Consider the following 71822-nt stretch of genomic DNA (forward strand, 5'->3'; position numbering starts at 1 on the left):
CACTTACCAAAATCGTGGATGAAAATGTAGCTCCAATCAGATTAGGGTTTTGTTTAACATAAAAGACTAAAAGGATTGATATTTGTTTTAGGGTAGGTGAGAAGAGGGGCTGCCAATAAGAATGCCCAAAAGGACGTGGGCATATCTAAGTCTGGGTTTAGCAACCAACACTTCAATTGTATTGTGTCCATTAAGTATGATGCTTCTCTTGTCACATGGTTTTATTCCTTGGTAATTATATTGTAAATAATTGTGTACATCTTGATCCAAGTTGTTCACTAAGGTTTTGTAGTTTATCATTGTTGTAATGAAATCATATGATAGGTACTAGTCCTAGAAGAATACTAAAGGAACTAGCTCAGTCAATAAAAGGCTTATGACATTTTATTTTGTTGTTCCTATTACAGTGAGTCGCAACACCCTGATTTTAGCGAAGTTACACAAGTGGAAAAAGGGTTGGAATGAAGATTTATCAAAGATGTGTTTGGTGGATGGTTTGATGCTTTAAGAGACAGAGACAAAGCAAGTTTGGTTGGCATGGAGTTACCAAGTTCTGTGGGGCGAAATTAGTATGATAATTAAAGGATAGCGGTGGATGTTAAAGGGTTTTCAAGCAAAGAGTCGTTTGTTTCTTATGTGCTTCATGTAAAAGAATCATGTTTTGGGCTTCCAAAAAAGAAGGAATGGGTTTGGTGTTTATGATAACGTCAACAATACTAGGATAAGATGAAAGTAAATGGTGTAGGATTTGCATCACCAATTTAACCTCATTATAGGCTAGTCAACATCAGAAAGAACTACGGCTAGGTTTTTAAGCGAGTGATACATCTGACAACAGGTTTCAAGGCACTTACGATGGTTGTTGATGGTTGGACATGTCAGACGTTTTTGTTTCTGGAGATCAATCAGCTAAAAAAAGTGATCAAGGCACTCAACGATGGTCTTCGACAGTGACACATGTGACAACAGGTTTCAAGGATGATCACAATCAGGAAAAAAAATTAAGAAAAGGTCGAAATAAGCATCAAGATTTATTGAGGGTTTGATTGGTGCCTCGATATTGATATGCACAGTTAGGGTTTGCATAACATTAGCTCTTAATATAATATATTTAGGTGTTTGTTTTTTTGAAATCAAAATGTCTGCAGTCTGTGGACCACATCTGTAAGCCTCTGTGGCAGAAGAGGTGGACCAAATATCTGCAGTCTGCAATAAGAGGACTATTTGTTTTTAACGTCTGCAGGCTGTTAAAATAAATTGATTTTTTAAACTTAATTTCATGTCATAAACATTAAAAATACATTTTTAACAAAAAAAAAAAAAAAATGCACGGTGGCCCATTTTTTTTTTTTTTGGTTTAGGTTAAAATAAGGTCTGAAGACCTTTGAAGGCGCCAGGAAAACCTCGCGCAGACGTTTTCTGATCTGCGCACTTCCAAAAAACAATCTGCGAGGGCATATGTCTGCACGTTGTCTGCGCGCAAAAGTGGTTGTGCAAATCTTCACACAAAAAACAAACAGCCCCTTATAATAATTACATGGAGTGTAAAGGTCAACTTTAGAAGGGAACGCAAACAAAAACTCATATATCTTCATCAAACAACCTTACACGACTAGAAATAATCTCATCCGTCCAATAATAAATGATCACACATAAAAGTTAAAGAATCATGTAAAGTGGAGTGGCGTTAACTGTTTTAGGTGGTATTACATAACATATTACAAGAAAAATACATACAAATGGTACCAATACCACAAGAAAAAAAGAAAAAAAAAAACAGTAATAAATCTCAAGACACTTTTAATCGGATGCTATGGCTTGGATGTGAGATTTAGCTGGCACTCAAAATATATGAAATTAAGTGAAAATTTTCCCATGGATTACGGTAATAAGACACTTTTTAAGACGATAGTTGGAACCTTCCACTCGGCTTTTTTCTTCTCCATCCCTATTGACAAAGTTAACAAGAACATTATTTATTTAAATATATGTTTTATCGCCTTTTTACCACTATCAAAAGATAAAAAGTAAAAAAAATGAGGGGGAAAGGTGCAACTTACAAAGGCGGCATAATACACAAAGGTTAGGCCAGCTAGAACAACAAATGCAATTTGGAATATATTATACCTGTCAATAATTAATGAGTAAAGATTTTTTTTTTAAATATGAAGTGAAATTGGGAGAGTAATTGAGACTGACTTGTATAAGTATTTGATTCCACGGAGAGATTGCAGCGTATGACCGAATATTTCTTGGGCAGCTGTAGCTTGTGCGTAGTATGCAAATGCGGTCGAACAGAATTGAATAACACTAAAACCAATAAACAATGGAATGGAATATGAGTCATTAATATCTCTATGGAATGGAATGGAATGAAAAAAGGTAATAGAACAAGCAATGGAATGGAATATGAGTCATTACATTTTACTACAATCATGCGTCATTGGTCTGTCCGAATAAAATGAATTTCATATGATCTTGTTTAGATCGGAATTTACAATGTATACATTTTAACTCTACTCTATATACATTAATTAATGAACTTTTTATTCACGAAATGTATTTTACCCATAAACTAATCATCTTGTAAAATATATTTGTGAATTGACAAGGGAAAAAGGTGAAAAATGAGCTTTTTATCAATTATGTTCTGAGATTCTGGTTAAAAAAATAAATAAAAAAATAAAGAAAATGAGTCAGCCTACCTGATGGAGCAAAGAAGAATGAGAGCCACATTGAACAGGAAAGAGTTCATGAGAGTTCCTCCCCACCTGGACAGAAAGGTCATTTTACTTGATACTCAATTCACAAGTCACAACTAAACATAAAAACATAGTTGGGTAGAAAGGTCATTTTACTTCATTGGATGGATAGTGATAAACACTAGTCTGAGACCAAGCATCATTGCACCAGCAATAACTGCAAGCAGAAGGTAGAAGCAGAAAAACGCAAAGGCTGCAGTGCCCAGAAGACCTGGTGAAGGAAGGACAATTTGGTCAAATGTAACAACATTAATTAATCAGTCATATGGAAATAGAAATTACCCCAAATGTCATCCAACTTTATGAAGACCTCATTTAGGAATGGAGAAAGTGGAGGGTCGATCAACAGATATATGATGATGTGTGCAACCCAAGCAATTGAAACAATCAACCTAACAATAGGAATACAATCAATCAGAACCCAATTTTAATAAATACTATAAGATTTAATTTTGATTGTAATGGAATTAAGAAGTAAGAGTTACCCAAAGACTCCGAGTATAAGCTTTGCAAGATAGCCAAGAACAGTCATGGCCCATGTAGTCTCAGCCTGAATGAGTTACTTAATATGTGATTATTAGGAAAACCATTAAACGAAATAGAATAAATAAAAAATAAATGTTTATCACCTTTTCGCCTTGAGGGTACATCTCTTCTAAAGCCTTCACATCATCCTCCAAATGAAATAACTCCTGAAGGATATATAAATATATTTAACAAAAGTAATTCAATGCCTTAATGCACCTAGATTTTTTTTTTTAAATAAATATACCTTTTCTAGGGCTTTCATATTTTTACGCCATTTCCTTCCTTTTGAACCACTCCTTTCTTCCTGATGAAGTGCATCAGCTGCCTTCTTTAACTCTCTTGCTTTTTTACCAAGTTCTGTAGCTTCCTGAACAATTAAACAAAAATACCTTCATTGTTAACTAAAAATAAAAGTATTGGCAATGCATTTGAGATTTATAAACAGAAAAATGTAATGTAGGGATACCTTGATATACTGTGATCTAGTAATCACTGCCTTTGGGCGCCTTATGAAAGAGAATATAAGCCCCAGTGGGAGGCAAGCAATGCCAACACCACCAAATATCTGATTATCAAAAGGTAAGGTTTAGAATAAAAGCACAAAAAAAAACCTTTAAGATTATCACATCTATTTGGGGAAGATAACAAATGTTGTTTCTGAAACACCGTTTATTCCGACCTTGAAATGGAATACAATTAGAAAGTGTTTGGTGTGATGGAATGGGGGAAGAAATGGAATGGAACAAAAAGCAGCCCATGAGAAGGAATACTCCATTCCATTCCTTTGTGGCAAACAAACAAGATTTTTCCAATTCCACCATAATACTCCATTCCATTCCCTCTTCAATTACTGATTACCAAACACTACCTTAGTAAGAGCCATCTAACTCTCTACATGCTACATGAAACTAAGAATCAGAAATCCAAAAAAACAAAAAAAAAACTTACAGAGAAAAGCACGGAGCCCACAATTGTAGCAAGAGCAACAACATATTCTGGAAAAGTTGATCGCATGGTCCATGTTGTTTCTGATGAAGGACTAGCATCATAGGCAGAACACTGTCATCCATAGAAGAGAAAGAGGCATATAAGAACTAGATGTGGCTAATTTGTTTTAAAGATGATACAACTCTGCAAAAATAAACCAAACAAATAATGAAAAATAATGGACTTTATCCATCACCTGGCGTACACCATTGCTGACACATGGTTGACCACTAGAGAACTGGAAAGTGCTTGGGAATTGCACTGTTGAAGAAGACAGGTGTCGAACAGTGAAATCAACTTTTCCAATAACACCTACCAAATGAAGATGATACAACTCAGTAACAATGTAGCATACATCCAATAAGAGTACAAACAAGAAGCTTTTAGGACCCATTTGTTACCGAGGACATGAAAAGTTGAGAAAGATGAAAATCCATTATGTGAAAAATTGAGAAAGTTGCAATATTTGATATATTAAGAGATGTAACATGAAAAGTTGTCTGGCTGAAACACCAAAAAGAAGATGTATATATAACATGAAGTCTCTATATGTTTAAATATAAGACAGAAGAATTTAATTATAATATAAACTAATAAACCTGGTATTTGTGCTAAGAACTACTTGTTTGTGACACTAAAAAGGATTCTTGCTTATATTTGAAAATGCACTCTATAACTATAAGTTCTGCAATATTTAATATACTAATACTGTGCACATCTTTTTATCTTCAGATACCGAGATACCCCATCATTTAAAGATTTTTTTATCTTGAACAAATCCTTACTTTTGTTTAAATATAATAGATACGAATAGGTTTTATAAGAATTATGGTTGTACTCAATAACTCAAGACTAAAAGGTGTACCTAGAAAAACAAGGCACCTTAACCCTGTATACCCCATCTTTTAAAGATCTTTCTCAAAAAGAGACATCTAATTAAGGTAACCCGTAACTTTCTTCCTTAGCTTTTTTACCTAACTATTATTATAAAATCTGTAAAAAAAACTCCATCATCAAAAAAGGTTTTTTTAGCTCTGTGAAATCCTTGGAATGCTGCTACTACATTATGTGCAGAAGTGATCAAACTTAAAATGAAATGTTTGATGGGTCAAAAATAGTTTTTTGCTCTCAGCTGGTTTTTTTATATACGAGATAAAAGTACCTGATCTTCAAAAATTCACATTAAATCACTCATAGATCCAATTAAAAAGACTTTTTACTTGTTAAAATCACCTACAAGCTTTCTAAAACTCGTATTTTGTAAGTTTCTTGAAAAGGCTTCATTAAAGTAACTAAAAATCATGTTTTCATAAAGCAAGAAATGCTGTGAACTCAGACATCATGCCCATTTATGCTTTAGTGTGACCATGAAACAAACCACAGTCAGATTATGTCAAAGCTTAGAAACATCTCATTCATCAATCCTATCAAAAGTATACAAAATGCAAAAGCTAGAATAGTAATTTTTGCCATATAAGCTAATTTTTTTGGCAGTGCCCATCATACCTACTTGCATGGGAAACCAGGGAGATCAACCTCCTAAATGACTAAAAGTAGCTTCTACTCCTAATTGAATTTTGATCATAAGTGAAAATGTTTCTTGTAGGAATAAATTAATAAATGGAGGAGATACTAACCGTATAAGATACCCAGCACCAAGCCACAAACAATGGCTGTAGTTACCACCCAGATCAATGCACTTTTAATCCTCTTGCCAATAGTCCTACGAGCAAAAATAGTTAGAAGCATAAATACATACACTTTCAATGTTTAATATGCTCTAACAAGTCTTTTGGTTCCAGAATAAGATGCTTTTTGACTAATTAAGTCAAACAACTTAGAACTTTTTTCTATGTATGAAATAATTCTTGAGAAGATCAAGTGTCCTTGCAGAAAATCTCCACAGTTCAAAAATAAATCTCGACTCAGACATCTACATTTAGGGTTTAATGAATGTTTCACCAGGTGAAAGCATCTTAAAGTTGGGTTTCCAACGTAGTTGATTTCAATTACAAAATTTGAAACCTCCATTTTCCTATTTGTGGCATCTCGATAAGGTAGCTGTAATTACTAAACTTTTCTAGACGAGCTATGACTTTCAAATCGGACGATGTTGCAGATTTTACATCAACATTTAGCTATTAGTAGTGTTCTTAACAAAGTTGTGATGAAATCATCATTTATTGCAGCTACGAAGTACTTACTTGTCTTGGTCGCCTTCGTAGTAAAACATTGCGAAGGGAATGACGAAGAACACAAGAATAGCATCAATGATGTAGATAGCAAGCCACAGATCCTTCATCGGCAATGTGAGATTACAAGCACCATTATAAATAGCGTGCTGACAAGCCTGCCGGTTGGCAACATCAGCGGGAAGCATAAGTATGGAGATAGCAGCGACGGAGAGTCCCAAAACGACGACAAATTTGGGGAAATACGCCTGGTTTTTGTCATCGGGATGTTGGTAATTGACAAGGAGGTACAAATTGAAGATGAACACCAAAACACAAACAACTATCGCCACAATCACAAGCGCAAGATTGAAATCCCCCATTGTTGACCTTAGATTCGACTCAAAATCATGAACTGATTTGAGGTTCTAGGGTTTTGGTGTGTGCAGTTTTTTTGAAACTTCAAATGAGATCACTCTCTTTCTCGTGTAGATCTACTTTTTTGCGGTGGGGAGAGGCCGGTAGTCAGCGGTGGCGATTAGGAGTTTACGATTTTGTCCTCGGAGGAAGCCATGGAATTGGTTATAAGAGGGGTTGAAAGGAGAATTCGGAGTTTACAGTGTGGAAGCACTAGGAACAGCCTGGAAAAGATGGACCGGAAAAAATGATTAGAGTTTCAAACCGGTCACGCTTTAATAGTTAATAACTTAATACGGTCTAAAACGGAATCAAAATGACAAACAAATTTTCTTTTTCGTTACAATCAAAAAAATTTATTCAAGATAAAGAAAAGTTATATCTAGGGGCTGTTTGGGATATCTTGGGCAAAAGAACTTTTGGGAAAAGTTTCAAAAAGTCAGGTTTTCCTGACTTTTCCAAAAAGTCAGTTTTCCTTCTTTAAAAATCTAAAATGAGCTTTCCTCAAACATCTTTTCTCTGTTATCTTTTCCCAAAAGTCATTTTGTCATCTCAAAAGATATCTCAAACACCCCCTTAATTCAGTCATTCAACAAAACGGTTGTTTGATAGTTGTTGTTGATAGTTGTTGATTGAGTCAGATTTAACCGAATCACATACATGTCTATATTGTTTAATTATATCTCTCATCGTCTATATATGCATGATGAAAATGATTATTTTATATTCTCGGATAAAATATATAAGTTCGATAGAAATATAACATAATTATATAGAATGATCATTTTACCATTTACGGTAGAAGTGCACAATAACATCCACACTTAGACCGGCTGAGATTTTGATCTTTGGATGGGTAGGAGGGAAGCACGCGTGTGTGGATCTTACTGGGTCTCTCCTTTCGTCGGTTTAAGGAGCGGAGGTTTCACAGCAGAGCATGCCGCTTTGAAAACTATTGCGTGCAAAGTGGCAAAGCACGAGAATGCATGTATAGAAAATTAACATGTGTGTTGTACCTTTTGCATTTGATACATTTGGTTTTCTCGCATCAGAGGTTATGGAGCTCCTCAACAGAGTCCAACGGGTCATACATTCTAATGTCATATCTCCTAGATCCACAAATGTTGTTTTCAAAAAAAATTGTTTTGCCATCCAAAAAGGGCTAGCGACGCAGCTTGTTGCTCGTTTGCCTTCCATCGATATGTATTGAACTATATTAGTCGTATTATTAGTAGTAGTATAGACCAAACATAATAATATATAGTTTCCGTGAAAAATAATAATAATTAATGGAAACAACATAAAACAGTGTAATGTTAATTATAACAAGAACCAATTTTGCAATGATATTTTACCGCTTGTAGTTGCAATTGAAAATTAATGGAAACTTGGTAGTCCTGCCTACATCAAGTGTGGTAATCAAAATGATATTGGGAAGTCCAAGGCCACAAACCTAACAAATCCAATATCAAGATTCTACAACAACAATCAACACATTCATTCAAAGTAAATTCATATCTAAAGATATAGAAATTGCACACACCATTGCAAATTTTCTGAAATAAACTTGTCTCATATGTATGTATGAGTGGTTCGCAATCTTTATCATAAACAACATGCTCATTCTCATCCTGAAATCCATAAGAACCCCGTCAATTGGATTACATAAAATAGCCTTTTGAGCCCTCAATTGGATTACATAAAACCATTCCATTCTCATCCTCCACCTCTCCAACACCCTTCTGTAACATCCCAAAATTCAAGGTCAAAAATTTCATTTTTATTTAAGTTATTGCATAAAAGCGATTAATACAAAAACTTTCGTAATAATATCTCATATCAAAAACTAAAGTGACATTTGTAACATCCCGAAATATCAGGAGTAGAGTTGAAGGGCTAAAAGAGTAAATTGGGAAAGAGCGACTCGGCGAGTCCATGGGTGGACTCGGCGAGTAGAGTCGCGACTTGGTCGCGTGTTAAGTAGCCGACTCGGTGAGTCAGTAAGATGGACTCGGCGAGTAGGCGCTGAGTGGAGAAAACCCTAATTCTCGGGGTTGAGCCCTATATAAAGAACATAACATCCATTCCCCCAGCCTCTTTACTCATCCTCAAGTCCAGAAACCCTAACCTTCGTATGTGAGTGGATCAAGTTGCATTTGGGAGCTTGGAGAAGCAATTATTGAGGAAATCTTGAAGGGTAGGAGGCTTGGATCAAGGGGCTTTGCTTGGATTCGAGTTCCATTGCAGATGGGGCGTTCTTTTGAGGTAATATCTAGTCCTTGGGCTGTTACTCTTTGGATTCTTCATTATGGGGTTTGTGGGGAGCTTATCTTTTGGTGTTTTGGAGTTTAGAGGTTAGATCTGAGGTTGCTACCTCAGATCTGGAATGGAGAAGGGTTGGAATGCCTGAAAGTCCCTGTGTTTGAGTGTGTAGTGAAGCTATCATGTCCCAAACCCTAGCCCTAAAGTGTATAAGGCCTAGATTTCTTTGGATTCACGTAAAGTTTGCCACTTTACGTGATGGATGGGTTGTAGGAGGCTAGATCTATGTTTTGGATCAATTGCATGGCCTGGAATGCTTATGTATGGATTCAGACCGGTGGTACTCGGCGAGTCACATGGGTGAACTCGACGAGTTGCTTGAAGATGAGCTGGAACTCGACGAGTTGGAAGAACAACTCGGCGAGTTGGATGAAGATGGCCTGGAACTCGGCGAGTTGTATGAACAACTCGGCGAGTAGGTTGAAGATAGCCTTAGACTCGGCGAGTCTGTTCTTGGACTCGACGAGTCTTGTCGAAGAGTCCCAATATTTTCTGGTAGAGTCGAGAATCAGCGAGTCAAGGGATGACTCGGTGAGTTGTGGGCGAGTGGACTCAGAGTTGTTGGACTCGACGAGTCTCGGGGTGACTCGGCGAATTAGGTCGCGGATTGAGGGAAGTTCTGAGTATGGGGACTCGGCGAGTAGAGTCAGTCAGGGGTTGACTTTGACCTTGTCTTTGACCAAAGGTTGACCAGTGGTTTCCAGGGGCATTTTGGTAATTGTTGGTTATTGTTTTGAGTTCAGTGTCGTGGTGGTTGTCCAGTGGTGGAGATCGTATCAGTGGTCAGAGCAGCTTGGGTTATCTGTTCAGTCGACAATATCGAGGTGAGTTATCTTCACTATATCAACAGGGTCTAAGGCACCAAGGCCGGCCTTATCGGATTGAGATCCGGGTAGTTGTTGTTATGTTATTGCTTTGATATGTTTGCATCCTGAGAGCTAGGATGGTATATGTTAGAGACCTGATTGAGATCAGTATCTTGAGAGATAGGGAGATGCTATGTTAGTGACCTGATAGGTCGGTATCCTGGTTAGGATGATGATATGTTATGTGATCTGTTTGATCTGCTTGTTGACTGTGAATTGCTATATGATTGTATGTATATGTGCACATGGTTGTTTGGACTGGAGTTGGGTTGAGGCGGGTCCTGCTTTGTGTTGTAGGCCAAGATACCCAGGGCGGACCGGTTGTTCCGAAGGCCCAGCGAGCGGTCCGGATAGGCTGTAGGCCCCAAGAGGGCGGACCAGACGTGCCGAGGCTCGGAGAGTGGACCAGGCCGACTGAAGGCCCGGTGTGGGCGGACCAGTCATACTATAGACTCAGAGAGTGGACCAGGTGGATTGAAGGCCCAGCGCGAGCGGACCAATCACACTGCAGACTCGATGTATGTGGTTAGATTCAGAGAGTGGACCAGGTGGATTGAAGGCCCGGTGCGGGTGGACCAATCACACTGTAGACTCGAGGTTTATGGCTAGACTCAGAGGGTGGACCAGGTGGACTGTAGGCCGGTGCGGCGGACCAGTCACACAGTAGACCCGAAGTACATGGTTGTTCTATGATCGGATATGTTATGGCATGTTATGCGTGTATGGTATATGTGGTTGGTATTTTGGGGATATCTCACTAAGCTTTCGGGCTTACAGTTATGGTTTTATGTTTTTCAGGTTCTTCAGGAGACCGTGGCAAGGCGAAGGCGTAATCGTACCGCTCCTCATGATTTTGTAGTAATGTGATTCTGGGAATACGTTAAATGTTTTGTATTGAAAACCTTTTTGTAAAGATTTAATGGAATTGAGTTGTTTTTGAAAAATTTAAAATTGGTTGTATTTTTCGGTCGTTACAACATTAATCAAACAGAGTATCATAAAACCATATCAGAGTGTAATCCCAAGGATCCCGTGTGTGGAAAACATAGTGTGATGCGCTGCGACCAAGCCGGCTCCTTTCATTTGAAACAATGTACCTGAAACACATAACACAGTAAGCACGCATGCTTAGTGAGTTTCCCAAAATACCACATAAACATATTAGCCACTCGAGGCTATAGCTCTGTAAGACCTTCCGGTCAATGTGTCTCAGCGGGACTCTCTAGTCCCACAACTCTGGTAGACCTTCCGGCCCTACCATGGCTTGCCTTCCGGCCTCAACTCTAATAGCCTTCCGGCCATAACTCTGATTGCCTTCCGGCTATATCTCTGTCGACCTTCTGGTCCTAAATCATACAACATATACATATCACATAAGTCACATAGCTCATACAAATATATATAAGACCTTCCGGTCACATATCACATAAGTCACATAGCTCATATAATTATATAAGACCTTCCGGTCACATATCACATAAGTCACATAGCTCATACAAATATATAAGACCTTCCGGTCACATATCACATAAGGTCTCATAACTCATTCATACACATAAGACCTTCCGGTCACACCTAGTTACCATTCCAGGTAAGGTATAGTGAGAAGACTCACCTGACACTACTGAAGTCCCGCAAATTCAATCCCACACTGCTGAAGTCCTGCAGAATCAACTCCAGCTGTTGGATGACAGATTCTCGATCTCTCAATTATCAAACATCACCCAATTAATAATTGGATCCCACTACATAACCATAAGTACATTCTTTGGGTAATTACTACTTTACCCCTAGCTTGGCTTATCTAAGGCCAAGGCCCAATTCTTAGGCCCAAAGTCAATTAGGAATCAAAGCCCAACACATGGCCTAATTTTCCAAATTGGGCCCACTCCTCATATAGGCCTTACCTCAAAGCCCATTAATTATTCTAGTCTAATTGCTTCACTTTGGATGGCCCAATAATAATCCAATCATCAAAGCCCAATAGAAAGGCCCAACAATAAACCCAAGAGATGTTAGGGTTTCACATAAAATGACGATTAGGGTTAAGTTTCATACTTAACCCATTAAGAACTTAATCATATAAGGAATTAACTCATTAAGTCCCATATCGCTTAGCTAAACCTTGCCCATGATTATTATTCATGTTTAAAGTTATTAATAATTCCCGAGTGTGTGTGTGTGTGTGTCCAATTTATTCTCAAATTAGGGTTTTATTGGCATTAGGGTTTTCCAAACCCTAATTAGGGTTTCTAACCCAGATACTAGCCCATTTATTAGCTTGTTGGACTTTTAGATCAATTACGGCTTTATTAGGCCTATTAAGCCCACTAGAATATTATTAAGCCCACTAGAATATTATTAAGCCCAGTAGGGTTTTCATTAAGTCCATTAGGCTTCATTGGGCCCATTAGGGTTTCTAGCACCCCAAACTAGTCAACACAACCAGGCAAAGCACACCGCCACCCGACATGGCGGCCGGTGGCGGCAGCCACCACCCTAAGGTGGTGGTTTTTAATTTCTTTTATTATTCTTGGCTCTTACAACTTTTACAATGAATTCCTAAAACAAACACACACAATACACTAATACCAACACACACATGCGGTGGTCCTTGGCGGCATCCAGCACCTCACGGCGGTGGCAGCAGCGGCTCTTGCGATTTTCTGTCAAACAAATCATACCCATAAACGAAAACACGCACACCATCACGTCCTTTGCTCGAAAAGAGAAACCAACCACCCGATAATGGCGTATGGCGGCGTCAACGATGGTTTCATGCCGGCAGGATAGAGATAACGGTTCACCAGCAATGAACCGATCAGAGGGGGGTTCCGTAACGATGACAACTACACTCAAGCTCCTCCGGCGGCAACAACAACAACATAACAATGGCGATTAGCAGCTCCTAGCCTCATTGTCGACTGATCTTGTGGCTCCACCGATGGTCCCGCTTTTTTGGCTTCACAAATGAGGAGGAGGAGGCGGTGTAGGTGGCTACGACTTGTCTCCCGCTGCTTCCGACTAAACGATGCTCCATCGTCGTCCTCCACCTCCAGCAGCAACAGAAACGACGGCAAAGGTCTGGTGGTTCGTAACAGCAACAGAACATCCAACCACCATACTCACTTCTGATGTAGAAGAGATGGACTCCGGCGACTGGCTTCAGCGGTGGCGAGGAGGAAAGCAGGCGGCGGTCGGGGATCGCTCATGGCGGCTGGAGAAGTCTCTTCCTGCTTAGGGTTTAGTGGCTGGGTGCTAGGGTTTGATTGATAAGGAAACTTATATACCCGACTCCATTTATGAATTTGCCATAATGGAAAAAACGACCCCTCCCTTCCCTTTTTGTTTCAAAACAAGCCAATAATTACCATTTTAACCCCATCCACTCAAAATACTCTCAACTTAAGTCCCTACATTTATCATGCAGCCCCTAAGCTTCCAAAATCCCTTCAATTGAGTCCTATAATTAACCAAGTAGTCCCTGCCTTCTTAAATACTTACCAATTAAGTCTGGATTTCACACTTTTAACCCCCAATCTCTTAAAGTGTGACAATTAGCTATACGGGACCATCATTTGATATATAATTATTTATTTTAGGGCTACTGTACATTCACCAATTTATTTAATTAATTAATAAATAAACAGGGTGTTACACCTTCCTTGAAAACCCAAACACTAGTTTGAGCCTTTTGAGCAAAAGAATGTGTGTTTTAGTGCTTTGGGGTGTTCTTGGTGCATCTTGGAGAAGAAGGAGCTCTTTGGAGTAGTGTTGGTTGCATTGGAGCTTGTAGATTCAGACTTTGTTCACCTTGATCTTTCTTATAAAGGTATAAAGTTTGAATCTTGACGATGCATTTAATAGATTTAGCTAGTCTTGAGTGTTATGAGCTTTTGGTCACTTTAGTGTATAAAGTTTAGATCTTGAAAGTTTGTGACTTTGTTATGGATAAAGTTGGAAACTTTATTCATCTAAACATCAGATTGATTCAGATCTAAAGGCTTGAGACTTCAACTTAATGGATGAAGTTGGAAGAGATGCACTTTTGGTCATTTTGAGACTTAAAGACTAGATCTTGGTTGGTTTGACCGTTCTAATGGATAAAGTTGGAAACTTTATCCATTATAGAGTTATTAGGATCCATAAAAATGTCATCTTGATGGGTTTTGATGAAATCATGCTTAAGTTGGTGTTCATATTATGGGTTTAGATGAATAAAAATGGGGTTTGGGTCCCATTAAGACATGCAAAGGAGTAAAGTTGGCAACTTTATGGATTAAGACCTTATTTAGAGGTTAGATTTGAGTCTGGATGTTTTGGTCTTAAGCATTAAGTGCATAATGTGAGTTTTGGCCATATGATGAGTACGTTGGGCGTACGTATGCATACGCTCAACGTAATGCAAGGATTTCACGTCGATAGGCTTTGGAGAGTTGTACTTTATGCAGCAACAAGTAGTACATGAGGCGTACCAACCTGGTACTCGGGACGTTACAATGATTGAAAATGATAATTGGTGTTTTTGGTTGAATTAAAAATGAAATTGTCACCTTATAACTTTTGGGACGTTACAATGGCTACAAGGGGAGGCAAAAGATCACAATTTTCTTAGTCCATGAGCTCCATGAAGCATTCTAAACTGGTCAAAAGATGTTGGAGTCCATTCAACTCCAAGATCACCCATAAAATGGACCAAAAGTGCCAAAAAAAACCCCGAATGAAAAGATCTAGAGAACTAGATAGCAAGATTGGAACTTTATACTTATAATAGTCCAGAAATGTAGTGACTTTGATGGATCCAAACTTGAAGCGTCATTTGCAACCAAAAGAACATTATTGATCTTTAAACTTCATCAAAATATCATAAAAAGCACCCAAAAGAGGAGAAAGAAAAGATGAGAAACTCAAATATTGAAGGTGGAGGCTAAGGTTTCTCCTAAAGGATTTTAGAGGTGATGGAGGCTGATAAAATGGCCAAAAAAGTCAAAACTTTATGCTTAAATACATTGAAAACCCTAAAAATAATAGGATATGGCCTGACTGATTGTCGTGTCATGGCCACATTTCGTAGTTTCGTGGCGATTGTCACACCGTGGGCTCTGATCCTCACTTTGTGGCGACTGTTTTCCACCCAAATCCTTTACAACTTCAAACAACTATAATTTCTTCGTTTCAACTCCATTTTTGACGATCTTTATATCCACATAAATGTATTGATGAGCCTCATGCTTCTATCTAGTTAATTTTGGATTATCACATGTCGGACTAAAAACCATAATCCATGCAAGAAGTCTAACATATAATTTTTCTTATTTTACCCTTTGGCTCCAAAACACAAGTTAAGGGCTTAGATTACATAACCAATATTATCAACATTCAATAAGGTCTAAACCCTATTCCCTTGAAGACCAAAGCATTTACCCGATCCATTTTTTGTCCACAATCCTGAAAATAAGAAACTTCTTGAAACAGGATGTTACATCTATGGATTTGTCTCGATGTCTTTTAATATACTTTATGTATGCTATACTCTTATTTTGGATTATATGGTGTGTGTGTGTGTCTCTCTCTCTCTCTCTATATATATATATATATATTCTCTCTCTCTATATATATATATATATATATATATATTATTTGATGATATCTTTATCATGTTTTCTTTTAACAAATTCCACAATATTATTCTTTAAAATGAATACTCTAATTTTTAAATAAGCATAAATATGTTTTTTAAAATGACTGTGAATTTGGAGATGTCACACATTTTGACATTGTAAAATTTATTTACGTGGTTGATTTTACTTTTTCAAAAAATCATAACTCCTCCGATCAAAGTTAAAAATTTACGAAGTTTATATCTTTTAAACCGTGTCGTCGTGTACTTTTCAAATATGTTACCCTTTATACTAGTAAACACAACTTTTTTGCTCACTTAGTTATGAAATTTACATATATTTTGGACTATATTCTCTCGTACATCAGGGTTCTAAGCCTTGTGTTTAAATAATTATCATATTTTGAGTCTTTTACAATTGGTGACTGGCGACAAGTTTTGCAAATGTCATAGACCCCTTCATTGTCTTCTTCCCACTTTACTATCCTTGAAGTCAAGATGTTGGATCGCTTATAGGTTTAGTCGCTACAAAGAGTAAACATGTAATCTAATGGTTCAAGTGAAATTGGGTAAATAAACTCCGATGGAATATGAGGCAAAACTCTTAAAACGTCTTTTTTAGATCCAACTTCTCAAAAACCCATCACTTTAACCAACTCCTCCACCTCCACCAACATTGTCATCACTGTCCTATACCCTATATCTCACAGCAATTTCTAGAAATCAGACTGTGGGTTTTTTATTGTACACCACATGATCAATATCGATTTCTACACTTTCTTCTTTCTTTCTATGGGATTGTGGTTTTTTGATGTAAAATATTTGTTTTATTAGAGGAAGTTTGTTCGATGTTAGATTCCTATGAAATAAGAACATGACAATGAATAAAGAGGAAATGTACAAAGAAGCCATTAAAAAACGGCAAATGAATACATGGGCGAGAAGCTGTCAATCAAAGGACCACACTTGAATTGATTAAACTTAGGCCTCTTGAAAATAACCAACACCCAATTACCCACCCCGACCCTGTAGCACCCCGAGATTCAGGTGCATTTCTTTCACCCTTATTCTTTGTCAATTGGTCATGATTAGTCCTTTAGTGGAGGGAATATAGCAAGTGAGTACGTTGGGCGTACCAGAGGGGTACGCTGCGTGTACTCATGCGCTTAATTTGGACGCGGAGTCGCCAAGGTACGCTGGGCGTACCTAGAGTTACGCCGGGCGTACCCAGCCTGGGTGCAAAAAACCCAAATCCTTCTTGTGCACTATTTAAAGGGTGCTAAGGCTCCTTTCCCAGCCTCCATATCAGTGAGTGAAACCCTAAGAGAGAGCCTCCCATCGTCCTTAGTGTGTGAGAGTGTTGTTGGAGCTAATTGTGCTTTGGTGACTTAGTGAAGAAGAAGGAAAGGAGCTCTTGGAAGCTAAAGCTTGAGGTGCCATTTTGGATCTGAGATCTACAGAGAAAGGGGATACACTTAGAGGTATAAATTTCAAAACTTTCCTCTTCTTTTGGTTGTTGTTGCATGTGCCATTTCTAGGGCTAAAAACCCCAAAGGTGGAGACTTTATGAGTGTAAAGTGCTACATGGTCCGAGATTTGTCCCTTTTCAGTGGTATTAGTGATTTAGAACCATAAAGTTTCCATCTTGGTTGTTAGTTTGAGGTCATGCTTGAGTAATAAGCCTTATAGAGTTAAAGGATGGAACATTATGGGAGTTGGTGGCTTGTTCAACCATGCAAAGGCTTAAAGTCATCAACTTTATGGATTAAGAGGCTTAGATGTGGTCAGATCTAGAAATTGGACGTGGGTCTTAACTGTTTAAGACCTCAAGAGCTAGGGGGCTGAAGCTGGGGAGTACGCCGGGCGTAATCCCAATACGCGCCGCGTACTGGGTGGCGTTCCCCGATTCTGAGATGCAGCCGGGTACGCTCTGCGTACACATCTGGTACGCGCAGCGTAACCCGAAAAGTTGACTTTTGGTTGACTTTTAGGGTATGGTCTATTGTGGGGCCTTTTGAGTTATGAGAGGGGTAAAATGGTCTTTTACCCTTCTAAGAGTGTCATAAGAGGACATAGTTTAGCCTTTGAGAGTTATATTAAATAGGGTATTTATTTCATATGATTAGGCGGAGGCTAGGCCAACGTTTACCGAGTCAGAGATTTACCGAGATACCAGAGATGAGTCTTCTCACTATACTTTACCCAGTGTGGTAACAGAGTTATGTGACAGAGTACTATAGAGTTATATGCCAGTGTATTTGCATGTTATTTATGTGTTGTGATTTATTGTGATATGTGATATGCATGATTCAGAGTTACAGAGTTGGGACTTTCGGGTCCCTAGAGTTAGGGCCAGACAATGTTTTGAAAACCGGACCGGACATCGAACCGGCAGCCTAACCGGGTCGATGGGTCAACCGGTTCAACCGGTCGGACCGGTCCAGAAAACCGGATGAACCGGATGACTTCATTATTACATCATTATTGTATTTAAAATTTTAAAATATTCCAAAAAAATACAAAAATAAACTTTAAGCCAAAAATATCAATAAACATTAGTTTTCAACATTAAATAAAAGTATCAAACATACAAAATACCAAGAAAATAATTCACCACATCTTGATTCTAGTCTTCGAAAAAAAAAGTTTACAACATAAACATCAAAATACCATGAAATGTATCAAAATGCAAACTTCAATCACAATTTAATTTTCATCTAAATGAATAAATGTCAATTTCTTCTAACGCAACTCCATCATCATCTTCAATAACAAATTCAAATTCAATTTTAGCAAAAATTAAACTCAAATTGAAGAAAAACAAAATATTGATATAATAACATAAAATACTAACCTTGAGAAACTTGGGATTCAAACATCATTGATTCATCATAGTTTGGTGGTTCTTCTTCAACCATATTTTCCAATTCATTATAATTTAGTTCACCCTTCGGTATTTCATCAACCACCCAAAACTCGATTTTATCAATACTTTCATAATCAATCGGATCATAAGACTTTTTGTAATCTTTGAGCCTAGACAAAAATATTAATGTACTTTTACACATAAATAAAGAAAATGAAAAAAAAAAGTTTGAATGTATACATTACCTATTTTGTAGACGCAAATTATAATGAACATAAACAAGGTCATTAAGTCTTTGATGCTCCAATCGATTCCTTCTTTTAGTGTGGATTCTTTCAAAGACACTCCAATTCCTTTCACACCCGGAAGAAGAAGAAGTTTGGTTTAAAATTCGAATTGCAAATTTTTGCAATTTCGGAGCATCTCCGCCATGTAATTTCCACCATTCATCTAATGGAAAATAACAAAATAATATTATAATATTTTTACTATAATTCACTATTAATAAAAATTTGAAAAAAAAAAGTTACCGGGACGAGTAGTATTGCGAGAAGCGAAAGCAAGTTTTCTACCAAAACTACCCTCATGCTCACGAAACAACTTTAGTTGGTCCATGAGAGTTAGACCATCCACGGTACCAACACTGCTATAACGCTCAATCATATCCATTATCCCCCCAACCACCTCTGGTTTCTTAGAAAAATTTTCTTGATCATATTGAAATACTGGATTCAACCAATAAGCAGCAACATGAAGACTCTTACGCAACATCCGATCCCACCGATTTTTGATGATGTTAGTATACGGGGTGTACAACTCTCTGTTGTTACGAAAAAGTTTCTTAATTCCTTTTTTTGCCCTATACATCCCTTCGTATACATAACCTAAAAAAAGAAAAAAAAAACATCAATTAAAATAATAAAATGACAATATATTTGTAAACATCATTAAAGAATATAAACAAAAATTATACCTAAAGCCGGCTTCTCATCCGAATCGCAAATCCGTAAAAGTCTCAACATTGGAGTCATGACCTTTACTATTATAGCACAATTATTCCAAAAGCTTTCATTCAATATGATAATCTTAACTTCTTTTGCTTTTTCTAATCTAATCACTTTTTAAAAATCCGGGGAGGTGACCATAGCTTGCAAATCATGTTTGTGATCACACAAACTTTTCAATGCAATAAATGCAGTACCAAAACGAGTGGCACCTGGACGAATAATTTCTGTCCAACCTGGTCTTTTTCTTAATCAATTTAATGGCCATTTGTGGTTATAAACAAAAATTGTAACCCTTGACGCAAGTGTAACCAAATCAGCGACTTCACGCATCTCTGACATGTCCTTCATAATCAAGTTCATATAGTGAGCTGCACAAGGAGACCAAACAATGGACGAATACTTCTCACATAACAATCTTCCTGCAGCCTTATAGTTTGCAGCATTATCAGTGACTAAATGAACGACATTCTGACGACCAACAATATCAACAATCTCACTAAACAAGTTGCATAATGTTTGGGCATTACTCTCAATATCCGATGCATCAACTGATTTGATGAATGAAATCCCTTTTGCACAATCCACCATAAAATTGATAAGGGGTCTTTGTCTTGTATCCCGCCAGCCATCACCCATAATTGTACAACCATTTTCTGCCCAGTAACATCTATAGGAATCAACTATAAGTTGTACGGACTGTTTCGCATCTTTCAACAACGTGACACGCATAGCATGATATGAAGGCCCCGTGTATCCATGACCCATACTAGCAACTTTGCTCATTGCTATTTGGAAAAGGGGTGAATTCACAGCATTCATAGGTATACAAGCATCATAAAACCACATAGCAAGAGCTAAATCCGTATCATGCCATCTTTCCTTACTTTGCAATGTTGCCTTAATCGATGGTTGAGAAGGATCATGCATACCTTTTCTTAAAAAAGGTGGCACGGTTTTGGTTTGGGAGGCATGAGGAGCTTTTCTCTTTCCATCTTTTTTTTGAGTTGATTGTTGGGTGAGTACTTGAACGTCATCATCATCATCATCAATAACATCATACATGTTATCTACATTCACCCCCGAAGTATCACTAAGCACACCAGCATGTTTCTCTTTTGTTTTTTTGGCATTTTCATCCAATGAACTTTTCATGACAAACTTTATATCTCCTGGACAACTCGAACATGCTGAAATAGCACCTGGCACTCCAGCAAGGTGTTGTTTCATTCTATTGATACCTCCACCGTTATATGTATTTTTACAAAAAGTACAAAAGTATGCTTTTTTTCCACCTCCACTATTAAGCTGAGTAATATACTTCCAAGCAGGATCCTTTTTTGCCCGAACATTTGGTTGAGTAGAAGCTTGTGAACCAGATGGGACGGTATTCGACTGGGCTTCTTCGGATGGATTGGAACTTGAACCAGGAGTGCTCATAATCTATACAATTTAAATAAGCATTTAAAAAATATGTCTACAGTTTATTCTGATCATATATGGTCTAAAAAATATTTGTTTCACATTGACCATGTTAGATATATATAAATGAATTACAAGGACAGTGATATTTAGCATGAAATGACAATCTGTTATACACTACATCAAAACTTTATATTTCAAAGAACAAATAGAAAAAATATGACACTCCATCATCTAAAAGTATTTGAGAGTTTCGTGTGATCATATATTCCAAATGGAATGAAGGCAAGTTGGATGATAACATAAATGTATATTCATTGACTACTAATGATGACAAAGAGGTAATTATCATACCATGTTTTGGTATTGAATGAGCTGTGATTTAAATAACCCAAAGCTTTGGGTGTTTATTTATTAGAAACGATGGTAAAAGCTTGTTTGATCAGAAAAGATACACTGAAACAATTATAGATTTATAGCTGATAGGAACTTAGGAAGTGTTAGTTAGTGATTAATTACCTTTGTATTATGTAATGGAAGTGTCGACTATGGTTGAAATTGGAGAACAAATCGTTGAAATCTTCACTGTGTCGCTGAATGTGGAGCACAAATCGTTGAAATCCTTGCCCCTTCGATCGATTGGAAGCGATTAGGAAGTCGAATGAAACTGAAATCGGGGGTGTTTTAGTCGATTGTGTTAATCGACTTAGGTTATGGAGTTTGGGTTTCGAACGGCTCCTCTTCTGTTTTGTGTACTGGATGCGAAATTGAGGTTTGAGAATTTTTAATTTTATGTTATTTGAGTTATTTCCTGATGGATTTGAAGAAAACAAAAAAAACAAAAGAAAAAAAAAACGGTTCGGAAGCCGGTTGAACCGGCCCGGTTGGACCGGCCCGGTTGGACCGCGGGTCGAAGAAAACCGGCGGTTTTTCCCGGTTTAAGCTGTTGCCGGTTTTTGGGAGTGAAAGAACCGGAACCACGACCGGTTCCCGGTTGAACCGGCCGGTCCGGTCCGGTTTTCAAAACAGTGGGGCCAGAGGGCCCACAGAGAGTTGGGGCTGGAGGGCCCCGCTGAGACACATTGACCAGAGGGTCGACAAAGTTACAGCCTCGAGTGGCTATTATGTGTTAGAGTGGTATTTTGGGGAACTCACTAAGCTTATGCTTACAGTGTTACGTGTTATGTGTTTCAGGTACCAGTGATGACCGCGGGAAGGCGTCGGCTTGATTCGTACACACACATGAGATTTTATGTATTTTGATCTTGGGAGATGTTTTGTGAAATAAAGACATGATACCATGACATTTTATGAATGAACGAGTTTGTAAGAATGTGTTTGAAAATGCGAAAAATTGTTTTAATTTTTACGGTGTTACAGACCCATTTTAAATTTGGATAGATCGGGCCGGGTAAATCGGGTATCAGGTTCGAAAATTCGGGTAACCGGGGAACCCAATATTAAAATAGGTCACGTATTGGTAGGTTTAAAAAAATCCGGGTATACCTAAATACCCGATTAATATAAACACCTAATGTTATTAACATATTGATCTATATGACTATATATAATTACATTTTAACCCTATGTTGTTATTTAGTCACATTGGATTTTATAAAATTAAAATGAATGTTTCAAAGTAAAATCATAAATCTGCTACAAATGAATGTATTGAAACAGTAAATATCTGTTAGTCATCGTATGAACTTTTAGATGCCTCTCATTTCTTGCAAAATGATTGTTGCTGGAAATTATATGCCTCTCATTTTACAGTAATATAACGCATGCGAAATCATTTTTTATATAACCTTTAAACTTTATGTTCAACTTCACGATGCCCAAACTAATCATAAAAAAATTTGCATGCTCAAACCCAAATGTAATAAAAATCCAATTAGTGATACTTAAGTAATTTTTGGGTATATCCGAAAACACCCGACTCGATCCAAAATGTGAATACCTGAAACCAAAAAACCCGAATTACAATATAGGTCGGGTATCAAGTATTATTATATTATAGAAAACTTAATTTACCCTACCCAAACTACCCAAAACCTAAAACTTTTACCCGATCAACACCCTAATTAAACTACCCCTACTCATGGACTCACTAACAACAAAAGTTGACAGTGTTAGAATAATGACCTATGGACTATCGTGCAACAAATGTGACATTTAAGGACTTTGCAAATAGAAAACCCAACTGAAGGACTAAACGTACAAATAACACCATAATACAAGGACCATTCTAGTAATTTCTTATTTATTTTTTATTTTTTTTATCAACGAGCTTATTTATTTAATTTTCCATAAAATTAACGATTTATCTATATTTATCAAAAATGTTCTGTAACTAATATATTGAAGATTGTTGTCTAAAAACTAATTTATTTAAGAGACCAAAATTACAACAAATTAAAACTAAAAAAACCTCTCGTGTCGGAGTTCTGAAAACGTGAACCCTTCCGCTGTTCCGCAGTTCACAAATCCCACCGAAGGCCAAAACACACCGCTTCAATCCAAGTCCAGTTGGGGAATTGTTAGTATTAGGGTTCATGAACTAGAGGTTTTGCTGTTTGCTGATAGATCATGGTCGGAATGATGCAAACGATTTCGAGGGAGAAGTTTGCTAACCTCATTGACTCCGCCAAGTTCTCCACTGATGTTCCTTCGAAGCTCGAGACCTTACGTAAATTGAAAGAGAAGTTTTCTGGCGCAGAAGACCCTCACTTGGTCATGGAGTTCCTTCCTCAACTTCTTGATCTCCACACAGACCGCTGCAGTCCCGTTCGCAGATACGTTGCAGAGTGTGTATCATAAACTCTGATTGATATTTCATTTAGTTATCGTTTTTTCCATTATATCTCTCAAATTGGCAACACATTGGTAAATTTGAATAACCTTCTATCCAAAATGCTCAATCCCTACTTATTTGTCTGGAGAATTATTTTGGCCAGGAAAGATTATGGGGTTTGCATTGGAATTCTCTCTAGTACTCAACAGCAGTATGAGAGTCAGGTCCAAAAACTAGAAATTGAGTATAATTTTTTTTTTCTTGGGTCCAGAATCTAATAATTTAAACTTGCCTTGTTCACTAAAGATATTGCTAGAGAAGTTTAGATCTTCCACCTAGATGTTTTACATCCCTATTTTTGAAAGAAGGACATGGCATGAATGAAAAAATGCTCAACATCAGAAACATGGAGTTGCCTATGTGCTGTGTGAACTTTTTGATTTGTGGTTTTCCTCTATATAAATTAGAAAAGCACCGGACTTCATGACTGATTGCTTCTTTTTTGCAGGATTGCTGGTGATGTTGGGTTGAATTATACTGATTTATTACCTGAAGTTGTACCTTTATTGATAACTCTCTTAAGAGATGTCACACCAGCAGTTGCTAGACAAGCAATCACATGTGGAATCAGCTTATTTCAACGAGCTCTTACCAAAATGGCAATTCAGGTAACTTTCATATGTTGATTGCTAAAATAAATCGGATGATGATATCACTTTTCAAACATATATAAAGTCAAGGAGAAGGAGATGTTATTGTGATATTTGATTTTTTTCTTCACAATGATCATTCATATCCAACATGGTTCCAAAATATATAGCATTACTGATAGATGTAGCTCACAGGGTTTGTATTCAAGCGAGTTGGATGATTCTCTTGAGTCATCATGGGCATGGGTGTTGAAACTTAAAGATGAAATATATTCAATGGCATACAAGGTAAGCACTATTCTCAAACATTTGGCACAACCTTTTTACATAATGTATGCATTCTGATTCTCTGTAACTGAATATTTTTTTAAGCCGGAAAGTGATGGAAGAAAGTTGGTTGCACTTAAGTTCATTGAAGCAGTAACTCTTCTATATACAGCTGATCCAAGTGCCTCTTCTGAACCACCTGAAGATCAAACTTCTGGAGGTATTTCTCCTCCACTATCAATAAGTTATTTGTTCTTATTGATGATGCTTTTTGTCTGATTACTTGTGTTGTAGAGATGCCAGATGAATTTAACATAGCATGGCTTCGTGGAGGGCATCCCATACTTAATGTTAGTGATTTATCAATCGAAGCAAGTAGGAACTTAGGTTTGTTGCTTGATCAGCTAAGATATCCAGCTGTGAAGTCACTCAGCAATATGGTGGTTATTGTGCTAATCAAGAGGTATCTGATCTCTGTCATTCAAATATATGCTATAGTAGTTTCTGTATGAAACCTCACTTGTAGAAAAGTGAATCGTTGTTCTTCCAAATGTTTATTCAAATGTTACTTTACCATTGCTTACGCCTCTTAAATGCATCTGCAGTCTTTCAGCAATTGCAAAGAAAAGACCTTCATTTTATGGTCGAATTCTTCCAGTTTTACTTGGTTTGGATCCATCAAGCACTGCTGTTAAAGCAGGACATGTGTCAGGGGTTCATCATGCTTTAAAAAATGCTTTCCTCTCCTGTTTGAAATGCACTCATCCAGGTGCTGTTCCGGTAATTCTCCCACTTTCTTCATTTCTTCCATGCAGTTGCCACCTGTCTATTACATGCAAACTCTCTTTTTCTTTACCCCATTAAGTTGTGTATGTCTAAAGTGGTTGAATTGGTAAATGATGTGATAAAGTGTTGTACATATAAAGTCTGTTTCTTTTCTAGAAAGAATAAACCGTCTAAATGAGACTCAATGACCATTATACCCATACATTCCAACACATAGTGTTTTCACTCAATTCATCAATTAGAATTTAGGAGGAAAAAGGAAGGAGAAATAGGTAAAGAGTTGGTATCTTAATACATCAAGCCAGGTTTTTTGGCTTAACCCTTTAAGTCATTCTGTCAAATTAAGTAAAGGGTTGTGTCTTAATACAACCATATATTAAGTGCTTAATCCATAAAGCTCTTCTCATTGTTATTGTTATTATTGGTATCATTAGTATTAATTATAAGTTTTTGCATAGTGGCGGGATCGTTTAGTTGGATCACTTAGAGAAATGAAAGCTGGAGGGTTGGCTGAAGAAGCCCTTCAACAACTTTCTGTGGCTAATTCAGTAATTGCACAGGTACCTGACCCCATCCACATAAACTTCTCATTTAAATGGGTCGATTTGGGTTGTATTTAATCTCAAGGGGTCGAAATCGTAAAATTCAAAAACTTGGCTAAAAATGGATGTTCAATTTCTTACAGGATATAAAACCCTCAACAGAAATATCTGCAGTCAGGAAAAGGCCTGAAGTACAAGATGTTAATGATATGAATAAAGATGATGATGCACGTGGAAAACGTGCCAGGTCAACACCTACTTTGACCAAGGAACCTACACAAGACTCAAAGGGCGATAACGGAAATACAAAAAAGAATGTAGACAATGGACCTGTGCAGCAGCTTGTGACTATGTTTAGATCATTGGTTGAACAGGGTGAACAATCTGCTGCAATGTTGGAAATTCTTATCAGTAGTTTATCTGCTGATTTACTAGCTCAAGTAGTCATGGCCAATATGCCAAATCTTCCTTCAATTCGCCCTACACAAGAAGGAAAGGAAGATATTCTCAACAGTGGGTCCCATCTGTCTACATATTTGGCAGAAATAATTTCACGCTCCAATAACTCTCAAATTACTCAATCTGCAACCGATACACACACTGATGAGCCACAGAAGCCTGAAGTGGAAGTTGCAAAAGATGCTGACATGGCACATTCTGTTACTGAGCAAGAAGACGTGGTCCCCACATGCCCACCCTTTTCTGTTGATATACCATCTATAAAAACTGTTACTTCAGTAATTCCATTAGAAGATACTGATATAGGGGAGCTTGAAGATGGTATACCTGGTCTAGATTCTTCCACCCGGGATGATGACATGCCTGAAATTCAAGTTGACACCTCATTGGTGTCTGCTGACATGGAAGAAGACACTCAAGAACAAATCACGAATATTGCCAGGTCATCAATGGATATAGACATAGTTCCTTCAATGTCTACAGATAAGTCTGAGGAACTTAGTCCAAAAGCAGCTATGGCAGATGCAAACAACATCAATTCATCAACAGCAACTTCTGTTCAGTTAACATCTAAAGTGGTTTTGCCTAAAATGTCTGCACCTGTTATTAGCCTTACAGATGAGCAAAAGGATCTTGTACAGAAATCGGCTTTTATTCGCATCATTGAAGCTTATAAGCTTATAGCAGTTGCTGGAGGCTCACAGCTTCGCTTTTCTTTAATTTCCTTTTTAGGAGTTGAGGTAATAAATAATTTGCAAAATATCTAATAATTCAGTGACTCTGCAACAATTTTGAGCACTTCAATGTTGTTGCAGTTTCCTTTGGAGTTGGATGCTTGGAGACTTCTACAAACACACATCCTTTCAGATTATACAAGTCATGAGGTAATGTTTCCATATCCATTACTATTTTATTCAGCATGAATGATATTTTATAAATTCAAAATATTTAAAACAACAAGAGTGACTTATTCTTGATTTCTTTCAGGGTCATGAGTTAACATTACGTGTCCTCTATAGACTATTTGGAGAGGCAGAAGCAGAAAATGACTTCTTTTCTTCAACAACTGCAACTTCTGTATATGAAATGTTTCTTCTGAAAGTGGTTTGTAAAGATTCTTAGTTTCTTTATAACTATTATCATTCATTTTACTATTCTAGCATGTAAAGTATGATTTCTAAAGTGTTAAAATTGTTTCAGGCAGAAACACTGAGAGATTCTTTTCCATCCAGTGACAAATCTTTAAGTAGATTGCTGAGTGAAGTTCCTTACTTACCAAAGTCAGTTCTTAAATTGTTGGAATGTTTATGTGTTCCTGGAAACAGTGAACAAAATGAGGAGATACACAGTGGAGATCGAGTGCATCAAGGTCTCAGTATTGTTTGGAGTTTAATTCTTCTTAGACCTCCCACTAGAGATGTCTGTTTAAAAATTGCTTTACAGGTATATAATATATTTATATATGATCTACATAATAATATTCTCTTTATCTTTGATATTTTGACCTAGGGTCTTTCAACAGAGTGCAGTGCACCACTTGGAGGAAGTGCGAATGAAAGCCATTCGTCTGGTATATATCATAAATTACTAATTGTTTTCTCTGCATTTAAAAAAAATAAAAATAAATGTTGATTTATTGTGAAATCTAGGTGGCAAACAAGCTTTATCCTATATCGTCCATTTCTTTGCAAATTGAAGATTTTGCCAAAGAAATGCTGTTATCAGCAATGAATGATGATGCTGAATTAACAAAGGTGTGGATTTTACATGATATGAGATGTCAATGACACAAAAAAAATTTAATATTTAACTTCTTGTTCATTATATAATAGGACACTGAGATGGAAAAACCTTTGACCGAAAGTCAACCATCATCAGTCAATGCCATGATCACAAAGGATAGTGTCTCTGAGGTGGGCCAGCCATGTACATCTGAAAGCATTCAGACCACTTCAATAACCGATGCACAGCGATGCATGTCTCTCTATTTTGCCCTTTGTACAAAGGTATAAATATAATATTTATATCATCACTTTATTTTTTGCTATTTTTTTTTAAAGATATTAATTATTTGCATGTTTTTGAGTTACAGAAACATTCTCTTTTTCGTCAGCTGTTGATTGTTTACAAGAATATGTCAAAAGCAGCAAAGCAGGTTTGACTTTTGAGAAGTTTGTTGTGCATGAGTTATTTTATTTTATTTAAAAGCAACATAAAAAAATGAAACTACATTTCTATTTTCTAATTTATTGTCTATTTTTGTGAAGGCAATTTTTGTCCAAATCCCAAAACTAGTTCGCACAATTGGTGCATCACCTCAGCTTCTTGAAATCATTTCAGATCCACCTGCTGGAAGCGAGATCCTTCTAATGCAGGTCATTTATATATATATTTATTATTATTTTCAAGAAAGTAGAGAATGCTTTTTTTTTTCTTCATGTTCATTTGTTTTCAACAACAGGTTGTGCAAACACTAACAGATGGGGCAATTCCTTCACCTGACTTGATAGCTACCATCAAGAAGTTATATGACACAAAACTTAAGGTATAAAATATAATATTACTTGTTTTATGCATTAAATTCTACCTTCATGTTAATCTGTTTTACTTGACAGGATGCAGAGATTCTTATTCCGATATTACCCTTCCTACCGAAACATGAGGTTTTCTTCCCTTCTTGCTATAACAAGCTCTCAAAAATACAAAGCAAACACTTAACAGTTAACATATCACTTAATTTTAAAAAGTAGATTTCCAACTTTTTTTTCATTCATGTTTTTGATCTTCTGGGAGAAAAAGATAATTGTCGATTGAGTAAATGAATCATTATTATTATTATTATTTTTTTTGGTTCTTGTGACGTATGTTCTTATTGTTAACATTTATTGATTTTTATTTTGGCAGCTTCTTCAGATATTTCCCTGTTTTGTAAATCTTCCACCAGATAAATTCCAGGCTGCACTTACACGTACCTTGCAGGTAATTTTTATTTCTTTCTTCTTTTTAAGACATTGTAGTTTAAATATTTTGAAATTATAGCATTGTACATAATACTTTTGAATTCTTTCTTGTTACAACATTGTACTTTGAAACATCTACTCAAATATAATATAAACAAGTAAATGAAATTTACCCCTAATATTATACAGGAATCATCTCAAGGTGGCCAGGCTCCAGTTCTTACTCCAACTGAAGTACTAATTGGTATCCATGGCATTGATCCTGAGAAAGATGGAATTCCCTTAAAGAAGGCATGCATTTGTATTCTTTAATCTTTTATTTTTCCTTTTCCACTCCTCATTATTCAACTAAACAAACAATTTGTTTAATTTATGTTTTGCATAAGCAGGTTACAGATGCATGCAACACTTGCTTTCAGCAACGACAGATATTTACGCAGCAAGTTCTAGCAAAAGTTTTAAACCAATTGGTATGTATTTGGGTTGACTGGTCAACTCTGTTTTTTGAAAAATAATTAACTGAAACATTATATTTATATTCAGGTTGAGCAGACTCCTCTTCCAATGCTGTTCATGCGAACAGTAATCCAGACCATTGGTGCATTTCCCTCTCTGGTAAGTTGCACTGGGGTGTTTGGATACATGTATTTCATTTTAAGTGAATATGTGATATTGAATATAATACAGGTGGATTTTATTATGGAGATTCTATCTCGCCTTGTCACAAAGCAAGTGAGTATTACTTTACTATTATTATTATTATTACATATTTTTATCTACAAAATTAATGATTTATTGTTTTCTTCAGATATGGAAGAATCCAAAGCTGTGGGTAGGATTCTTGAAATGTGCTCAGCTAACAAAACCTCAATCTTTCGGGGTTCTACTTCAGGTAATAATAATATAATATAATATAACGAAATGATATGGGAATTTTTGGTTTTTTATTCTATAATTGATACTTGAAATGTGAATTTTGTTATTAGCTTCCTCCTGCACAGCTGGAAATAGCACTGAATAAGCAGCCTGTGCTCAAGGCTCCCTTAGTTGCATATGCGAGTCAACCAGACTTAAGATCTTCACTTCCAAGGTTCTCTCTATAACCATAACTAACTAACCATGTCCATTGCACTCACTCATAACACCTTGCTTTTTTTTTTTTTTTCCAGATCTGTTCTGGTGGTTCTTGGGATTGCACAAGATTCTCAAAGTGTAAGTCACGCGCAAAGCACTCAGTCTCATTCTCAGGCACAATCACAATCACAATCCCAGACGCAGTCTCAGGCACAGTCACAGCCACAGATGCAGTCTCAGTCACAGTCACAATCACAATCACAGACGCAGTCTCAAGCACAGACGGTAGATACAGATACAGGCAATTCAGATAAAGTAGTGGCTGATGAACCCAAGGAATCTACTAACAGCTGAAACTGGTGTCATACTTTTGTAACAATTTAAGTTCACATTCCCATAAGTTAATTAATTTCTTTTTTCCTACTTTCTGATTAAAATAAGATCGACTACCTTTGCTTACCTCAATTTTTCACTCGTCTTTATTTGACAAAGAACAGTTGCGACAAATCCTTTTCCGATTTTGAAAAGATTATTTTAAATAATTGATCATTATAGACCTGGAATGTTTTATAAAGTCACTTCATGTTGATTTGTCGTTTTAAGCACATATCATATTTTTAAAATAAAAAATATTACGTGATATTAACATCAATAAAAAACATCATAATATATGATATCTAAAAAAGCATGTCTAAACATATAATATATCGTTTCATCATCTTCAACATGGGTGTTATTTTGACTATCACCATCAATGGTGGTTCTATACAGACAAAAACACCTGGAAACATGTTTTCATACCTACAAACACAAGTACTACACCAGATTGATTATTCATATATATACAACCACATGTTGAAGATAAAGACTAATTTTTTACTTTGAACAAATTAATATGAAGGTGAAAAAAGGTTAAAGAATTTTTTAGACATAAACACATTACAAATGATTACTTTTACTGACTCATGGAAAACACACTATTAAATTAGACAGCTATATTGAAACAAAAGTAATTACATATAATAAATATCACTGAAATATGATTATGAGGCTAAACACAAAAAAAAGGATAGCCTTTTCCTCAAGATCTCTAACCAAAAGAAAAAGAAATTAAAATATAGTATATGTTAGGATCTTTATGAAAATCATGTTAACAATATTTTCATAATAAACCCCTAAACTAAAGTTATGTTTATATATCTAAGTAATAACTTTTAAAAACTAAACCAAGAGAGGAGATATCCATCATTTTAAACTTCACCAATTTCAATGGCTTCGTTAGTTTCACTGGGTCCAGCACCACCACCACCACCACGGCTGCACAACTGCAGTAGCTCCATCGCCGCCGACTCGATCTCCTCCTCGCCTTTCATACTCAAAACAGAACTCATTTGCTTAGCTTTTTCCCTCACCACCTCCCCTAACTTACTAACGACCACGTGCCGAACAACCGCCGCCATCTTCTCCCGACTGAGCCGCCCATTTTCATCCCTCACCACCTCCATTCCAATCCCAACCTCCTCCACCAAACGAGCGTTGATCGGCTGATCAAGATGCATTGGCATGGCTATTACTGGAACACCAAACTTCATAGCTTCTATCGCTGAACTCCATCCACAGTGACTCACAAATCCACCAATGTTTTTGTGCCCTAATATTTTTCCTTGTGGCGCCCACCCTTCAATCACTAAACTCTTATCCTTCACCCTTTCAAGAAACCCTAATGGCAAAGCTTCTGAAAGGCTAAGTTTTCTTTCAACTTTTGGAAACCTTAAAACCCAGATGAAATTCACATCGCTTATTTCTAACCCATATGCAATTTCTTCCAAATCATCATCAGAAAGAAAATATTCGCTCCCGAAAGAAACAAAAACAGTAGATCCAGCAGCTTTTGTTTCAAGCCACTGCATCACACTGTTTTGTTTCTCGTCTTCTTCTTCTTCTACAGGTTCTGCAACAAGTGGACCTACTGGCACAATCCTTTTATCAGTAAGAACAGAAAGGTAATCACTGTACTTACCTTCAATCTCCTTGAAAGATTTTGCAAGAACCATATCGGAAGATCGATTTACACACTCCATTACAAAGTCTTCATCTTTACGCATATCCTCTAAGCTTTTAACAACCTTTCCATACTCGTAGCTACGATAGTAGATGTTCGAGAAGGGAAGCGCAATACCAGGGTGGTTGCTCAAATGAAAATGAACCATGGTGGCAGCAACACTCGTGGTGATGAACACCACGGAAGGGATTGAAAGGGCGGAGGCAGCCACCGGAGCCCATGGTTGAATGATATCGTAAATCAACAAATCAGGTTTTAGGGTTTTCAAGATACCTGAAAACTCATCAGTTGCCATGTCAAAAGCTTTCTTGAGAAGAGGCATAAGATGAGATGGGAGGCCATTGGTGGTGTGAAGATCTGGTGGTAGCTCCGGTAGAGACGGAAGGTTAAGCTCTATGAACTGAATTGCAGCTGGTGAAGTCTTGATTGATTTGAGATTTGCAGGAGTCGAACATAGGTGGATGTTAAAGAGGTTGGTGTTGCTTAGTTTTTTGGCTAGTTCTAGGAAAGGAGAAATATGACCATGGCCTAACCATGGGAACATCAAAACGGTTTGCTTTCGTTCATATCTGTTCATCGTCATTTTGTCTGATTGAGATGATATCGAAGGTGGTTTGTTTTAGAGATTGTCTGTGCGTTAATTATATAGACAAAGTTATGATGGAAACTGCTTACAATACGTATGGGGAAAATCTGCATGCAATCTTTCCATTCTACGTGCATGATTCAGTTTAGGGGTATATTTTTAAAGCATAAAAGATACTATATATATTGATCGGCGGTTTATTTTATAATAATTAAATTACTCTAACGGTATCTTAAACAAAAATGCGATAAATTTGAAAGTTATTCAGCTTTGGCGTATTTATTAAAATCGATTATTGGTTTGTTTTAGTAAAATCGATTATTTTTAAATAAGTAATAGAATCTATATAGATCTTTTTAATTAAGTCCATAATTTGATGTTTATCACCCAAAAAGGTTATAAATCCACCTACTTAATATATGAATACCTATTTGACACGTTATATCCAAAAATCTCTACCCTTCGAAGTGATATCTACGCAAATTCCTGATGAATTGGGATTTATTTAGGAAACAGGTTATATCCAAAAATCTCTACCGATCCATAATCGTTGCCAAAAATATTAATGCTCCATCTTTTCTTCAGTATTTTTCTCACTTTAAACCCTAATCATCTCGATTCTGCTTCTACAAATCAATAAAGTTTTTTTAATTTACTCTTTATCATTTTTTTCGAATCTTCTTGAGTGTTTTTGGATTCCGAGATGATTGATTTGAATTTGATAAGTATACTCCGTCACCACCACTGCACCTCCATTGTTATGGAAGCATATGATGATGAAATCGACCAAAAAGGTGAGTGGATTGCAAGACATGGGTTTGTATTCCATAATATATGTACGTTGATTGTTATCTCCTTTCTCTAAGTTTCAAATCGTTTTTCTATCAATAAATATTGGGTGTGTGCAATTTTTAATTTGTTGATGGCTTCTTGTCGTATTCCAAAAATTTATGTTTCTCTAATTTTTTTTTCTTAAATTTCCACTTTTATCTACCATTTGGTCAAATACATGCAAAGAAACATGTATGCTAAGCATATGAACAAACTCCAATGTTTTTCTGGCTCGAGAAATTCCGTTTCATCTGTTCCATTAAAGGTATAATCCCCGCCAATTCCTTCCTATTTAGCAATATTAATCCGCTAGCAATATTAATCCGCTATGTGTTTGTTGGATGATTCTCTTCACTTGTGACCTCATCAACTTCAGGATTTTGTATCACTTCAGAAAATACTATTGTTTTTGTTTTTTTGGTTCAATTTTATTGGCGTTTAAAAAGAAATCCCAACATTTTTTTTATTTAAATACAATCTAGGTTGATCAATAGCAAGGTGATCCTTTCTCTATAAATATTAAGACTATTTTAAGTTAGTAAAGAAAAATAATAATAAAAATTGGTTTTTTATTAACCACTAGGTGCGAGACCCATGTATTACATGAGTTTATTTAAAAAAAAAAATAAACATGAAACTTTAACAATTTGAAAATTTTGAATTTGTAAGAAAAATAATTTTTTTTTGAATTATTAAAATTAATGAAGCTTTAATGTATTGAATACATTACATATATACATCATTTTTAATAAATACCTTACATATATATTATCTTATATATTAAATGTGAAATTTTAATTTAATAAAATGAAAAATACAATAAAATGACAAGTGAAAAATATAAAATTTAAAAATTCTACAAAATGTCATGTATCCAAATGAATGAGAAGATGACATGTGGCAAAAAAACAATTCATTTATTATAATAGATTTTAGGTCTATCTTTGAGTAGTAAACATATTTTACTTTCACGAGAAACAAGAAATTGATCTTATTTTTTAAAGTGATTGTTTTTGCAGCAAAAGTTGAAGTTGTTAACCAGACAATTAACAAATCATGTATTAATTAGTTAAAGTTCAAGTTAATCACTTAACTTAGGTTGCTGTAAACAATTAAGTGCTTCACATTTTAACGACTTAACTTATGTTGCTTTGCTTAAATATCACATGTCATTTAAATTTATCTATTAAGAAGCATGAAAAGAAAATAACTTACAAAAATATTTTGGTGCTATAATAACAGTAATATTACTTATCAACCTATTTGATTTGTATTATATGATAGCAATATTAGAATATCATAAATATAAGTTGGTACAATAAAAATAATTCTATTTATAACATATTTATCCTATCTTCTTCTCATTTGAACAATATTAAAAGATAGCACTAAAAATCAAATTAGTGCTTTTTACCAATATACTTTCAATTTGTATTTTTCATCTGGTAAAATTGTATTTTAAATTATTTTCGTTATGATTTGGACTATCAATAGTGTTTTTCTTTTTCAATCATAGTTCTACGAGTTTAAACCTAGTCTTGATTAATAACAAAAAGACTTGTGGTTTCCACGGGTTTAAACGAGAAATGTGACCATGGCCTAACCATGAGAACATCAAAACGGTTTGCTTTCATCCATATCTGTTCATCATATTTTTGTTATTGAAATGAAATGCTTTTGATATCGAAGGCGCTTTGTTTTAGAGATTGCTTGTGCGTTAATTATATAGACAAAGTTATGATGGAAACGTATGGGGAAAATCTGCTTACAAATTTGCATGCGATCTTTCTATTTTACGTGCATGATTTAGCTTTGGCGTATCTTTTTAAAACATAAAAGATCGGCGTTTTATTTTATAATTAAATTAGTCAACGATATCTTAAATGAAAACTTGTTATTTACTTTCAATTTTGTACATCTCTTGCGTATCCTTGTGATTATATGTAGAATCTGCTTTTATACACACTCGAATATGTAAGTAGTTCTACGTACTTTTAAGAGTTGATTGATTAAATTGTTTGATCGACCATGATATTGTGAATGTCATATGTGAGATGTATTTGGTTCACACATTCTTGCAAAAGGATATTCTAATGGTAAACGTATAAGATTTTTTTTTCTTGTATGGTTCGAACATTACATTTTTTATAACTATCGTTGTTGATTGAATTTATTTTTGTTATTATTAATCAATGATTCTGTTCCATGTCATTTGTCCACATGATATCTTGTAGAACAGAGGGTTATATGATCACTTATCTTAGGACACGTTACTGACTAAGTCATAGTTCAACATCGGCTTTGAGAGCTACAATTTTCTAGTCAATTTTTTGAAGTTATACTTGCAATTTAGACTTATCCAAGTGGGAGACTATTGGATTAGGTGTTTAAGCCCATAATTATAATTGGTATGCACTTGAATTGATAGAAACACAGTTCTTGTGGGTTGCCTTCATGCTAGCAACTTGACATGATGACTTTTAGAGAGAGAGATTGAATTTATTATTTGGAATAATAAATTAATATATAAATGATTTATCAATATGTTATGAAAATAATATATTAATTAGAAATCATGTTATTTAATTAATATTTAATCAGAAATTAATTTGGAATTAATTTTGGGATTAAATGAGTTAATTAAAAGTACACAGGCTGATTTGTAATTAACTAATAGTTGTGGTTTTGGGCTCTTGGACCACCCTAAAGAGGGTTGGACGAAAACTCTGGGGAGGCCCTAATGATTTTCATCCAAATCCTTGAGAAGGGGAGTCCATGGGCTACTTAGGCCTTAAGCTGGAAATTAAGGTTTCCTCCAGCAAACACTAGTTTTGGGACTAAGCAACCTAAACTATAAAAGGCGCCTCACCCTCTAAGTTTCGGCCATCACTTTGAAACCCTGGAAGAGCTGAAACTTTGAAGAACCTCCCTCCTCTCTCCTTTCATCCTCTTGTTTTGTGTGTTTGTGAGCCATTATAGGTGTTACACTTGTTCTCAAAGTCAAGATCTTCAAGTAAACCATTGTTATTACAATATAACAATAAAGGTATGTGTTCTAACCCTTATTTTGTTAATTTCGAAAATTATAGAAGCATGCTAGGGTTTCTTGTTTTTGTGTTCAATGCTTGTATGTCTAATAGGAAATACATAGATCCAACAATTAGGGTTGCATCCACACATAAGATTGTTTGCTATGCTCAAAACCCATCAGAAACCTTGTGTAGGTTTATAAGTCTTTTCCCTTGATAGGCCTTAAAAGGCTTTAGTGGATCAAATGAATGGGCCAAGCCTACACACGCACGCCTAGCCTAGCCTAGCACTAGCCGACGCCGCGAGTGCGCGATTTAGGCGCTCTTGGCACTTCGCACGACACATTTCTGGTCAAACGGTTGACTTCATAGATTTTGCAACATAGTATTCTGTCACTTCGTAGATATGACAACAAAATATTCTACCACTTCGTGGATATGGAAACATAATATTCTGGAAGGGTTAGAAAAATGGCTAGCTTGGAGAGCAAGTTGTTGCTGTAAGGTTTCCAAGGGCTGGCCCATATGGGCCCCTTTTCTGCCTTATAGGGTTTCAATGCCTATAAATACATCTCCCTAGGATCCATATTTGATACTCACAAAAATTGAAAGCTCTCTTATTCTCTCTGCAAATTCTTTCCGGTTTCTTAGTATTCACTTTGCGTTTATCGTTTTCCATTGCTGTTGGAAACTCGGTAAATCTAAATTAAATCCTGGGGTTTTACTCTGTTCTTACAGCCGATAGAAGTGAAGTAAAAACCTTTAAGGACAGGAGTTCGATCTATGCAGTTATTCCACAATCAAGACCCATGATCAACCGTCAACAGGTTGGTTTTATATCACCGTCATGTTTTTAATTTCGTCTAATAACAGGAGACTCTCCTTCTACCTTTATTATAATCAGATCTAATCGGGAATGATTAATCTGGTTTCTAGACGAAACTTGGTAATCATATTAATAATAATCAGATCTTTTATTTGCAACTAATCGACATATAATTCTTAATATTATTTTTCGGTTTCCTTGCATGTGTATTGGTTCTGATATACAACAATCTTAAAGGTTTTTACTTTGTTTATAAATCAACAGACTAATGGACACCCAAATCTCAACTGCTAGTCTCCACTACATTAACCAAGAGTTTGCCAAGCTTGACCGATTCGATGGTCAGAACTACACCAACCCGTTGGACTGACAAGGTCAAGTTCATGCTTCATGTGTTGCATCTCGCCTATGGTTTGGACCCAAAACTGGCCCCAATTCCTGCTAATCCAATTCCCGAGGCGGGGAAAACTATGGATCCAACGATCATCTATGATCTGAAAAAGCAAAGAGCTCTGCGTAGAGAGTCTGAGGAACTGTGTGTGGGTCATATCAAAAAATCACTGTCTGATCGACTCTATGATCTTTACGCGCTGGTCAAAGATCCGAGAGAGCTGTGGAGTGCTTTGGAACTCAAGTACAAGGCACATAAGGAAGGTACCAACAAGTACCTAGTGTCAAAGTACCTAGAGTTTCAAATGGCTAATGACAAACCTATCATGGAGCTAGTGTATGAACTCTGGGTTATTGTCAACAAGTTAAACACACTCTCCATCTTGATACCAAAACTCTTTCAGGTTGGTGCGATCATCACAAAACTGTCACCCTCATGGAAAAGACTCCTCTAAGAGAATGATGCAAAAATATGAGGACTACTCCTTAGATGATCTGATGAAACTCCTTCGCATTGAGGAGGAAACTCACATAAGGGACAAGCGTGGTAAAGTCGGGTCGAGTGTGCACCATGTATCAACTGGGGGTTTTTGTTATAAGAACAAGTTTGGGGGACAAAACAAAAGGAACTTGGGACCAAAGAAACAAAGTTGCAAGAAACCAAGTCATCAGAATCCTAACTCAAGGCTAAAGAGGGCTGCACCTTGCCACATCTGCAGAGAGATTAGGCATTATGCGAGAGAATGCAAGGATCGCAAATCAGGACCGGTTGCACATACAGTCAAGCAAGTGACTGATATGGTGGCAAGTGTGAACCTTGGAGAGATTTTCATGATCTCTTCGCTTACCCGAGCAATATGTGCTCGAGGATGGTTCATAGACACTAGAGCCACTGTGCATGTTTGTGGGCAACGAGAGAGCTTCCACACTCATCGTCCAATGCCAACAGGAATGGTAGTTGTTTGTGCTGATGGTCACAAATTTGAAGTTCAAGGTAGAGGTGATGTTCATTTGAAGTTCACACGTGGTGAATGGGTTACCCTTTAAGATGTTCTTCATGTTCCTACTATCTTGAAGGGGTTGGTTTCTGTAGACAAGTTTTACAAAGAAGGGTTCAATATGGAGCTTGAGAAAGGCATGATTGCGATCACTAAGGGAAGAAGATATGTTGGAAGGGTGAACAACTGTTCAGGAATGTATCATCTTTCCCTTAGTGATGAGGGTAGTGCAAGTAGTTCAAGTGTTGAGAGTGGTGGTTCTAATGTTGAAAATGTGTCTTGTGTGGGTATGAATGATGTAACTGATGGAATGATTGCTAATGTGAATGAAGTGAACTTTTCTGGTTACTTTGTTTGTTTAATTTCTTTATGGCATAAACGTTTAGCAGACACTAATGTTAAGAACATCGAAAAAAATGAAAACTAAAAAAATGTTAAAATATGACTCAAAAGATTTTGAAAAATGTGAAACATGTATGAAATCGAAGTTTACAAAGAAACCATTTCCATCAGTTAAGAGAAATACATCACTACTTGAGTTGATTCATTATGATATATGTGAATTAAATGAAATACTTACTCGAGTAGGAAAAGGTATTTCATCACATTCTGTGATCACTCAAGTCGATATTTACATGTCTATTTGCTGCGATCAAAATTTGAAGCTTTTGATGCATTTAAATTGTATAAGGCTGAAGTCGAAAATCAACTTGAGAGACACATCAAAATTCTTCGCTCAGACAGAGGCGGAGAATAATTCAACCAAGAGTTTGACACATTTTGTGAAGAGAATGGAATAAAAAATGAACGAACTTCACCATATACTCCCCAATAGTCAGTAGAATGGTTTGGCTGAAAGAAAGAACTGAACCCTTTTTGAGATGGTCAACTGTATGTTGAACCAATTAGGTCAACCAAACAATATGTGGGGGAAGAACTATTGACTGCTTGCTATGTTCATAATAGGATCACTAGTCGTGTGATTCCTACAAGCCCTTATGAGTTGTGGAAAGGTAGAAAGCCTAACCTAGACTATTTGAAAGTGTGGGGGTGTGTTGCTTATTATCGGACTCCCAATCCTAAGCGAACCAAATTGGGAGCACGAGCTAATAAGAGTATATTTATTGGATATGCTCACAATAGCAATGCTTACTAGTTAATAGATATTGAATCAGGTGTTGTTGTGGAATCCAGAGATGTGGAATTCTTTGATGACAAGTTTTCTAGGGATGATGAAGACTCCAGCCATACAACATCTACAAGTACTTCTCGAGAAATACTTCCACCTCCTCCTATTGTGGAAGAACCAATGAGAAGTACTAGGGCTAGAATAGAGAAAATTTTTGGAGACGATTTCTATTCTTATTTGGTCGAAGGAACATAAAATAACGTTATAAGAGAGGTCATATTTTCCATTAATTTGGATGATGATCCTAAAACCTTAATTGAATCCATGACATTTAGAGATGCTCCTTTTGTGGACGGAAGCCATAAATGACGAAATGGATTCAATTATGGGTAATGGAACTTAGGAGTTAGCTAATCTACCCAAGGGAAAGAGAACTATAGGATCCAAATGGATATTTAAGAGAAAATATCATCCAAATGGATCCATATCTACCTATAAAACAATATTAGTTGTTAAAGGCTACATGCAACGAGAATGGATCGATTATTTTTATACATATGCCCTAGTTTCTAGGATTAGTTCTATTAGAACTCTCATAGAAATACCAGCTTTGAAATGATTTTACATTCATCAAATGCATGTGAAGACGGCCTTTCTAAATGGTTATCTCAAGGAGGAGATTTACTTAGAGTAACCTGAAGGTTTCGTGATACTTGGATAGGAAAATAAAATGTGTAGACTTATTAAATCCTTGTACGGGTTGAAGCAAGCTCCCTAACAGTGGCATGAGAGATTTGACACCACTGTGACTGCTTTTGGATTTTAGCATAATAGTGTTGATAGGTGTATTTATTCCAAATACACATCCGATTACATAGTAGTAATATGTATTTATGTTGATGATTTTAGCACAATAGTGCTGACTATTTTCCGAGATGCTTTTGCCTGCTTGGGAGTCAAACGAGGTATTGGATCTCCGGATTTCAGGTGGAGTAGTGATGATTATTCTTCATTGGTTAAAGATAGTGGGTCAAGGATTCACTATCCATAGTTGCTTGCAGCAGCGGACTTCAAGGACAAAGTCTGATTCAAATGGGGGAGAATTGTAACATCCAAATTCTTGGAGGTAATTAGTTTTAATGTATTTTGGATTTTGGTAGTGGCCACGTTGTGGTGAAGATATCCCATGACATGGAGATGATGGAAGTTTCGTGGATCATTTAATGACCTCTATGACTTGGCATCTATTAGCCACGACGTGGCAACCCTCTATCATGAAAACCCTAATTTTTCAGGTATTTTAAGGAAAGTGGGGAGGCTAAGGTTGCCCATCTTCAGCCTTCATCATTCTCCAGCCCCGTAAACCTAACCTTAACCCACCTTGAAGATTTTGAGCTCATTTTCAATCCTTTTTGGTGATGCTAAAGGAAGTAGAAGAAGATTAAGTCCAAGAAGCAAGCAAACACCATTCTTCAATCTCTAGAATCATTTTGCTAGAGCGTTTGTAAGGATATTTAATCTAGCTTTTCATCTTTTCTCTATGGATCTAGAGTTATCTTGCATGACTAAATTCTTTGATGGATTTTGAGTGAAACAAAGTGGTAGAGTTTGCAACTTTATGAATCTTAGGATTCCCAAGGACACTATACTTTGTAGAGTTGAGAAATGGTTGTGGTTTGGGATCCTTGCATGAGTTTAGGTCCTTTTTTTAAATCTTTTTTGACCTAGATTTGATAGAGGACATGCATAGGGGCATGCATGACCATAAAGTTTACATTTTTAAGGACCAATAGGAACCCTAGATGATTTCTGGAAATTTTGGGCTAAAGGCTTTACAGATTAAGGACCTTGGAAAGAATTATGTCTTCATACGTTCTCCCACGACGTGGTAGTAGGGTGCCACAACGTGGCGTTGAGATTTTTCGCGACTGTTTTGAGACTGTCTCTTCCATGACCTGGTGCTTTGGGGAAACAACATGGCTATGTATTTTGGTACGAATGTGGATTTTTTTGAGACTGGGTTCTGATCGGGTTAAATCCATCAGCCAGAACGTGGCCGAAGGATGGCCACGACGTGGAGGTCAATTGAGGTTGAACTTGACTTTGACTTTTGAACATTGACCGTTAACTTTGACCAAGTTTGAATTCAGGTTGATTGGGATATTTTGAATAGTAGATTGAGGCTTGGTCCCTAGGTGTTGTGCAGGTGACCCGTAGAGCCATTAGTTGGAGTAATATTCAGTTCATCTATCTTCCTGACATTGAGGTGAGTTTCCTCACTATACTTGTGGGTCGACGACACCAATTTCGGCCCAATAGATTATGTATCCTGGTTTAAGATGTTGTTATGATGTGTGATATGTTAAGATTGACATGTTTATATGTTTGTTGTTATATGTTTGTCTGTTGCATATGTCGACATACTGCGGTTGAGTTGAGACAATACTGCTTTGTGCGGAAGCCAACAAACTTGAGAGTAAGCCAAAGATAAGTTGCGGGCCAGAAAAGGCAAGACAAACTTATGCTGTAGGCTCGGGAGCAATCCAGACATGAGCTGTGCGCCAGAAAGGTAAGCCAGACTCATGATGTGGGCTTAGGGGTAATTCAGTTCGATATTTGTGGACCTAATATGCATGCTATTATTTGTATGGTTATGTGTGGTACCTTGGGGAAACTCGCTAAGCTTTGACTAACAATTTGATTGTTATGGTTTCAAGTACTTCAGATGACAGGGGCAAGGCGAAGGCTTGATCGTGCACATCCTTCAGATTTTATGAGATTTGATCTTGGGATACTCTGATTTATGATTTGACATTTTGGGAACTATGTTTTGTAAATAATTATTGCTTTTGGTTTGATTTTGAAATTGAAACATTTTACCTTAATTTTTGTGATGTTACAAAAAGTGGAGAAAACCCTTTGGATTTGTTCGTTGAGCGTTTTTTTCTATTAGATTGACAGATTTTTTCTATATACATCATTCTCAAATCTGTTCGTGGTCACTGTTTCTTAGTGTTTGTAGATCTGAACTCATACGAACACACACCCTAGATTTCAACTCCGATGAACATATATCTCCATTGATGACAACAAATCCCATTCACGACTACCGTCGTGACCTACATATAGACGACAACATATCCTTCTTCCATCCCAATCCTAGACACCAATCTGCATAGAAACTTTTTCCGATAGTTTTGATTGTCCTACAGATGGTAGTGGTGGCGTTCTAATTTTCCGACAGATGGAGGTGACGACGACTCTCCGATTTTTCCGGCAGATCGTGGTGGTGGTGGTGTTGAGAGGAGATAGAGAGAAGGAGAAACAAACATTAAGGGTGGGTAGTATAATAAATGTGAGATTGGATTTTTATTTTTGGTTTTTATACACATAATTGAAAAAAATAGAAAAAACAAAAATAAGTGTATAATTGTCATTATAAATATTTTAAAATTTGGACCAAAACTATAACAAAACTTCTATTTTAGACCGGTGGTAATGGTAACTAGAGGTGACAATCGTGTCATGTCGAAACATTAAACGGGTTGAAAATGCTTAACCTTAACCCGACCCGTTTAATTAACGTGTTGTGTCAACCCGTTTATTTTCGTGTCGAGTTCATGTTGGGTTTCGTGTTAGGAGAATACCTTGAAATATGTCGTGTCGTGTGAGATTAAAATATTGAGCATGTTGAAAGAGTAGAAGTTGGGTAGACGGAAAAAAAAAACTAATAGTTTAGAGGCAGAATAGATGAAGTCATAACAAATTTAAATGACAAAATTGAAAGAGCAGGAGCAAAGGAGGTGAAAAACAAGATCATGGGGATTAGATAGTGGTCAAAGGACTGTATATTTTGGGAGAGAACAGAAACCAAAAATGAATTCTTGATTTAGACGGCTAAGTCATTTCAACATTATAAGACGACTCAATCCAAAAGTTTTTTTTACGTATTGTTTTGGTTTTGTATTTTTTTAGTTTATTTAAAAAATAAAAAAAAAACTTACATATAAATAAATAAGTTATTTTTGAGTCATATTCGAGATGAAATTTTTAATCCTAACCTTACCCGTTTAATTTCCATGTCGTGTCGTGTTAAGCCGGTTATTTAAACATGTTAAAATATTTTATGAAACCCGATTTATTTCGTGTCCAATTTGTATAGGTTTCGTGTGATGTCGTGATAACCATGTACATTTTTGCTATGTTGTCTAAGCTACAAAACCAATTTTTATTTTATTTATTTATTTTTATTGACGGTGGTTGGACTAGACTGCCTTTGCTGAAGATGCAACCCACCTGCTAATTCTTGCCATCGCCGGAGAGCTGACCCTTTCTTGAAGATACGAGAAACATCATCAAACTTATAAATAACTCTCCGACTACTATATACTTACTTAGAGATAGAAAGAGAGATAGAGGGGGAGAGATCTGAGTTACCATGGGCGTCGATTACTACAAGGTTCTTCAAGTGGACCGCAACGCTAAAGACGATGATTTGAAGAAAGCATATCGGAAACTCGCTATGAAGTGGCACCCTGATAAGAACCCTAATAACAAAAAAGATGCCGAAGCCAAATTCAAAACCATCTCCGAGGCCTACGATGTATGTGTACACGCAACTAAATTTCTTCCAATTTTGCATTGAAATCTAGAGCATATATATCTGTTTTTAGCACGGGCTTTGATTACTTGATTAGTTCAATTGAATTGGATATCTATATATCTAAACATAAGTTTCCCCAATTGTAAGAACCCTAACGACACAAAAGATCCCCAAGTCTAATTCAAAACTATCCCCGAATCCTACTTTGTATCTGTATGAAACCCTGTTGATCAAATCCATATCCAAAGTTCACTTTTTTTTTTTTCAAATTTACACTTCAATTTGGTGGGTGTTTGGATGTGCAATTCGATATGAGCATTGCAGCTGTAAGGATCATAATCACCACCATTGAAACACATCCTTTGCGTATCATTGTATGTGTTATTATTCTCACAAGGGTTTTGATCCAAATGTTAATCTTTGTGCTTGATTACTTCAATTTGAATTGTGTATATATCTAAACATAGATTTTGCAAATTCAACAGTTGATATGATGATGATCTAATTAGGGATTTGATCCATACACATATACCAGGTTTTAAGTGATCCACAAAAGAGAGCAGTTTATGATCAGTATGGTGAAGAGGGTTTGAAGGGGCAGATGCCACCTCCTGGAGCTGGTGGCTTTGGGTTTTCCGGCATGCCCCATGATGGTGGCTCAACCACATTCAGGTTTAATCCCCGAAATGCAGACGATATCTTCTCAGAGTTTTTCGGGTTCTCAAGCCCATTTGGAGGATCACATTCACACTCACATTCAGGGAGCCAGTTTCAAAGAAGTATGTTTGGAGATGACATTTTTTCTCAATTCAGAGGCGCTTCTGGTGTTGGTGAAGGATCTTCAGCAAGTATGCCACCTAGGAAAGGAGCCATGATTGAACGCGTGTTGCCATGTAGCTTGGAGGATTTGTTTAAAGGAACTACAAAGAAGATGAAGATTTCAAGAGATGTTTCTGATGGATCCGGGTATGTTCATTCATAATTCATTTTCTTAACTTCTTTAGGGTTTATACGAGAATCATAAATATTGATTTTAAAAAAAAAAATAAATGTTCTGATTGATTCGACCTTCCTAAATTAAAGGGTTTAATTATGGATACGAATCGATTCTCTTTGAATGCAGGAGATCGAGTACAGTAGAAGAAATCCTGGCAATAGAAATAAAACCGGGTTGGAAAAAGGGTACAAAAATCACATTCCCTGAAAAAGGAAACGAACAAAGAGGTGTAATTCCTTCAGATCTTGTGTTCATCATTGATGAAAAACCACACCCTGTTTTCAAACGCGATGGCAATGATCTTGTGTGCACCCAAAAAATATCATTAGCAGAAGCGCTAACAGGTTACACTGCACAAATCTCAACCCTTGATGGACGAAATCTAACGGTTCCCATCAATTCTGTAATTACTCCTACTTATGAAGAAGTTGTTAAAGGTGAAGGTATGCCTATTCCCAAACAACCAACCAAAAAAGGGAATTTGAGGATCAATTTTGATATAAAGTTCCCTAATCGGTTGACATCTGATCAAAAATCGGGTATCAAGAGGTTGCTGACGTCTTCTTGAAGTTTGAGCTTTTCTTTTTCTATATTCAGATACAGATACACCTGTCTGTTTCATTTCATGTTGGCTGTCAGACTGGTTGGTGGAGGTTTTTTTTTATGTTTTAGTTTGTTTGTGTTAGATATTTATTTTCTCAAAGGGATATTGTGATTTGTGATGATCTAGATTTTGTTTTGGTTTGTGATTTTTGTGTAATTTGGTTAACTTTTTGTATGAATTGATAATTTGAGGGGATGTCTTCACAAACACACACACACAACATGAGAAAGATATTTATGTCTTTTTGTGCGTATGCATGCGTGTTTTGTCTTTTTTTAGGTCTGGATTTTAGTCCGGTGTAATTTTTTTTCAAGCATTTGTGTTAAGGATTGGTATTGCATACTTGATTGTTGGTTTAAGAGGCTTAGTTTGTGATGTATTTAGATAAAGAAACAATGATTAGATATGTTTATGTTGTAAGGTTATATCAACATGGGTTAAATTAAATGTGAATGAAATAACAATAGATTTGCACTTAAGAAGTGTTTATAGCAATATATATTTACTATTATTATATACTTATGCAAAACAAGAATATATTTTCTCAAGAATTTGTTGATAGTTTGCGAAACATGTCTCACAAGCTTTCCTTTATGTTATTTTATATGTTTGTCAATAATATGATGATACACACTGCAAAAATCTTCAAATGACTACTATTTTACTTGTGTAAGTAGTTCGCGAATGTTTAGATATTTCACTGCAAAAATCTTTAGATGAATGTTTTGGTAACAATGGGATGATTGAATAAATTAGTACTTGAGTGAATTGAGGAAGATAAAGTAGAAAATGGAGGTACTTCTAGTGAAAGGTTTGCTTATTTATGATAAGGTAAAACCATTAAGGAAGTTTGTTGATCCTTTTCTATGTCTATTCATCAATACATAATGGTCATCCAAAATTTTCTGAAGTATTTCCCATACAATCGTGTTTTTTTTTTTTTTTTTTTTTTTTTTTTTTTTTTTTTTTTTTTTCCGAATTTGACTGTTAGCAACTCCTATGTTCGAAGCAAGATGTTTTCTAATTAGGTCACGAATTACAAATGCCTGGAAAAGTTTTATTGCTATTTCGCGAGGCAATCCACATTAATGTTATTTCTACAAATGATCACGATGACAATAATGAATCAGATGATCGCACCACATACACATATCACTATGTTTCCTGTTCATGATTCAAATTAAAAAAATGAGATACAATAGTAGTACCTATCCTTGGTATGAGGTCCTGCAATCTTAAAGAACCTAAGCGACTTTTAAATGCGTAATAAGCTATGGTATAAAAATAAAATAAAACAAGGTTGTTAGCTAGATGTTGTAAAAATGACAAAAAAAAAATCGTGTCCTTTTAGATTATGGGCTACTTGGATGAGTAAGAAAAAATCATTCGAGATTAAGTCCTTAATTGATAAACATAATTATGCTAAAACCTTCAAGTTTGGAGGTCATTAGTGAAATATTCATTGATGGGAAACACATTTTATAAACAAGAAAACCCCAAAATGAGTTAAAAATGAAGTTGCCAAAACATTCAACCTCAATGAGTGTTGACCGGTGTGGGAATGCAAAAAAATATTGACTGAACGAGATTGAAAACGGTTTGATGACACAATATGAAAAATTAAAGAGTTATTATGCGGAGATATTAAGGTATAATCTAGGATCAACAGTTTTGATTGATGTCTGTATATATATATATATATATATATATATATATATATATATATATATATATATATATATAGTTAGGTTCAAATGTTTTTGACAAGTATTGTGTGCTTGAAAGGACCAATGAGATTTTAGAAAAATATAAATCATTAACTTTAGAAATAAGGGTAGCTTGGTCATTTTATCTTTTTAAACCAAAATTAAATCTTGTATCTTTGGAAAATTATTAAATGAAATCTGCAATATTTTTATAAACCCTAGCTTCCTCCAAATCGTCGATACCTTTTTTTCCATCTTCAATTTTCTCACTTCAGCAAATCAAGTGATTGTGCTCCCATCCCCACCCAATTCACTAGGGTTTGTTCATCGTGGGTGTTTGTTCTTCAACAACCATCGTCCCTTCATTACCATCCCAACAGAAGTCGACCTCGACCCCAAAAAAGTTTCAATTGCTGAAACAAAAGCTCACCTGTCATCCTCTCAATCTCGTATATAGCCTCTATTTCGGCCATCTGGTAAGTCGATTCAAAGGGTTGAAAAAAACATCATCTTTCTTTTACAATTTCTCTCCAGTTTAAAGCCTCTGTTTTTGCGATTTTTGGGTTCTAATCGATTTTTTTGTTGAATTTAAATTATATATTTAACTCTTCTGATAGATTTCAGTCAGACCATTTATTTGTTGATATTAATATAAGTTTCTCAGGAAGTGTTTTAGTTATCCAAGTCCTTTTTTTCTGCACACCAAGTGTTCGACTAAATGCCTAAATGAAGATTTACTTTGTAATTTGTCACTTGTCCATTAAAAACTCTTTTCTATGGTCCTTAGTGAATTGTTACTGAGTTTAGATAGTTCTTATATTTTGAGTAATGGTTTTGGTTGTTACTTTTTCAAATAGTTGTTTACCTTTCAATTATGTTTGGTTCAGTTATCAATTTATGTTTGTGTAAAGTGCACTAATATTGTTTGGTTCAATTCTCGCATCATATGAATATATAATTTCAATAGGCCTAATTAAAAGAATGATCATGAAATTAATTTATGTTATCTCATCTCATGAAATTTGAGGAAGTAATTGTGTTGTTGATTTGTAACTTATACGTAAACCATTGAAGAAGCACAAGCAAAGAAAGTATGTGCAATATTCTGCCAGAATGTATACTATGTAGTCTTCCATATTCTATGTATATACTGATGGGGTTGATTTCATATGACAAAACAGTGAATTAATTTTGTTTGATTTCATATACCAACATAGTAAAGGCTTAATATCATATGCCAATATAGATTGGTGAAAGCTACTCATCTTGTGTATTATTTTGGTTAATTATGTGATTTTGAATTCTAATTTCTATTCTCCCTTGTTATTGTGTATTTGGAATCTAAAATTATATTAGCAGTTAATGCGATACTTTTGAATGTATTCTAGGTATTCTGTCAGAATATATTTTGTCAAAATAAAATCTATGTATTCTGCCAGAATATATTTTATGTATTCTACCAGAATATATAAAGTGATAGTTAATTGCAAGCAACATGTTTTTAACCATTATTAGTTTTTGTCGTATTTGTGATAGGAATGACTGGAAGAATGTGTTGAAGACCTAATAGGAATAACTTGAAGAATGAATAAAGTTTGAACATACTCACATTTTAATAATATTGTGAAACGACCCAAAAATACGACCCAAAAATTTCATTTTTCAACATAACCAAAAACCATAATCTGAGTGTCATATCATAAAACCATACGTGATGTATCTCAAACATAATAAAAACACTGTGAGGGAAAAACTGTATCATATCTAAATCAAAAACTGAATCAACTCCCAGGATAAAAGCTGAAGCTGTGGTGTGTGCGATGCCATCATCCCGAGCTCTTCCCTTTGCTTGCGGAAGTACCTGAAACCAAAAACTGAAACTGTAAGCACGAAGCTTAGTGAGCTCCCCCAAACTACCACATACCATACAATAACATATCAAGCACATACTGGGGCCTTGCCCCCTCCATCGAACCGAAGTCCGAAGCTGACTGACTGGGACCTTGTCCCCTACATCGGACCAAAGTCCGAAGCTAACTGACTGGGGCCTTGCCCCCTCCATCGGACCGAAGTCCGAAGCTGACATCGGACCGAAGTCCGAAGCTGACTGGGACCTTGTCCCCTACATTGAACCGAAGTCCGAAGCTGACATCAGACCGAAGTCCGAAGTTGACTGGGACCTTGTCCCCTACATTGAACCGAAGTCCGAAGCTGACATCGGACCGAAGTCCGAAGCTGACTGGGACCTTGTCCCCTACATCGGACCGAAGTCCGAAGCTGACTGAACATAGCATAAACATATCACTAACATGAACACACATAAATCCTGTCTAAGCCACGAAGGCATCAAACATGCTAACTACTGCATCAGATCAAAATCCGGATACTACTGCTAGCTAAACGGGCCGGCATTGTGGCCTTAGACCCGTTCCTACTGGAAGGAAACTCACCTCGTGAACTGGCTGCTGAGTGAATGGCTCTGAGGGCTAACTGCTGCTGCTCCGGTATCTCCCCGGCTACAAGTCCATAAACACACTCAATCAAATACTAAACACTGCACTGGGTAAAATGACTCTTTTACCCTTGGTCAAAGTCAACTCTCGGTCAAAGTCAACCCACAGTTGACCTGACTCGCCGAGTTGGGCCGCCAACTCGCCGAGTCTCTAATCTCACTTCTCAATCCTACTTGTGGCTACTCGTCGAGTATGACATCGACTCGACGAGTACCCTCTCGATCCAAGAACTCAGACAATCTTCATCCGACTCGCCGAGTCATATGAACAACTCGACGAGTTGTTCTTGAGCTTAAGGAGATTGCCTTGGACTCGCCGAGTTATAAGAACAACTCGCCGAGTCCCTCCATTACTGAGTCTACCCTCAAACTCGCTGAGTCCACTCCACTACTCACTGGTCCCACTCGACACCGCTCAAAAGGAAGAAATCGGGGACTCGCGACTCGACTCGCCGAGTCACAACCATGCAACTAATCTACACTCGATTCTGCTTGAATCCATTACATACAAATGATAGATCTGAGTCCAATAAGCTGATTTACCACGTAAAGTTTCCAACTTTACGTGTACAAACACATGAAAAAGGGAATAAAGGCTAAAAAGGCACTTAAAAGGGTAGATCTAGGGTTATGATGCAAAATAGCTCCATAAAGGCAATAGATCTGGGCTCTACAACTCCTAAATGAACAGATCTAAGGATATCTCGACATAAAAGGGCTTCCATATCAACATAAGGCTTGAGAAAAGCATCAACTAGATCTAGAGGGGGTTTTAAAGCATAAAAGGGAAGGAAATCCGAAGAATACCTCAAAGAACTCTTGCTTTCCCTAGAATCTTTGCTCTACAATTCTTCTCCTTGCTCCTTTCTTCTTCTCCTTCTTCAAGCCTTCACAAATGCACACAAGATCACTTAAAACACTCAAGAACGAATTAGGGGTTTCTCACAGCTCTCTGAGGGTGAAGGAGGCGAGAATGGAGGCCATAAGGTGGCTTAAATAGTGGGCAACCCGGGGATTTAGGGTTACTCCCAGACAGACAGATTCGCCAAGTCCAGAATATGGACTCGCCGAGTCGCCAGCTAACACGTGCTCGAAATCCCGTCCCTACTCGGCGAGTCAGGCTATGAACTCGCCGAGTCCCTCTAGCAAAACCTCAAAATAAATACCATGGAATCATCATACCGGAGACGGGTCGTTACATATTGTTATTTTTTAAGAATTTTATTCATTTTTGTTAATATTCTTTTAGAATATGTATAATTATATTAAAATGTATAAGACTTTTAGTCTATAAGAATATGTATGAATTTGTATTTAAGTTTGGATGTATAAGAATATATTAGAATGTTGTTATTTTACAACCTCAGATTCAAAAACTTTGTTATTCTTCAATAATATTTTAATAAAATAAAATTCTGAAAGAGCATCATTTAACTAAAAAGATATTCTGACATAATAAAATCAGTTATGTTTACAAATTATGTTAGAATTAAAATTGAATTAATTAAAAAAATTTATATTTTTAAAATTAGGAGAATTAATTATCCATAAATATCTGAAAATTTCCTTTTATAACTGTAGTTAATTGCCCAAAATACCATTTTGCTAAAATTTGTATGATTATATGGTACATGCTACCCCATTGTAATATCATACACTCTCAAATCATGTACATTGATGAATTCCATCTGTTGGTCCAGATTTGTGCATTCTGACACATAATAGTTAGTAAAAACAAAATAACCTAACTCTCTCTCTCTCTCTCTCTCTCTCTCTATATATATATATATATATATATATATATATATATATATATATATATATATAATCTTAAGAGTTATATATATAAAATCTTACAACCAAATGTACCTTTTAGATTGTACTATAGTAGCGGTTGGTAGAACTCCTACAACCAAATGTACCCACTTCATTTTTCTTCCTCTTCTATTTCTTCATTGTTGGTTCATCATTAACCAATGGTAATTATATTTATATTTTGAATTCTTCTTTTAAAATAAAACAAAAAAATTGGAAACCCTTTACTTCAACATGAAAACCCACTTATTAAAGAGTAGGAAAAACCGTAAGAGCGTTTCTTAGGATTATCCTTATCCCATGATGTCCAAATTCAAAAAGGAAAGATATCCAATTATCAATATATAATGACAAGATTTACAACATCAAGTTTTATACTTGTGAAAGTTTTGCCATAATGTCTTTATTCTTATTGGAAAAAAGAACATCATGCTGCGTAGATCTCCACCTCAACATATAATTTGCCATCTCAGGAAAAAAGAAATGGCAAATCATCCGCAAAACTGCTAATACCTATCATCAATTGTATTTTTTGTACATGAAAAAAAATTCTTAACACATGTACTGATGTACACAAAAAAGTATATATAACTGATAATATGTGTGTAAATCAAATTAATGATATTTTTGTATACGTATCAAAGATTATTACCGTTCCAAATGTTTATTAAAAGAAGGTTTTATTTTTGGGCAAAACCAAAAAAAAAAAATCTACAAAAATGGTAAAAGACATTTTAAAAACTAAAAAGTAAACTATTTATGAATTTATTACATCATTTGGGGATCTTGGTAGTTGATACCAACAAGGAGTGCTCATAGCAAAAATGGTACCTCCATTCGTCTTTCCTTTGGATTCTTGTACAAGCATCTCTCTCTCTCTCTCTCTCTCTCTCTCTCTCTCTCTCTCTCTCTCCTGATTTATAATATTCAGATTAAATTGTACCCGATCTCTGCACAAAACTGCATAGTCAATAAATTATAGACTTAGAAATTGAAAGTATTTTATCCGGATCTTGTTTTTTTAAAGTTTTATATGGAAATGGCTTCAATTTCTTCTAGCCCTCGTACAGTTGAAGAGATCTTCAGAGATTACAGCGGTCGTCGTGCAGGCATAGTTCGTGCTTTGACTTATGGTAATTCAAACCCTAATTCATCACCCGATTAATTTCCCCCTTCTTCTTTTTCTTCACGTTACTGACTTTTTTTTTGTTCCAATTTAATTTGTGCAGATGTTGATGAATTTTATGGAATTTGTGACCCAGGTAACTTCCACTTTCACTAGTTATCTCCTAAACTCAGATCGGTTCAAATCGAGTTTTCAAAATGCCTTACATTACAAGACAGAAATTAATTAGGGTTTTGTTTAAATTCTTAGACTAGTTTTCTAATTTGTAATGATGATTGTTGAAGTTGATAAAATCTCCAAACAATCTCGATAGTTCATCGCATTTTTTTTGTGAGTTTTTGCTAAACAGAAGAAAAACTCCATGCATCGATAAAACAGCTCCAATCGGAACTGAACCATGATTAATGCAAGATCAAAACTCTAACAAAAAACACCGTCGACTAAACTTCGCATACAAAAACACCATTAGAATTAGATGCTGGACTCTTTTTGAAGCAATTGATGTATATTCATTCATGGATTGGTGAAGCGAAGTACGTATTTGGCTTATGAGATTGTTTTGATTTGAGTAGAAAAAGAGAACCTGTGTCTATATGGACATCCAAACGAAAGCTGGGAAGTGACTCTTCCTGCAGAAGAAGTTCCTCCTGAGCTTCCTGAACCTGCTCTTGGAATAAACTTTGCAAGAGATGGAATGAATCGCAAAGACTGGTTATCACTTGTTGCTGTTCACAGTGATTGCTGGTTGCTCTCTGTTGCTTTCTATCTTGGAGCTCGCCTTAATCGCAATGAAAGGTCCTTCCTTTTTTCATCTTATGCAATCTCTTCATTATTTAATCTCATCTTCATCTAGAATCACAACTTCCTAAAACTTTGTTCAACAGGAAGCGTCTGTTTAGCATGATTAATGAGATGCCAACTGTGTTTGAAGTCGTATCAGAAAGGAAACCCAAAAAAGACAAACCAACTGCAGCTGAAAGTGGAAGCAAAGCAAAAGCCAGCACAAAGGTCAGATTACTTTTAAAAAAAAAATTAATTTTCGGAATCCAAGGGTAAAATGGTCATTTAGTTTCGTTCATACGGTTTATTTGCAGAGATCAAGTGATGGACAGGTGAAAAGCATTCAAAACCAAAAGGTAGCAGAAGAAAGCTATGAAGATGAAGAGGATGAACATGGTGATACACAATGTGGAAGCTGTGGTGGAAACTACAATGCTGATGAGTTCTGGATTGGGTGTGATATATGTGAGAGATGGTATCATGGCAAATGTGTAAAAATCACACCAGCCAAGGCTGAAAGCATAAAACAGTATAAATGCCCTTCTTGCACCATGAAAAGAGCTAGGCCATAGTACACTATTACTCTCTCTCTCTCTACTCATAAGTCATAACTCAAAACCAAATCAGAGGAAACAAAAAAACATTAACGGAAGGAAGAAACTAGTTTGGCTATACTATGAATGATTGAAAACAAAATGTTTGTACTTTTATTCTTTTTTTTTCTTGCACAAACATTTCATCCTCTTGAATCCTTGTTCTTTATGCTATACTTATGTTATATAAGAATCCTTTTATTTTATGATTTATTCTGTTAGCTTCAGTTGTGTCATGTCATGTTTGTGGTTTCAGCTTTCATAATGTGTAGTGTGATTTACCATTAATTTGGAAATACATATATACTCTATGTGTATGGATTACAACTTGAATTTACTTATCATGGAAAGAGATAGTAAAATTTATGGATTACAACTTGGTGGGTTTAGAGTGGTTTTGGTCCCTAAATCTAACAGCCGTTAAAAGACATCAATTTTCTCTCCCATGTGCCCTACACACGAGGGCAATTTCGTCTTTTCATCTTAAAGAACCAAAGTTGCAATGAAACCTTTCTATTTAACATTTGTTTTGGTCAACAACTACATCACTCTCACTTCAAATCCTCACCATGGTGTTAGGCTTTTGTACTAATCATGTCTTGGTGTGCACCTCTTGGACTTCATTAAATCCAGGACGACGACACTTCTACTCATGCCCTCTACATGTAAGTCAATTATTCACTCTAAATAATTTCTCATGTAGCACTATTTATTTTCTTTTAAAAATGAGGTTTCATTGAATGATTTGACCGGTTAATGTGTGAGCATGCTAAGGCTATCATACGTGGTCTACTTAAGAGCACGAGCAACATGAAGTTCTCGATTCAAGATTTAGAAGATAAAGTTTAGAAATTGAAGTTTCTCTGGTGTCATGCTGAATTTTATTTCTTGTTTCTTGTTATGGAATTAGGGTTCAGTGAGCTTATGTATAGCTTCTTTTGTTGTTACAGTGTTTGTTTAGTGCTGAGGTTTTTTTGGATGTACTTATTTTGATGAATTGACCTATGCACAATGTAAATAGGGACTAGCGTTTGGACCGAAAAGCCGAACCAAACCGAGTTAGGCTCGAATAAGTAATTTGGTTCGGGTTTTGGGTATGTATATTAGGCTTATTCGGTTCTTGGGTTTTTTTGTCCGGGTTACCTAAATAAAAGCTTATTCGGTTCTAAATACTCGACCTGAAATTAAAAAGTCATTTATTTTTAATCCTAATTTACCTAGCTACACCGAAATTCAATCGATTTCTCCTTGTCCCTCCTTCCGTGATCGAGTCGAGGTTTCACAGCAGAAAAAAACCCCTACTGCCAACGTCGACTTCCCTACTCGAGCATGATGTAATGGTTGTTTGGTTCAAAGAATTTAATGATGATAAGCAAAGTACAATACCATAATGTAAATCATTGAATGTACTTTGCATAAGAACCTTTACTAGAAAAAACCAAATAAGAACATGAAATGCAAACTATAATACCATATTAGATTCTTCATTACAATAACTATTGGGCATTACAATAACCAATTGTCATTACCAAAATAACACACAAATTTAAACATAACAACTGGTTTACCCAAACAAGCATCACATAACAATGTTTTACATAAAATACAAAACAAATTGTCATCCCCTCTTCTATTGACCATTGCTTCCGCCTTAACTTGTCACTTCCCTATCATATTGATCAACACCTTCACCTTGACTTGCTCCTCCCCTCTAATGTTGACTATCACTTTTATTTTGACTTCCCCCTCCCCTTTCCCGTTGAAAACACCTTGACATTTACATGTTCTTGAGTTCTGCCCCTTGCGTTTGTATTTGACACATGTAACACTCCCAAACTTCCTACTAAGCTTTTCAATTGGTTGGATCCTTGACCTTGACTCTAACTTGCTATAACATTATCCATTTGACTAGACTTCTCTTTTGACTCATTCTCTCTTCCATTGGTTGCCTTGTTTTCTTTTTTGGTCCGCTAATCAACTTATGGAGTGGTAGTGGGGTAATTATAGTGGGATTTATTTTTAGGAGACATTGCCCTACCTCTTCTGGGTTCCACCTTAAAGTCATATGCAACCTTCCAAGTATCTACGAAATAAAGTTTTTGGATCCAATTATATAACTCCTAACCATTTCATTATTATTAGCCATTTTTCTACATGTAGCTATGACATGCCTGCAAGGTATTCTTGTAAGTTCTTACTGTTGAAAATAGTGGAATATTTCAATCTTATATTTATTTGTTTTCTTAAAGGAGTTATTATGTTAAAAGTATTTGTAGTGGGTTTAGAGTGTAAATGCAGGGATGGATACGCACGCGGATCTTTTGATATGGTCGGGTTGATCCATATACTTAATACTGAGATATAAAAGAAAAGAGAGAAGATATTTTGGCAGATGGGAGTCTTCAGCTTACAAGATAGATCTAGGGTTTTCTCTTCTTTCGTTGTTCGTGTTTTCTACTTCTCTCTGATCTTGTGTTGTTAACAAGTTGTTAAAGTCTTTTGGTTGTTTTGTTGATAGATTAATGATCAGATGTTTCTCTTCGTATAATCTGTTTTAGATTAGGGTTGAGTGTAGTTGAATGAGAGTAGATTATGATTTGTAGTGAGGTTTCAGTTGTAAGTACATGAAAACCTTCTGTTTCTTTGTCCTAAATTGATATAAGAAATGAAGATGTTGGGAACAATATTTTGTGTAATTTCAACCTGGTATCAGAGCTCTAAGGCTCATGTTCTTTGATCCCGACGGCTTGGTTGGCTGATCGTCGTTTGGTGATCTTCGTTCTCAACGATTTAAAAAAGGTACATCGATTCCTTTATTTTTTGTTTTTTTGTTTTTGTTTTCTGTTAAATATGTTAGATCTAGGGTTCGTTCTCTATTTACCCTAGTTTGCTCTTTGGATCCTGGTACTGCGAGATTTTTGATTGGTCTTGCAGATTGGCGCTTCTTCTCATCTTCTTGTCGTTGTGACTACAAGTTTGAACAAAAGGAAATACGTTCTGGAAGCTATCGATTAATCCCTTATCTGAAATAATCCTCTTGGGGTCGTATTTCATCACCGATAAACCCTTGTAGGGAACGGATTTAGGGAGTCGATTTGAAGAAAAACAAAAAAACAACATCGCCTTCTATAGCACTGTGAGGGTGTTCTTGTTCTTCTATTTTCTTCTTTGTTTTCGCGTATACTGTGTTTGTTTCTTGGCTGTTTCTTTGACTCTGTGGTTGACTGTCTTGGGCCCCGACATACTGTGGTGACCATCTGGACTTAAGTCAACACAGGGTCTGTTACTTGTTCTGTGTGTTGTGTATTTCCTATCTTTTCTGTGTGTTCCTTGTGATTTAGAATGATAGGAGATACTCCTGAAGGCAGTGGTACTCCTAAAGATGGTACTACTGTCGATTTTGATGATCCTTTATATGTTCATCCTTCTGATTATGCTGTAGCCTCAATCATAACCATTAAACTGACTGGAAATGAAAATTATCGGTTATGGCGTAGTGCCATGTCTAGAGGTCTGAAGGCTAGGAATAAGTTGGGTTTTGTGGATGGAACTTTAACTCTTGAAAAAACTGATGTCTCTAAAACCTCTAAATGGGAACGAGTTAATGCTGTTGTATGCAATTGGATTTTAGGGTCTATTTTTGAATCCATTTATGCTAGTCATGTTTACTCTGATAAAGCTAAGGATATTTGGGATGAATTATTTGAAACTTATAATAAGGCTGATGGATCTGTAGTTTTCAATATCCATCAACAAATTAATACTTTAAAACAGAATGGTTCGTCCCTTTCCGATTATTACAATAAACTTGATTCTTTATGGAAGGAATTTGATGGTTTGACTAGTTTAACTGAATGTGTATGTGAGGCTGCTACTAAACTTAATGATCATTCTAAACTGATGAAACTAATGCAGTTTCTGAGTGGTCTTGATGAGTCATATAATCAAGTAAAAAGTCATATTCTTTTGATGGATCCTTTACCAAATGTTAAATCTGCTTTTTCCATTCTTTCTAGAGAAGAATCTCTTCAAAGGAATGGGTCTTTAAATTCTATTGTTCCTTCGAAGTCTCAGGTGTCTGTGTTTAACAGTAAAGTTAATGATTTTAAGAAGGGACAAGGTCTAAACAGGATCAGAAATCAAGGATTGCAATGTAAACATTGTAATCTTAAAGGCCATACAATAGATAGATGTTATAAACTGATTGGTTTTCCAAAGGTTTTTAAACAGAAAAATGAAAGTAATAACCAAAGTAAATCCTTTTCTGTAAATTCATCTTCTGTCAGTTCAAATAACAATATTGTAGGTTCTTCTGAGACTGTTAACAAGAGTGATGCTCACTATCTTACAAGTGAACAATACTCCAAATTTCTTCGTCTTATTAGTGACAGTTCTATCAATGAGGATGTATCTGCTGCTGCTAATATGGCAGGTACATGTTCGTTTACTTGTTGTAATTCTGTTGTCAGTGAAAATAGTTCTCAGAGTTGGATTGTTGACTCAGGGGCAAATCAACATATGATAGCCTCTGATTCACAACTTCGAGACACAGTGGATGTGTCTAAGCTCAATCTTCTTGTTAAACATCCTAATGGGTCTTCTGCTCCTATTAACAAAATAGGGAACATTCAATTATCTTCTCACCTTACTTTATTTGATGTGTTTGCTGTTCCAGACTTTAATGTTAATCTTTTGTCTGTACACAAGCTTTGTAAGGATAGTGGTTGTGAAGTTGTATTTTCTGAACATAATTGTAAAATTCAGGATTCACTGTCAAAGGAGATGGTGGAGAATGGTAGGGAATCAGGGGGTCTTTATTACCTTGATCATGTTCCCTTAGGTAATTCTGCTAGTTTAACTATTCCTAAGTGTTTTGTTTCAAAATTTACCTGGCACAGTAGACTTGGTCATCCTGCTGACCAGGCTTTAAGTGCTCTAAAAGATAAACTGAATTTTGGAAGTGAATCCTTACCTCCTTGTGATACTTGTCATAAAGCAAAACAGACTAGAGAATCCTTTTCTCATAGTCAACATCATTCATCTCAATTAGGTGAATTGATTCATCTAGATGTTTGGGGTCCCTATAGATTGGCTTCTGTTGAGGGTTATAAGTATTTTTTGACTATCGTGGATGATTTTTCTAGGGCAACTTGGGCTTTTCTTTTAAAATCTAAAAGTGAAGTTTTTGATTGTTTTAAGGTTTTTGTAAATATTCTATTAAATCAGTTTGGTGTTAACATTAAGACTATAAGGTCTGATAATGGAACAGAGTTTGTAAATAATCAAATGAAGTTTTATTGTATAGAACATGGAGTCATTCATCAGACCTCTTGTGCTTACACTCCACAACAGAATGGAGTTGTGGAAAGAAAGCATAGACATATTCTTAATGTGGCACGTTCTCTTATGTTTCAGTCAGGAGTTCCTATTAAGTATTGGGGAGATGCTGTTTTAACTTCTGTTTTTTTGATAAATAGAATGCCTACTTCTGTTTTGAATGGGTTATCTCCTTATGAACTTGTTTTTAAAAAAACTCCTAATTTTGATCATTTAAGAGTTTTTGGTTGTCTTTGTTTTGCTGCTAGACAAAATGTATCTGATAAATTTTCTGTGCGTGCAGAAAAATGTGTTTTGTTAGGATATTCATCTGATAAGAAAGCCTATAAACTTCTTAGTTTGGATACTAATTGTTCTTTTGTATCCAGGGATGTGAAGTTTTATGAGTCAGTGTTTCCTTATAAATTGAGGTCAACTGTTGGTGATAAAACTTTTAATACTTTTGGTCCTGTTGATCCCTTTTCCTATGATGACTTTGATAAAAATGAATACTTAAATGATTCTATAAATTTAGATGAACTGAGAGTGGAGTCACAGGAGGATGGTATTAATGCAGCTACTGACTTGGATGACAGTGACTTAATTGAGTCAGTCAACCGTAGTGGCGAGGTAAATATGCCTCATTCTGTTGGTTCTATTCCTTTATCTTCTGATATGTCTGAGGAAAACAGTCATATGTCTTCAACCCCTTCAGTAGAACTATCTATAGGTGCATCTAGGTCTAGACGTGAATCACATATGCCAATTAAATTTGTTGATTATGTTATAGAAGGAAAATATAAATATGGCATAGAAAGATCTGTTAACTATTCTTTGCTTAATACTGATGCTAAATGTTTTGTTTCGAATCTGAATAAGACTGTAGAGCCTAAAAATTACTATGAGGCTCTATCTGATCCTAATTGGGTAAAGGCCATGAATGAAGAAATGGAAGCTCTTCATCGTAATCACACTTGGGAAATAACAAATTTACCTAAAAACAGAAAACCAATTGGTTGCAAGTGGGTTTTTAAAATTAAATATAAGTCAAATGGTGAAGTTGAAAGATATAAAGCCCGGTTAGTTGCTAAGGGGTATAATCAAAGAGAAGGGATTGATTTTGAAGAAACCTTTTCTCCTGTTGCAAAAATTGTGACTATTCGGATTGTTATTTCCTTATCTGTGCATAATTCTTGGCCTTTATATCAGTTAGATATAAATAATGCTTTCCTTTATGGTGATCTATCTGAGGATGTGTATATGTCTCTTCCCCCTGGATATTATTCTGAAAATGATTCTAGGGTTTGCAAGCTTACAAAATCATTATATGGTTTAAAGCAAGCTCCTAGAAAATGGAATGAAAAATTATGTGCTTCTTTGTTTATGTTTGGTTTTCAACAAAGCATAAGTGATTATTCACTGTTTATTAGAAGATTTGAAAGTTCTATAACTGTATTACTTGTATATGTTGATGATATTATATTAACTGGTAATTGCGAAACTGAGTTAAAAAAGGTTAAAGAATTTATGAAAACTCAATTTTTGATTAAAGATCTTGGAGTTCTTAAGTATTTTCTAGGTATTGAATTAGTAAATATTGATAATGGTTTATGTTTAAATCAAAGAAAATATTGTTTAGAGCTTTTGCATGAGTATGGATTGCTTGGTTGTAAACCTGTTAGCACTCCATTAGAGACAAACTTTATGATAAATACAGGAAATGATGATAAAAACAATGGGTTATTAGATAATAAAACTGAATTTCAAAAGCTGATTGGAAAACTTATATATCTTACTATTACTAGGCTAGATATTGCTTATGGAGTTCAAGTGCTAAGTCAATTTATGCACAAACCTAGGAAATCTCATTTAAAAATTGCTTTAAGGTTGTTAAGATATTTAAAAGGATGTCCTGGAAAAGGAATTGCAATAACTAAATCTGATAATTTTATGTTAAGTGGATTTGTTGATGCAGATTGGGCAAAATGTCTAACTACAAGGAAATCTGTAACAGGGTACTTAGTATATTTTAATAATTGTTTGATTTCATGGAAAAGTAAGAAACAGTCTACTGTTTCTAGATCTTCCACTGAAGCTGAATATAGAGCTCTTGGGTCTATTACATGTGAAATAATTTGGGTTTTGAAAATCTTTTTTGAATTAGGATTTAAGAATTTTATTCCAGTTTCTGTATTTTGTGATAATGATTCAACGATTAAGTTAGCTCTTAATCCAGTGTTTCATGAAAGAACTAAACATTTTGAGATTGACCTGCATTTTGTAAGAGAAAAAATTTCAAATGGAGTTATAAAACTTGTTAAAATTGTTTCTTCTGAACAGAATGCAGATATACTTACAAAATCTTTGAATATCAAACAACATGATTTTTTATCTAAAGAAATGGGTCTCGTTGATATTTTTAAGGAAAACAAATAAATATTTCGATTGAGGGGGAATGTTGAAAATAGTGGAATATTTCAATCTTATATTTATTTGTTTTCTTAAAGGAGTTATTATGTTAAAAGTATTTGTAGTGGGTTTAGAGTGTAAATGCAGGGATGGATACGCACGCGGATCTTTTGATATGGTCGGGTTGATCCATATACTTAATACTGAGATATAAAAGAAAAGAGAGAAGATATTTTGGCAGATGGGAGTCTTCAGCTTACAAGATAGATCTAGGGTTTTCTCTTCTTTCGTTGTTCGTGTTTTCTACTTCTCTCTGATCTTGTGTTGTTAACAAGTTGTTAAAGTCTTTTGGTTGTTTTGTTGATAGATTAATGATCAGATGTTTCTCTTCGTATAATCTGTTTTAGATTAGGGTTGAGTGTAGTTGAATGAGAGTAGATTATGATTTGTAGTGAGGTTTCAGTTGTAAGTACATGAAAACCTTCTGTTTCTTTGTCCTAAATTGATATAAGAAATGAAGATGTTGGGAACAATATTTTGTGTAATTTCAACACTTACTTCCTACACGTGCATTCCATTTGGTTAGTATCCATAATATACTGATCATTCCATGGTCCAACTACATGGTACTTCCCACCACCATTCCATCTAGCCATATATTTAATTGTTTGTTTCTCACTATTTTGCAACAATCTGGTTGCAGTAGGTGTTAGTTGTTTGCTTCTCACTATTTTGCAACAATCTGGTTGCAGTAGGTGTTAGTTGTTTGTTTCTCACTATTTTGCAACAATCTGGTTGCAGTAGGTGTTAGATGACCTTTACATTTTCTTTTTCTTTAAGCACATTGAAAATCCTATTCATTATATATTATCCCTTATATATTCCAAGCATGTTAAGAAGCACATCTCAGATGGCCCCACCTATGTCATTCATCCATACAACCAATCATATATTTTAAAATAGATAAACATGGATTTAAAAGATGAAGTTGTGAAAGTTACCTGTAAAATGGCAATGGCTTCTCGCCCAGTGAATTGATGACATTTGAACAGTTATAGCTATTACATATTTCCACAAATATTGCTTATACTCCCTATCTCTCTAATTCTTTTTCATGTTTTCATGTATGTCTATTAAGCAGTACATGTGCTCGACACATGGAAAAAATTGTTCTATAGCAGGTATCACACCCTGACTAAAATATGTCAATGTTAGAATACAATATCCATAACAATATCAAGAATTAGAAATAAAACATAAGTACTTAGTTGTCACCTTTTTCCTACCATTTACAAATGTAAAGTTTGAGGTTGAAGCAGTTCCAAATCATCCCCTAAACAGTACTAAAAACATTTATAACTTGCTATATTTTCAGATTCAATTATGGCATAAGCAAGTAGATAAATACCATTGTTTGAATCTAAACTTACAATTGCAATACTTGGACATGAAATGAGCCTTTCATAATGTCATTATCCAAACCAAATAAGTCTCTCATACTTGCTTTAAAACACCATTTTTAGAGACCCTAAGCATATGTAAATTCTCATAAACTGTCTAGTAGATGAATTGTAATTTGGCTTACTAAAAACATTAATTTTCATTTTCATTGTGGTGCCCAATTTAGTGGATTATAATTCAAGGACATAATAGTTAGGCAACTCATATTGTTTTGAGTAATCCCCAACGACATACTTTTTATCTTTTTCCTTAGCGCGAAACATCTTATGAACAAAAATACCTACTGTGTATTAATATTGATACTCTTTTTGTAAAGCTCTAACTGGAACTATGGGGTTTAATTCAACTTGTATGGTAATTTGTTTTGATATGAAAGTTGATGGGAAAGCTCTAAGCTTCCTTGACTGCAAGAAGGTATGGTTGCACTTGTCGGTTTTCACAAACTAGTTTCCAGCTTTAGCTTACTTAGAAGCATACAGTTGGCAAGTGAAAATAGATAAGGAATTAACTACTTTTTTCCTTGCTTTTATTTTCTTTATCTTTCCCACCTACCATGCTTGGACCACTTGCCCCATCAAACACACTTGATCCAATATCATTGACTCCAGGTATAACATCTTTCCAATAATCCTTTTATCTTGTTATTTCATTCTTTTTTAAAAGCCAAATTCCTCCTTGTTTTAAGTGTACGCTCATCCGCCTTGGTTTTAATATCTTTCTTTTACATGAACATTTTTCTAACATAAAAACTGATTTTGTGAACCTCTCTATGTGAGCATGATTTATCCTTTCCTATATCTCTTGAAAATAATCTTATATTCTTTTTTGTATCTAAATCTTCTCCCATGGAGTCACGTTTGTCACAATCAATTACTTAGACATCTTCCCTTTTATCATCCTTATCTTCTCCAAATTCATCATGTAACCCAAAGCCTAGGCACTCAACATATTCATCAATATTCATTCTAAAAGTAGACATGTCAACATTGATGTCATCAACTTCATTATCCTTTACCAATATATCACTGTCACTATCATTTGAGTGAACCTTTTGTGAGTTCGTTTGTTATGATTGTCTTTCTTATGAGTTTCTATCTTTTGATTTCCATCTTCTAAGTTTCCATCATTTTGATCATAAGGCATTGTTGTAATGTTTTCTTCTGGTTGTTTTAATTTTCATGAAACCCAAAAATGATTCAGTTTCCTCATATTCTGGTAATTGTATACCACTCCCACATTCACATTCATCGAACCATTCATGAATATTCATTGGTACAACCCTTATTTCTGTATCAACACCATGTTATTCTGGTACTGCTTCACTAACCTCACCTAACTTCATGTTATCATCCCCTATTTCAATAACTAGTATACATTGTCCTAAGCACATAATGCTTAAGTATTCGTCTTCAACCTCTTAAAACATGGCCTAGTACCGTGACTTGGCATCCAAAATTCTTGTTCTCTTTATTTATGTTGAAACTGATTTTGATGCACCTCTAAACATCACTAATGGTAATGATGAACTACCATGTTGTTGTTAATGTTGGGGGTTCATTGACAAGATCATTAATAACTAATATTTCTTGTTCTTATTGTTGAAATTAAGTGTCCAATGTCATAACTAAATTGGAATATAACATTGGGAATATAACAAAGTCTTTTTTGGGTTGCCCTCAAGAACTAAAATAGCTAGAAAGGATTTAAGAGAATGGGATAAATTTTTTATTAATTTATCTTAGCTTGATAAACTAATTAGAAACTTGTTAAAATTAATTTGAATTAACTAGGAATTAATAAAAATTAATCTGGAATTGATTAAATATGTATGGACTGAATGTTAATTGTTCAAAAGTTAAGCAAAATGAATTTTTTTGAACCCCTTAAGGGGGTGGATGGTTTTGAAGCTCTAGAAGGGTTCTAGAATCGATCCTAATAGCTGATAGGGATAATGATTGAATTTAAATTAAATCTGATTATTTAATTGAATCAAATCTGTTTTGTCTGCAAGTTACCTCAACTATAAATAGACCTTTAGAGCCATGAATATTTCATTCCTAACCTTTCCAAGAGTGAGAATTTTGTTCTCATGGTTCTCTTTGCTTTCTCCTAAATATTCTAGGGTTTTAGTCTTTTGGGTGTGAGCCATTACAAACATTCCTACTTTGGGTGCTAGTCCTTCCAAATGATTGCAAAGAGTTAGAGATCTACAAGTGGTCAAAGGACATGATGCGCCCAGACCTCGACACGACGCACTTTCTGACCTCGACACGACACACTTTCTGCTAATTAAAAGATTTTGGGTTTTAATGCTATATTTTTGAATTTATGATTTATCTCTAGTTTAATTATTGTCTTAATCTGTTTAAAGCTGAATAAATAAAATAGAAGGATAAATATGCTGAAGTGATTTGAATTTATATATATATATATATATATATATATATATATATATATATATAAAATCTAAATTGATATAGATATATTTGGCTTAAAATTAATTAATTAAAAGTTAATTGAAATTAATATGATTAATTTTTAAGGCTTTAAGCTGTTTAAAATACACCTTACATGTAACTATAAAAGTGTTAAATAGTGTATGTAATGCCAAAAGATTTGTATATGTAATACAATTAATATATATAAAAGAATAATACAACATTTGTCTTCACATGTTTAATTAATGATCGTCAGTCGAATCAAGAGTAGATCTCATTCATGAAACCATGTTATACGAGAGGTACAAGGAAACGACCTATAAAATGACCGTTAAATGAGTGTCCTTTTCACTCACCGCTTCTTTGCGTGATGGATTATCGTTAGTCGAAAGAGTTCGATATGACAATGTCTCGTTAAAGGTATAACATATAAAGTATTAAAAACAAAATTCATGTTCTTAGTTATTTTAGGAAAATGTGATTAGTTGCTAATCCATGATTAACCCACATTATTTGTTACGAGCTTATTTATGGAGCGTGTGTAGGTAACCGACACATAAATTTGAGACGTAAAGAAAAAAATGATGTGACACTTGTGGTTGTGATTTGTTGACGGAGCGTGAGTAGTTAACCGCCACATCAGTTAGATAATCATTACATAATCAAGGGTCATGCGTTCTTGCATGGTTGGTTCACAATCTTATTTGTGAGACCACAATATCCCTGACACACATAGAGGATGTGTAAATCCGAGATTAGCATGCATTAAATCGTTTTAATGAATCTCAGAAGATATAAGAGTTTCATAGTGATTGAAAACGGTAAAGTGCATTACCTACCTAAATAACTCTGTGGTGTGTTGACGACATACCTCTATACATCGCAAAGCCAAATATGGATCTTAGCCTTAGTAAATAATAAATTAGGATTGCAATAACTATTTAAAGGATCAATAAAACAAACATGTAACAACGTAAATTTTCAAAACAATTTTTCATTTTTAAATCATATTTTTAATCGTCAAAACAATATCCAAAACAAACTGTATCCAATGTCATCATAACAAAAAAATCCCAAAATCTCAAAACATAATCTCTATGAGTGTGTACGGATCATGTCGGCGCCTTCCCACAATCCTCGCTAGTACCTGAAACACATAACACCGCAACTGTAAGCATAAATGCTTAGTGAGTCTCCCAAAATACCACATACAACACATACGCCTTTCTAGGACATAACTCTGTGGGACCTTCCAGTCTAAGTGTCTTAGGGGACTTCCGTCCCGAATCCCGGTAGACCTTCCGGTCCTACCCGTATCGACCTTCCGGTCCGTAACCTCCTGACCTTCCGGTCCATGTCATCTTGACCTTCCGGTCCATATCATCTTGACCTTCCGGTCCTTACCATACATAACATACATAGCACATACATATCACATAACCGCATATAGCACACCCATCTCATAGCATACAAGACCTTCTGGTTACACATAGGTACCCTTCCAGGTACAGTATAGCGAGAAGACTCACCTCAATGAAGTCGGATAAACTCTCGTGCTCAACGTCCCGACCTAGCCTCCTCATATCATTCAAATAACATTCCCGGTCAATATTCTCTCATAGCCTCATCTCTAAAGATTGGGTAGAAGGCCATTCTACCCCTTCCAGAACTCTCTTGAATCAGTCTTACCAGAACCCTAAGGTCAACGAAAGTCAACGGTCAAACTTTGACTTGACTCGTCGAGTGCACATGGGTGACTCGTCGAGTCCATGCGGGTCCTCTGAATCCTTCTATCCTGTCATGACACGTCGAGTCATCCCTCCACTCGACGAGTTCCTCCTGACACGAATCGTGGGGCAACCCCGACTCGACTCGTTGAGTCCACTTATGAACTCGGCGAGTTGCTTCCATGTTCATACTCAAATGACCTTCTAAGGTCAAATTTGCTTCTCTAATCTATAGATCTGACCTTCCCAAGCATGATAATCACGTAAATGTCGAATCTTGGTACACATGCAACACACCCAAAGCTTCTTTTGGTGAAATAACCTCTAAAATGGCCTCCTAGGCTCATAACTCAAAAGGTATGGCATAAAGCAGAGTGATAAGGACTCTCTGGACCTCTTAAGGTCCAGATCTATGAACCATTTCGCCTTGGGACCTCACATACTCCAGATTCAAACTAAAAGAGGCATAAAGAAAACCCTAGATTCCACTAAGATCATAATAAACACGAGAATGGCACAGATTGTTACCTCCAACAGCTTCCTCTGATCAAATGGAAGTGGATCCAAGCTCCTCAACCCGCTTAACTTGTTCTACCTCCTTCCTTCTTGCTAAAACACACAAGAAATGGTGAATTAGCCTTCCTCTTGCACCACAAACGATCTCTCTGCTCTCTAGGGTTTCTCAAGGGTGAAGTGGCCGCAATTGGAGGCCATAAAGGCCTTTAAATAGGGCACAAACCCCGAGAATTAAGGTTTCAATCCACAGCGCGGACTCGTCGAGTCCACCCTTCCCGACTCGTTGAGTCCTTTCATTTATCCAGTCAGCACACGCGGTCCTACTCGACGAGTCTACGCCTCGACTCGTTGAGTCCCTCTCTTTTACTCAAAAAAATAAATAATCAAACATAATACCTGGAAATTCAGATGTTACAAAACAAGAATGAAATTAAAATTAAATGATATCTATAAGATAATCCACTGAAATCTACTACTATTAAACATCTAGAAGGATTAGCTAGAATGATGATCAAATTCGTATTTTTGGAATAGTTCTTATTTACGAATAGAAAGATCATGTTTTGGATAAAACTCTTCCTGAGGTTTCTCTAACCACTACATTTCTAAACTACAAAGAACAGTTATCGTATAAACATAATGAAGTGAAATGAAATTTCATTTAGTTAGGAGTTGATTATGGGTATCAACTAACTAACATGTACTTTTAATCATTTCATTATGGTTTTGATATCAACAACTTAGAAATTTCATTAAGGAGTTGAATGAATGTGGAGACCCTTTGAGACTAACATACAATCATAGAAACTCCAACTTCAAATATTCTCATATTCATTATCATGAATAAAAGTGTCAAAAAAAAACTCAAACTTCAAATATTCCCATACTCATTATCATGAATAAAAGTGTCAAAAAAGAAAGAAAGCATTGCCTAAGAGCATTAATATTTTTTAGCTATTTTTTAGAATGACTCTACAGCTGTTATCCATCATGGTACTTAAATTTTGGGTACTTGGGGAAGTGCCATTTTTTTAATATACCTAAGACCAAGGGGAGTGGTAACACTCTTAGCACCTTGCCACATCAGTTTTTTAAGTGCCACTTTATTTTTCTCCATTTAACATCTAAACTTAACATTTGGTAGGGAGTGCTAACACTCCTAGCACTCCATTTTTACATTTTCCTTTTTCTAATTTAATTTAACTACTATATTTTAATAAACAACATTTTTTATTTAAGATCTATATATATATATTTTTAAGAAAATAAACCAATACTAGCCTACATAATAATAAACATTGCAAACGGTATAATTATTAAGATTATTCACATACAATTCCATCTATATATTTGAAATAGATAATGAAATTATTAGAGGTGTGTTTTGTAATTTGTATCTAAGTGAAAGGGAGTAAATTAGAAAAGATATATAAAAACAATTGAAATCTGTGAAGTAAATATTCTAACCCAATCAGAACCGTTCACTTCTTTCTCTTTCTTCACGCTATGAGAACGGCGACTCTGCTTTGGCGAGCCCCCTAGCGAGAGCTAGCGGGTGGTGTTCTACATCAATGGCGAGCTAAGCGAGTGGCTTTGACGACTGACACTCCGCTTAGCCTAATAGTGTTGGATTACAAACCGTGTGGTTTACACCTTACTTGCTTACTTCATTTTTATATAAATATTTTTTTCACAATTTGTTTTCATAACTTTAATTTTATATGTTTTTTTTCAACAACCTTTATAATAACCTCATTTTTTTTTATTTTAGTTTATACATTTTTTTTTCACAATTTGTTTTTATAATTTAATTTTTACTTCGTTTTTACATATTTTTTTTATGACAATTTGATTTACTTTATTTTTAGATGTTTTTTGATAATTCATTTAAAAAAAAAGCGATTGTTCATTTGTAACCAAACCAAAAATACCATTATAATCTAATTTTGCCACTCAAAATGAACACATAGTATATGCCGAAACTCATAGTATATGCCGAAACTCACGCAAACGTTATATAGATCTCCCCTCCTAGGCTCCTAATTTCTTAATTTCTATCCTTAGCACACATCGCCAGTTGACTTTTATTGTTTTCTTGGAAACATCTCGATCTTGTAGTGTATCTGTCTTCGCTTCGTCCCTTTATTAAACTATCCTGAAGTTGTCTTTTCCTTTTGTGCAATCCCCGAAACGGGTTAGCTCCAAGGGGAAACGTATTATCGAAGAGATGGGTACAAATCGTTCTGATGGTGCGGGGAAGGAACGATTGAAATGGACTCAAGAACTTCATGATCTGTTCGAAAAGGCAGTCAATCAGCTTGGAGGCCCTGATAGTAAGTATTGAGAACTCTAGCAAGTATAAATAATGTTTGCATGCGAAGGGATCTCTGTTGCTAAATGGTTTTCGGTAGAATCTTGTAGTGATATTGTTTGATCATATACTATTTAATTTGTAGGGGCAACACCAAAGGGTATACTGAAGACAATGGGAGTAACAGGACTTACAATCTACCATGTCAAAAGTCATTTACAAGTAAATTATCTCTATCTATTTTTGTTTCTCTAACTCTATCTTTCTAGCTCTCTCTACGTTCATTAATGATGCATATTTAAACAAACATTAATCCGCGTGTGAGATTATAACTTAAGAACTTTAGATTATATTACAATAAAATAAGTGAACAAAAGGTTAATACAATCTTTATTTGTCTTGCAGAAGTACAGGATGTCCAAATTCATCCCTGAATCATCCAAAGGCAAGTTTAATTGGTTAAATCACTCCAGCCATCAAACTAAACCAAACGACCAAAAGTTGATGCTACAACTGAAATGACTGGCCGTGATTATGAGAAAAAAAACATAATTATGATA

At 35.6% G+C, this 71822-nt stretch overlaps 6 protein-coding genes and 1 pseudogene across 6 annotated transcripts in view; 4 read left to right on the plus strand and 3 right to left on the minus strand.

The window, feature by feature from the left end:
* Positions 1-1556: 1556 nt before the first annotated feature.
* LOC145073073 (LIMR family protein At3g08930) lies at positions 1557-7124 on the minus strand. Its single transcript, XM_079019624.1, has 14 exons — positions 6482-7124; positions 5915-6000; positions 4474-4589; positions 4239-4349; positions 3757-3855; positions 3535-3657; positions 3392-3454; positions 3248-3312; positions 3045-3154; positions 2859-2973; positions 2706-2771; positions 2200-2310; positions 2061-2127; positions 1557-1948 (listed from the first exon to the last, which is right to left on the minus strand). The coding sequence occupies exons 1-14, from the start codon at positions 6829-6831 to the stop codon at positions 1901-1903; spliced, it is 1530 nt and encodes a 509-aa protein (XP_078875750.1). The 5' UTR covers positions 6832-7124; the 3' UTR covers positions 1557-1900.
* An 11262-nt stretch (positions 7125-18386) lies between these two features.
* LOC145075557 (uncharacterized) lies at positions 18387-20983 on the minus strand (annotated as a pseudogene).
* Positions 20984-23373: 2390 nt separating this feature from the next.
* Positions 23374-30956, plus strand: ESP4 (HEAT repeat-containing protein). The gene is made up of 26 exons (XM_079018412.1): positions 23374-23772; positions 24268-24427; positions 24605-24697; positions 24782-24896; positions 24971-25139; positions 25282-25456; positions 25921-26022; positions 26148-27203; positions 27279-27347; positions 27451-27567; positions 27664-27906; positions 27986-28033; positions 28113-28217; positions 28296-28469; positions 28556-28618; positions 28731-28838; positions 28925-29008; positions 29079-29126; positions 29368-29442; positions 29613-29714; positions 29813-29893; positions 29967-30038; positions 30111-30155; positions 30232-30315; positions 30410-30513; positions 30593-30956. Exons 1-26 carry the CDS (start codon positions 23555-23557, stop codon positions 30849-30851), a joined length of 3969 nt encoding a protein of 1322 aa, XP_078874538.1. The 5' UTR covers positions 23374-23554; the 3' UTR covers positions 30852-30956.
* Positions 30957-31677: 721 nt separating this feature from the next.
* On the minus strand, positions 31678-33136 carry LOC145072053 (UDP-glucosyltransferase 29-like). The gene has a single exon (XM_079018413.1). The coding sequence runs from the start codon at positions 33134-33136 to the stop codon at positions 31748-31750; it is 1389 nt and encodes a 462-aa protein (XP_078874539.1). The 3' UTR covers positions 31678-31747.
* An 11451-nt stretch (positions 33137-44587) lies between these two features.
* On the plus strand, positions 44588-46805 carry LOC145073207 (uncharacterized). The gene is made up of 3 exons (XM_079019768.1): positions 44588-44951; positions 45487-45917; positions 46075-46805. Exons 1-3 carry the CDS (start codon positions 44787-44789, stop codon positions 46514-46516), a joined length of 1038 nt encoding a protein of 345 aa, XP_078875894.1. The 5' UTR covers positions 44588-44786; the 3' UTR covers positions 46517-46805.
* Positions 46806-53401: 6596 nt separating this feature from the next.
* Positions 53402-55297, plus strand: LOC145073043 (PHD finger protein ALFIN-LIKE 2-like). Its single transcript, XM_079019588.1, has 5 exons — positions 53402-53718; positions 53815-53847; positions 54284-54506; positions 54596-54719; positions 54806-55297. Exons 1-5 carry the CDS (start codon positions 53619-53621, stop codon positions 55061-55063), a joined length of 738 nt encoding a protein of 245 aa, XP_078875714.1. The 5' UTR covers positions 53402-53618; the 3' UTR covers positions 55064-55297.
* A 15845-nt stretch (positions 55298-71142) lies between these two features.
* Positions 71143-71822, plus strand: part of LOC145074928 (protein PHOSPHATE STARVATION RESPONSE 3-like) — an 8628-nt gene continuing 7948 nt past the window's right edge. The window contains exons 1-3 of the mRNA XM_079021248.1: positions 71143-71284; positions 71408-71484; positions 71668-71707. Of these exons, the coding sequence (XP_078877374.1) occupies positions 71179-71284; positions 71408-71484; positions 71668-71707 (223 nt within the window). The 5' untranslated portion in view covers positions 71143-71178. The remainder of the gene's footprint in view (positions 71285-71407; positions 71485-71667; positions 71708-71822) is intronic.

The sequence above is a fragment of the Lactuca serriola genome, chromosome 9 (assembly GCF_051521515.1).
Source record: "Lactuca serriola cultivar US96UC23 chromosome 9, Lser_US96UC23_V15, whole genome shotgun sequence".
In the NCBI taxonomy this organism is placed as follows: domain Eukaryota; kingdom Viridiplantae; phylum Streptophyta; class Magnoliopsida; order Asterales; family Asteraceae; genus Lactuca; species Lactuca serriola.

What these genes read in the sequence shown, in the direction of transcription:
- LOC145072053 (XM_079018413.1), bottom strand. Translation starts at nt 33,136, where the DNA reads ATGAACAGATATGAACGAAAGCAAACCGTTTTGATGTTCCCATGGTTA.
- LOC145073043 (XM_079019588.1), top strand. Translation starts at nt 53,619, where the DNA reads ATGGAAATGGCTTCAATTTCTTCTAGCCCTCGTACAGTTGAAGAGATC. An exon ending in AGTTCGTGCTTTGACTTATG is followed by an intron (nt 53,719 to 53,814) that starts GTAATTCAAACC and finishes TAATTTGTGCAG; the next exon opens with ATGTTGATGAATTTTATGGA. An exon ending in TTATGGAATTTGTGACCCAG is followed by an intron (nt 53,848 to 54,283) that starts GTAACTTCCACT and finishes TGATTTGAGTAG; the next exon opens with AAAAAGAGAACCTGTGTCTA.
- ESP4 (XM_079018412.1), top strand. Translation starts at nt 23,555, where the DNA reads ATGGTCGGAATGATGCAAACGATTTCGAGGGAGAAGTTTGCTAACCTC. An exon ending in TTACCAAAATGGCAATTCAG is followed by an intron (nt 24,428 to 24,604) that starts GTAACTTTCATA and finishes TGTAGCTCACAG; the next exon opens with GGTTTGTATTCAAGCGAGTT. An exon ending in TTTCCTTTTTAGGAGTTGAG is followed by an intron (nt 27,204 to 27,278) that starts GTAATAAATAAT and finishes ATGTTGTTGCAG; the next exon opens with TTTCCTTTGGAGTTGGATGC.
- LOC145073207 (XM_079019768.1), top strand. Translation starts at nt 44,787, where the DNA reads ATGGGCGTCGATTACTACAAGGTTCTTCAAGTGGACCGCAACGCTAAA. An exon ending in CCATCTCCGAGGCCTACGAT is followed by an intron (nt 44,952 to 45,486) that starts GTATGTGTACAC and finishes CACATATACCAG; the next exon opens with GTTTTAAGTGATCCACAAAA. An exon ending in GATGTTTCTGATGGATCCGG is followed by an intron (nt 45,918 to 46,074) that starts GTATGTTCATTC and finishes CTTTGAATGCAG; the next exon opens with GAGATCGAGTACAGTAGAAG.
- LOC145073073 (XM_079019624.1), bottom strand. Translation starts at nt 6,831, where the DNA reads ATGGGGGATTTCAATCTTGCGCTTGTGATTGTGGCGATAGTTGTTTGT. An exon ending in TGTACCCTCAAGGCGAAAAG is followed by an intron (nt 3,313 to 3,391) that starts GTGATAAACATT and finishes TAACTCATTCAG; the next exon opens with GCTGAGACTACATGGGCCAT. An exon ending in CTTATACTCGGAGTCTTTGG is followed by an intron (nt 3,155 to 3,247) that starts GTAACTCTTACT and finishes TCCTATTGTTAG; the next exon opens with GTTGATTGTTTCAATTGCTT.